The sequence below is a fragment of the Hetaerina americana genome, unplaced genomic scaffold (assembly GCF_022747635.1).
Source record: "Hetaerina americana unplaced genomic scaffold, ioHetAmer1.1.p SCAF_2, whole genome shotgun sequence".
Lineage (NCBI taxonomy): Eukaryota > Metazoa > Arthropoda > Insecta > Odonata > Calopterygidae > Hetaerina > Hetaerina americana.
In genome coordinates, this window is record NW_027286763.1 from 32,697,037 (window position 1) to 32,769,125 (window position 72,089).

The 72,089-nt window shown below is 37.7% G+C and overlaps 2 protein-coding genes and 3 long non-coding RNA genes across 5 annotated transcripts in view; all 5 read right to left on the reverse strand.

Moving 5' to 3' along the window:
• Nucleotides 1-9,139: 9,139 nt before the first annotated feature.
• LOC139687701 (uncharacterized) lies at nt 9,140-20,908 on the reverse strand. The gene is made up of 6 exons (XM_071584955.1): nt 20,825-20,908; nt 20,435-20,687; nt 19,714-20,032; nt 14,163-14,635; nt 10,929-11,156; nt 9,140-9,763 (listed from the first exon to the last, which is right to left on the reverse strand). Exons 2-6 carry the CDS (start codon nt 20,666-20,668, stop codon nt 9,446-9,448), a joined length of 1,572 nt encoding a protein of 523 aa, XP_071441056.1. The 5' UTR covers nt 20,669-20,687; nt 20,825-20,908; the 3' UTR covers nt 9,140-9,445.
• Nucleotides 20,909-27,983: 7,075 nt separating this feature from the next.
• Nucleotides 27,984-29,390, reverse strand: LOC139687625 (uncharacterized). Its single transcript, XM_071584862.1, has 3 exons — nt 29,301-29,390; nt 28,917-29,163; nt 27,984-28,591 (listed from the first exon to the last, which is right to left on the reverse strand). The coding sequence occupies exons 2-3, from the start codon at nt 29,142-29,144 to the stop codon at nt 28,274-28,276; spliced, it is 546 nt and encodes a 181-aa protein (XP_071440963.1). The 5' UTR covers nt 29,145-29,163; nt 29,301-29,390; the 3' UTR covers nt 27,984-28,273.
• Nucleotides 29,391-34,952: 5,562 nt separating this feature from the next.
• LOC139687584 (uncharacterized) lies at nt 34,953-36,429 on the reverse strand. The gene is made up of 3 exons (XR_011700648.1): nt 36,345-36,429; nt 35,946-36,204; nt 34,953-35,618 (listed from the first exon to the last, which is right to left on the reverse strand). It is a non-coding gene; the product is annotated as an uncharacterized lncRNA (long non-coding RNA).
• A 17,971-nt stretch (nt 36,430-54,400) lies between these two features.
• On the reverse strand, nt 54,401-56,638 carry LOC139687822 (uncharacterized). The gene is made up of 3 exons (XR_011700668.1): nt 56,544-56,638; nt 55,448-55,714; nt 54,401-55,003 (listed from the first exon to the last, which is right to left on the reverse strand). It is a non-coding gene; the product is annotated as an uncharacterized lncRNA (long non-coding RNA).
• Nucleotides 56,639-71,912: 15,274 nt separating this feature from the next.
• The window catches only part of LOC139687647 (uncharacterized), an 8,171-nt gene continuing 7,994 nt past the window's right edge, over nt 71,913-72,089 (reverse strand). Inside the window, exon 3 of the long non-coding RNA XR_011700651.1 lies at nt 71,913-72,089. This exon is cut by the window's right edge and continues 467 nt beyond it. This is a non-coding gene — a long non-coding RNA (uncharacterized lncRNA).

Genomic DNA, 72,089 nt, shown 5'->3' on the forward strand with positions numbered 1-72,089 from the left:
ATAAATGGGACAAATGAAACATTGTTTGCGAATGTGGAAAACGACTTGCGATAAATGAGAATAGCTTGGGAATATGAAGTACATATCAAGTAACGTACTTCGGAGAAAACTGGTATGTTTCCGATTATTTTATGGGGAAGAGTCTAGGACGGGACCAAAATGAATAGATAAAAGGTAAAGAAGAGGTGACAAAGCATAAAACTAAGGAGAATTTAAGAGCAAAAGAGACTGTACGGAAAAATAAAAACACTTGAGCCTGCGTGACCCGTCGTCGGCCAAAGCGAGAGAGAAAGGATATCCAAATTCTGACATGTAAAACCTCTCTCCACATCTAAATTTTCTCTTCTACTCCGGTTCTGTTGTACTCTTGTGGGCAACGGCACATTTGGTAGTAAATCATCAACAACACTTGTTTTGGACGGCCTCAATCAACGATGAATATCTGTCATTCATTACAATCACCTCTATTTAAAAGGAAAATGAATTTGTGATCGAAGCTGGAACCCAGATACAACTTATTCTTTTTGCAAGGTGAAAATTTTCGTGTATTAATGGCTTTTCTTATTTACTTTAGCCCATCAAGTAGGTAATGAATAAATTATCGGTTTATGGCGCAGTTAGGTCATTTATATTCATCTAACACTACTCAACAAAATTTTCATTCACTCTCCAACCTTCGCTTGAGTCCTGGCAGTAGGCGTTTTATCGGTTCGTTGCGCACCATTGAATAAGGACGCTCTAAACGAGGAAAAGCGTGCAACTACTGTTGCAAGAGCTACCGAGAATAACGGCGGGTCGTAAAATGGATGTCAGTTAGCGAAAAATGGCTAATCACTCGCGCAGAGCTAATGAGGCTCGTATTTCTAGCGTTCCTATCGCAAAATGTTTGCCCTCTGTCACATGAGTCATAAGAAACGCCAAGGGGCTCTCTATTCCTCCAGGAATCTCTCACTCGAGGATTCCTTTAATTATTATAAAACTGCAGCCCCATAATAATGGGTAGTTTATATATATATTATATATATATATATATATATATATATATATATATATATATATATATATATATATATATATATATATATATATATAGTATATATATATATATATATATATATAGTTTATATATATCTATAGTTTATATATATATAGTATATATATATATATATATATATATATAGTTTATATATATATAGTATATATATATATATATATATATATATATATATATATATATATATATATATATAGTATATATATATATATATATATATATAGTTTATATATATCTATAGTTTATATATATATAGTATATATATATATATATATATATAGTTTATATATATATAGTATATATATATATATATATATATATATATATAGTTTATATATATATAGTATATATATATATATATATATATATATATATATATAGTTTATATATATATACTAGCCGACCCGGCGAACTTTGTGTCGCCGGACAATCAATGAACAGTTTAGTTACACGATTAATAAATCAAGAACGGCTGTGCCGATTTTAATCATATTTGACTTTTTGTATTAATATGAGGGAAAAAACAAAAAGAAACTACAAAAATAAGCATTAAATGGCTTGTCAGAATGACATTCGCTCTATGCAATCTATACATACATTAGGGTTTATTCTCTTGAGCCAAGCACCTTCTGATATACAACATTTTTTGTTTTGTTACCAGGCGTAAGAACAGATAAAGCGGATAGTCTACCAACACGTGAACATACCACATATAATTGACCACGAGAAAAACATGGGTTTCATAGATTCGGACCACAAACACTCAACAATTGACCTTGTGATTTGTTAATCTTCATCGCGAATGCAACACGAAAAGGAAATTAAATACGTTTAAACTCAGAGGGCATATCGTTTGGGATCATGGGAATCCTAAGAATGGAAAATTCCTCATCCTTGAATTTTCCTTTCAGTAAAGATGCGTCAATCATATTGACCATCAGTTGTTTTTTATCACCAAACACGTTTCATTGCATAGTTTTGGTTGGTTTAGGTTTCGAAGCTTCATAACCACCGAGCCAATCTTCAGCCGTAAATTGTGTGGTGGTAAGCCAGGCACATCCAAGGAGTTTAAAAATTGAGATAGTTAGCGACTTCATCTTTGTTTGTTAAAAAGTCAATGAATTTGAATGAATGCCGATTACCAACGAATGGATTCTGCATTACGAAGCTTAAGTCATCCACATCTTTGTTCTTAGCCGCCAAAATTGCTCGCTCACTCAATCATTTGTGATTGATGTTCGGTAACACTTTGTTGATAAGCTCATCTTTCGATGATACGAAATTGCAAGCATTCCGAGGAAATGAAATCTACACTAGATTCGTCGGAAGGAATACGGTCATTACCGACAGTCAACATTCACTTGGAAAATCTTCAGCAGATGGATCGTTGAGCAATGCAATTCTCATGTTTGCTGTCAGTTGAAGTTTCTTCACATAGCGCCAAGGATTTGATGATTTGGGGCAAGCGTTTATTTCATTGGCAGCAGTCGATCTTGGAATGATTGGCAGTGTTTGGCGGAAATCGCCAGACAGTAAAATCATTGCGCCACCAAAGCATCTCGAGTCATTGCGCAGATTTTTCAATGTCCGGTCAAGTGCTTCCAATGCACGTTTGTGCGCCATCGTGCATTTGTCCCATATAATTTTAGATGCTACGAAAATGTTGGCCATTGCGGACCGTTTCCAAATATCACAATGTCACATGTCACTTGCTCAGAACTTCGTAGGTTTAACGGTAGCTTTAACGCTGAATGAGTCATACGGCATCCTTCCAACAATGTGGCCGCTATGCCAGAAGAAGCAACTGCTATCACAATGTCCGTTCTTGCAGAAACAGTGGCCAAAAGCGATGATATGAGGAATGTCTTCCCATTTCCACCAGGGGCATCCAGGAAAAATAAGCCAAAATTTCCTTCGTCCTTTACCATCATTAATGTATTATACACTTTCTTCTGTTGGGGGTTAAGCAGGGGTACATTCTTTTGAACTGTTTGGTCTGATTCATGTCGATCATATTCACCTTCACGTTCCGATTCTCGATTAAACGCGTCGTTAATTTCACGATCTGGCGTTCGCATTCCTAAATTCACTAATAAACTGCCGCACATGAGGTAAAATTCCTTCAATCAACAGCAAATCCTGGTCATGAATCTCCTCATTTACCTCAATACCGACCATTTTCCTGTCCCAATAATTATCGTTTTCAAGCAAATTGAGCTCTTGACATACGGAATGAAATTTTGGGCACACTATACCATTAGCAGTTCGTAGTGATTCGAACGATGTTGGCCCTCGAACATTCACCAGTAACAGTATTCATAATCTTCGGAGGAACTGCATATATACGGCCAAGAGCATCAGTAGAGCCCACATCCGTATGACCAGGAACCGCGTCGCCTTGCTTCCGACGTTGAAAAATCTTCGATGAAGCCTTACGATAACACACTGGGTGTAACTAACACACACACACATGGCGGATCTCACATGGTGGGTCATACATGGTGGGTCGCGGTAGTCCAGGGCGTAAAGCGTTGGACTACTGACCGGAGGGTCCCGGGTTCGATTCCCGAGCAAGGCACCTGCAGCTGCCCCACCCAAGCTATGTGATTTTTCGGGTACCAGGTCTTCCTGGGAAACCATAACCGGCGAAGGGAAAGGAACTTGCCCCCCTACCCTGAAGTGTGAATTTCACGCGCCGTCGGGCTTAGTACTGCCATCACCCACCAAACCGACCTTCGGGTTGATTACTGTGTTTATGGTGTTTTATATAGAAATACACACACACACACACACACACATATATATATATATATATATATATATATATATATATATATATACACTTATCACATACATATACACATTTACATATTTATATATATGCCCACACACATCAGCAGTTACAGTAAATACAGTATCAGCTTTACCCTTCACCTACTTTCGTACTGTATTTATCGTCCACACTTTTACGAAACTCAAAAAACGACCTCAATTCTATCGCGGCATGTAACATCTTAAGATTTATTTTCATGCACCTTCTCTTTCTGCTATTCTTAGATTTCCTATGATAATTTTGCCTACACAATTACCTGATGAATAATTCAGTATTTACATTATAATTATGTATTTATAATGCTACAAAAATTCTCAAGTACTTTCTATCCTCGTTGCTGCTGAATATATATTTATCCTTACTTTTTTCAACTTACATACTGAACATTTCTTCCTAATTTGTCCTTAATTTCTTCCTCCCAGTACATGTTTATTGAATTCGTAGACTGCCCCTTTATAAATATTCACCATTAACATTTTTTTTATTACTCTGCGTTCATATCCCAAGTTATTACATTTCCCATGGGAAATCTACCCGATTTTAATACTTCTTAACGCAAAACGTGCATACGTAGCCGTGGGGGAAGTATAGTGTTGACTTACACGCTTTATTAAACTACGCTTTAAAATATAATTATTCTTTCTTGGCAGTAACAGTGAAAAAATTAATATTTTTCATAATTGTATTTAATTTGTCAGACCTTCTGCACGAAATTTAGTCGAATACCATTCATCGAATATTTTTAAAACCATCCCTGATAAAAGTTTACTTTTCGGTCTAAATCTAATTAATTCTAGTATTTTACTATTATTTGTGGTCGTTACAGTGCATTTCATTAAAACTCGCCCCAACCAGTTTTTGTCTATCACCAGGGTCATATTCTTTGAACGTTGGCGGTTTTTTTTTTCCAAAGTTCATCACAATATAATTGTATTGGAATTAACTCTTTGCCACCTCCAAAATTCGTGTTCGATATTACTTTAAAAAATATTTAAAAACTTTTATTACGTTTACGGGGAGGGAGTTGAAAGGGAATGAATGAAATTTGCCACTGAATTACCGCAGGAAAGGAGTTGTAAATAAATTTCTATTACAAAGAATGTAGTCCTAAATATAATTATGTTAGACAATTCTTTTGAACATTGCTCCGGATATGCGTTAATTCTTAATTACATAACAATAATACCCCATACTTGCTCCGGATATGCGTTAATTCTTAATTACATAGCAATAATACCCCATACTTTTAGTGGAATGTGAAGTTTATTCCTTTACATTTTACATATTTGTAAAACACTAGGCCGCACCGTATGCATAATATTTTATCCTTCCCGACTCTACTTAACTAATGCTTTTGTATGTATTTGTTGAGTACCATTTACAGATTGCTACTCAATTTTTCTACTTTCATGATTGTTTTTTTATTTTGAATATATTTAATGAATTCTTTCTTTTACTTTTCCTTACTAATTTTTTTCTTATATTCTTCCTTATGTATAACCAAACCGGTATTTCATACTACAGAAACGCATTAGGAATATTGGAATTGAAGTGTAGTATTCTATTTAAATTTTATTTCTTTAAATAAACCAACTAAAAATATGATTCAACATGAAATATATTTATTAATTAAACGAATGACCATTTCGATAGCTTGCTGAAATCTAATTTTGGCTGAAATATGGAGGATGCATTTAGACGCCAAAAAATTCGTACCTCCCCTGATAACAGCAGATTAAAAACATCTAGGGCGCTTCTGACAGGAACCATGTGGTCGAGCTAAAGAGCATAAAACCATCTGGTCCTCGATCAAACAGGTCATGCGTTTACAGATATGACATTGAGACAAAAGTTCAATATTCGCAATGGATTAATGATTCATCCCAGTGCTCCAACAGAGCTCGACAAGTTCCCTCTATTAACGAGGTGACGTTGGCTATTTATTTCCAAAAATTCTTCCCTTTCAGAAAAATATAAGTAAGAAAGAATAAATTTCATTCTTCTTTTTGTAGATCCAAACTGACATTTCAAATCGCATAAACACATTAGGAATATTGACGCTTAAAACTGTTATTCCATTTAAACTTTATTTCTTTTAGAAAAACGACTAATACTTTGATTCAACAAACAATATAATTATTGATTCAATGAGTGGATGCCATATCTTCACAATGCTTTCCTGCAAACTAAATATCATTTCTTTCCGTTAATTTTTATATTGATGGTAACATTTAGCAAAGCGGAAACCTTAAATCAAAAGTGAAAAAAACATTCCCTAATTCTTGATTTCAGCTATAAACACCTACAGTGTAATATATTATGTGGAAGTGGAACCATGAAAAGAAAACATGGAGACTGAAAATGCCTATTAACCCCTACGATGGGAAAGACGTGATTTCTCGAATTATATAATTTTCGTACTCAGGCAGTATTGAATTAAAGATACTATGAACATTGTTGCTTATATTATTCGAAAGCATAAATATAGATTCACGGCATTTAAAAATATAATTAAATATTAATTTATTTCATTAGGCATTAACTCCTTGCCGGTTCATTATTTAAATATTAAGATGAGGTCTAAATACCCTCCTCGGACTACAACCTTGAAGTGGTGGAAGGGCTTGTGCGTTCCAATGACCCCTAGAGCTGTGCTGGCGGGAGTATTAATTATTGCTCCTGGAAGGGTCACCCATGCCAGATAGGTCGAAGGTAAGGAGCCAGACGAAAGGTAGTCCACGCAGCGTCTGTTCCTCAGTGAGGCGGCTGCAATGGCGTCTGACCCCATTGGGGTGGCCAGTAACTGATAGTGTCACGTTAAAAACATTGTTGAGGAAGGCAACGGGAAACCACCTCAATTATCATTCCAAAGATAAAAATATAATGGACAATTTAAAGATTTTGTGTCCTGGCAACTACGGGGCTCGGACCAATCGGCCGTGTGTCGTGCCCGGCAGCGGGGGAGGCAAGGCTTCCGCGGTCGTCATCCCACGAAACCCTTGCAAGGAAAAACCAACAGCAGCAGGACAGAACACACGGGAGAAGAAGACAACACTAGTTAGAATAGGAACGTGGAATATTAGGACAATGTTGAGGACAGGGAAATTGGAGAATGTTAAGCGAGAGATGGAAAGGGGAAATATCGATATTTTAGGTCTATGCGAGGTGAGATGGAAAGATAGCGGGGATTACTGGAGTGATCAGTATAGAATAATATACAGCGGCGGGGACGAGAGCCAACGAGGGGTAGCCATAGTATTAAATGAAGAGGGAGGGAGAAGCGTAGTCAACATAGAACAGAAGACGGATACAATATTACTAGCAGAGATAAAAGTAGAACCGATAAACTTGGTTATTATTCAGGTATACATGCCACCGAGCAACCATAAAGAGGATGAGGTCGATAGAATATACGATCAGTTAGAGGGCATTAACACCGACAGGGAAACATTTCATAGTGATGAGGGATTGGAATGTGATGGTAGGCGAAGGAAGAGGTGGTGATGAGGTGGGGGACTACGGTTTAAGCACGAGGAATGACCGCGGGGAAAAAGCAGTTGAGTTCCGCAGGATACAGGGGTTAGCCATCACCAACACTTGATTTCGACACCAAAAAAGACGCAGGTATGCATGGAAAATTCCGGTTGACTTAGAAAGGTATCAGCTAGATTATATTATATAACAAAAGTTTAGGAACAGTGTGATAAATTCGCACAGCTTCCCGGGAGCGGATGCGGACTCTGACCAAAATTTAGCTGCTATGAAATGTAGCGTCCGTTTTAAAAAGATAAGGCAGGGGCGGCGGGTTATAAAATGAAATGCCGAAGCCTTAAATGGATTGAAAAAGACGAAGTACCAAACAGGCTGTAGAGGAAATCATGGAGGATGGTAAAGAGCTAAGTAGTATTGAAGAAAAATGGGAAAGCATCAAGAAAGGGTTGTCTAAAACCACAAATGGCACTATTGGAACCATTACCGCGAAAAGGACTTGGAAACCATGGATCAAGGATGAGATGATTACAAAGATGGATGAGAGAAGAAAATGGAAGAATGTAAATACGGAGTTGGGCAACATGAAGTACAAAGAGTTAAACATTAAATTTAGGCGGGCAAAAAATAACGCAAAAGAAACATGATGGAAGACGTGGTGTGAGGATATGGAAAGTTTGCAGAGGAAGGATGAAATTGGTGCGATGTACAGCAAAGTTAAATCTTTATCGGGAAATAAGAAAGCAAAATCTATGCTGATAGTAGGAGATAAGGCGGGTGAGATCCAAGGCGATGACTATTAGCGCAGGAAAGATCCAAGAGAGATGGAAAGAATACATAGGAGGACAGTATAGTAAAGAACTTAGACCAACAAAGTTAGACATAGAAAAGGAATATGACATAGAAGAAGATGGGTTAGGTCCAGGTATACTTGACGATGAGATAGATGGGGGTGGATAACATTCATGAGGAACTACTGAAATGTTTAGGAAAATGTGTGAGGGAGAGGCTATATGGGCTGATTCGTAGTATCTAAGAGCAAGGAATCTGGCCGGAAGACTTTGTGAGATCAGTGTTAGTTACTATTCCGAAAAAAGTAAAGCCTACATCATGTGAGGACTATAGGGCAATAAGTTTGATATCACACGCCGCTAACGTTGTTCTAAGGATCACAAAAAAAGATAGAGAGTGAGGCAAATGACCGCGGCCATTGCCTCGGCCTGCTTAGGGTTTGACCAGTTTGGGGTTTAGGAAGGGGAGGGGTACGCATGATGCCATTGCAGTAAGGAGATTATTAATAGAGAGGAATACAGAATACACGATGATGTGTTACAGGTATGGGTTGGGAATCAATACTATTAAAACAAAGGTGATGCGATATGAGAAGGAAAAACGCGACGATAAATAGATGAAAGGAGAAAGAAAGTAGTCGGAGGTGAAGAGGGACCTGATGTAGAGTAGGATTCTGGATTTTGTGGTTTGCTAGGGGTCACAAAATGTTTCTTTTGTAGCTGTGTCGATCCAAAAACCTACCTTAACTGGTAGAGTACCCAGTAACAATAATATATTGCTAGTAAAATTAATTTGGCTATTTTTTAAAATTCTGTTCTTAGGTTTGTCCATTCCTACGTTAATTTAAAATCAAGAGGTTTTATAAAAGCATTTGTAATAAAATATTTCAAAGACAAATTAACATGACTGGCATATTCAACTTGTGAATTTAATATTTTAACTTAAACACCGAGGAGTTTTTATTTGAATGATTTATTACTTTTTCAAAATATAAATAATAAAAAGTGATATATTTATAAGAAATATGAAATATATAAAAACAATATATTTTGTTGAAAAAAGACGATAACAGTGTCCAAGGCTGTGAGTTCTTGGGACCTATAATGATATTATTACAGGTAAATAACACAAAATAAAACAATTTAAAGAGTACAATATGACGAAGGATGAAGAGGACGTAGTTCTTCGCCGAATGTGATAACCCGTCCAACAGAGTCGTGGTGTCCGACGCATTCTATTCCTGCAATTGAACTTCCGAGATGGAGGGTGCGACGGCATTAAAAGCGGTGGGTATAGCGGATGCCGCCGCCGTATTGCGGCCTGCCCGTGCCGTATCTGCCGCCGTAGTCCCTAGAATAGTGCCCGTGGACGTCCACCCGCCCCCTGCCGTCGTTAGACTGCCAAACGTTGCCCTCCCCTCTGGCCTCCACTCGCCGGCCTCCTCCTTCGCCCCTGCTAACCGAAACGTCCACCTGACCCCTGTCACTGGACCCCCCGGCGTGGCCACCCCCCTGAGGGACGTTTGCCCCCGGCTGGGTGCTTCTCCTGGAGCGGGCGCCAACAACCGGCTCCTCCTCCGAATGACTCACCTTCGGCTGTTGTCGTGATAAAGATGAAAGCAGAAACAAGGATGAGAATACCACATTGAGTACGCTGTTGTCAAATACTCTACAATGAAGAAACTTTTCGTAGAGTGGTTAGGAAAACACTGGGTTAAACTGGAATGTAACCTTGAGAGGAACAGATAGACTTATGGGGCAAAAATATTTAGTAAATTAATCAGCCGGCTATTGACTAATTAATTTACTCATGCATTTTTAATCCATTAACCTTGCTGCAATCGGCTCCGTAGTTAAACATTTTTATTATCATATCGTCTTTGACCTCCGTTATTGACCTCATATCGTCTTTGACCTCCCCGCACTTGCAGCGCCTTGCGGGGTATTATGTAGATGTAGATATGCGTGGACGGTTATGTTTTTTGATCATTTTGACTTGACAGGTGTTTCAGCAGTACATAAATATTCGCTTTAGTCCCTCGCGATACATATTTCTACAGAATAGCCCTTCTGGTAACACTTTGCATAAAATAATTAGCTTATAACGGTTTTAAACATCTAAAATGTCACCGCAGTTGAAACTTTTCAAAAATTCAATTGAAATAATATGTATGTGATTTAAAAATAGTGAAACAGTTAGAAGATAGATTGATAAAAATAGATATTAATTTGATTTTATATTTATTATGTCTAACCATGCCGTAACTAAATTAGAATTTAAAATGTATCATGCGGTGACAAAGTTAGAATTTTAACCAGATCAGAATTCACGTTTATAGTATACAAGATGTAATATTAAGGGGATGAGATGAGCATTTATAGCATTTCACTTCAGACACCGAGATGTATTACGCCAAGTGAACAATGTTCAATTTATGGAGTAGAATAAGTAGCGAGAAATAGTGATATAAATCAGCCAAAGAAATGTAGAAACCTTTAAGTCTTACATTTCTCAATGGCATTAAACGATAATTATGCTCATGTATGCTGACAGCGGATGTGAAACGTATTGATTGCATCAGAAAAAACATAAATTTTTGAATGAGTGTGTGCGCCATAGTGGATATATTTTTGCATGTGGTTTTGTTCCTTTTTACGGGTGGTGACCAAACACCCCCCGCCACACGCCTTTGCGGCGGCTTGCCGGGTTTTATGTAGATGTAGATGTATTAATTTGTACGCATTAATATCCGTCACTTACCTCGTTCTCCAAAGCGATTTCCATAACCATTTCCGTAGATATCGTCCTTGACTCAGATTCCGGACCGATTAAGTCCAAAGGCGTTAGATATTGATGGAGAGGAATCATTCTTCCATGACGAATGTCATACAACGCCGCAATAGGTTGCACTTCTGAAATAGGTATCCTCGGATATGCGGCGACCAATCCCAGGAATGCCGCGGACAGCAGCAGCACAAATGTTTTCATCTTTCTTCACTGTTCCAAACTGAATATACTTAGGGATTATTTTAGTATATCTGATATCTTTAAACTCACTTGGTAAACCTTCAGCTATGATTTAGGTACATAAAGCGATGGCAAGTTTTGTTTTGCACAGCAACTTCGTCCATGCTAATACTCACCAAATATCCAGCCTCTTCGTTGATAGAATGGACTCCTTCTCACAATGGATGTATGGAAGGTTGATTGCTGCCCTCGCTGTTGGGGTTGCTCGAATGGTGTTCGTGCTTGATGCGATCCATCTTTTATACACTGAAGTCATGAATGGGAAATTTACCAGCATAGAAATTGTTCTTCCCCGCACAGTTTGATACTCGGAAGGAAGAGTCTGCTTCATGTCTTGATGATATTTGTGAACTTGGTGGAAAAGTTCATGAACCTTTTGCCTTGGTAAATCGGAAAATAACGCCGTTTTCCTCATTCATCCTCAGCATAAGTTTGCTTTTAACAAGTGTTATGCCATCATGCTGGGGATTTCCATATTTGAAAGAACGAATGTGGAAATGGAATGATACACGCCATCGATTCATTTAGCATATAAAACCTCGGTCTCAAAAATTATATTAATAAAAAGACACTTACTAATTATATTTACTTTAATTCCGCATTTTGTGCATAATATTTATAAATTTAAATCATTTTTTTGGGTGAGGGATGTTAAGAGTGTATGCATGATCTCTATTTCAGCCGCGTGTACTGTGGTAGTCGATAGGAAACTATTTATATGTGCTGGTTATACTCATCTTTTCCCTGACCGGGTATTTAATTACGAAATTAAAAATCAATATTCCATTGTAAATTTGAGATGAGAGATGGCTAATATTTGAATGGGTATACTTGCGTGCATGCAATCTACAGGCTATTGCCAATGGTCTTTTTCAATGTTTTTAATACATGTTAATTTTTTTCGGATATTTTTTTGGCTTACGTTTTGTGAATAAAAACAATAACTTATTGCCATTTACTTATAATTTAATTTAAAATATTTAAAAAAAGTGAACTGAGAATTCTAAACATATGTCTCTTGACCTACGAAATTTATATCTACATATACGTAATACCCTGCAAGCCGCCGCAAGGGCATGTGGAGGGTTTGTCAAGCCACATCGTCTAAATGGGAACGAAGCAACATGCAAACTCAATATATAAATGAATACATACACCCATTGTGGCGTATACATTCATGCCAAACTCTTTTTAACTTCACTCATACATATATATATATATATATATATATATATATATATATATATATATATATATATATATATATATATATATATATATATATGTATATATGCATATCTGTATAGTCCATCATGTTAATCTTGAGAATGATAATTGAGGTGGTTTCCCGTTGCCCTCCTCAACAATGTTTTTAACGTGACACTATCACTTCCTGGCCGCCCCAATGGGGTCAGACGCCATTGCAGCCGCCTCACTGAGGAACAGACGCTGCGTGGACTACCTTTCGTCTGGCTCCTAACCTTCGACCTATCTAGCATGGGTGACCCTTCCAGGAGCAATTATTATTACTCCCGCCAGCACAGCTCTAGGGGTCATCGGAACGCACAAGCCCTTCCACCACGTCAAGGTTTGCTGATGACCAAGCTTTAGTTTTCAGTCAGCCAAGGGGCTGCAAGCATTGCTTAGTGAAGTGTCGCACTGAATTGGAAATTCAGTGCGACAGGTATGGGATGAGAATCATTATTAATAAAACAAAGGTTATGCGATTTTCTAGGAAGAAAAAGGCTAAGCTTAACATTAGAATAGGAGGGCAAAAACTAGAGCAGGTAGAACAGTTTACGTTTCTCGGGATTGTTTTAGACCAACAGGGTCAAAGTAGTAGGGACGTAAACAATCTAACCCAATCTTTTTCTGCCTTAAAAAACGTTTTCCCTCTGTTATTATGAACTATTTCTTTAACTAATTATTTAGAGGAAGTGTATGTACCATCTTAGGGAAAAGTTATAATGTTTTAATCCTCTGTTGGTTTAAGCGTTATACTATTTACCAAAACTAAATATATTAATTAGTTTATTAATTACCTAAAAAATAAATTAACTGTCCAATTGCCCCGTTAGGAGTAAGAACAGCACTCATAACCATCACCAATTAACAGGTGGCTTTCCCAATAAGCCTGAGATAGAAACGCAGTAGTTAAGCGAGGTAAGTGTATTCAATATTTTATATCATTTCAACCAAAGTAAATTATGTATCTAAGGAATATCATCTCTGTAAATAATCCGTTAGTAGCGAGCATATGTAATTTCTTTTATGTTCGGATATCGTCTCCAATTTCAGTGTTAGTCTGTCGAATGTATTAAAAAAGACAAAAAAATATAATTGGAGCGATTGTGCTTTTGTATATATTTTTTGGTAATATAGCCGTGCACTTGGTTGGATCACAACTAAATTTGGAATAGAAAATACGGTAGTGGTGCTTCGGTAGATCAAAGTAAGGTACTCTAACTAAGAAATGCATATATTTTACTTTACAAGATTGCCTTATTATTAATAGATCAACTGCCTTCCGTTTGACATTCATTGATTTCTCTTAAGTCAAAAAGTCAAAGTAGTCAAAAGACTAAAGTCAAAAAGATTTCTGTAGAGCTCACGCGAAACCAGTAGTAGCACGCTTGCACTTCTCCTACTCTCCCTAAATTCTTTAGTTTCCCCTCTCCATTGTACACTCCGCTCGCCCATAACCAAGGTCACCTTCCCCGCGTCAACAGCCTTTCCCTTGGGTCACCCACCAGCTACTTAACCCCCCGCTGCGAGGGTACTCGACCCTCACTCGACTACTAATTTGCAATCAGCCTATACTTATGCACACATCGAACTTACCCACCTACTTGAGTTACTTGCACCTTGCGAGCGCATTTTCCACACCACTCGAGTTATAACAGTGTAAAACCTAGGCGTTAAAACATAAATTAACTTTTAAAAAGTAATCGAGAATAGGATGGCTACCCAAAGGTCCTCCGTCCATGACTCGAAAGTAGCGGCGGAGAGTGAGCCCTTAAGGGCCCGCGTCGCCGAGCTAGAGAGGATAGTGGCGGAGCTCTGCTCCAGGCTGACGGGGTGTGTGGCCGCCTCGGGCCTGGGGGCTCGCCCCGTTGCCTCCCGAACCGCAAGCAGCACCAGTTTGGTGTCCCGGGTGCGTCCGGGTGCAAATGTTAATAAGTCGGTCTTGAAGGCGGCCGTGGCCGGCCCTTCTCGCCCGGTGGCGACCGCTTCCCCTCGGCCAGAGGAGTGGAAGGTGGCGGCCAAGAGGCGCGGAGCTGCGGCGAGGTCGATTCCGGGAGAGGGGGTGGTGGAGGCCGCCCCCATCCCTGTCAACAACGGCTTCGCGGCGCTGTCCGAGGACGGCGTCGAGACGCCTGTTTGCGCGTCCGAGAGCGCACCCCGATCCTCGACGTCCTCCATCCCTAGGGGTAGTCGTGCTGGAAGGGGGGAATCTTATTTCTAGGGAGTTCAACGTCCGGCGGTTGGTGGCCCAATTGCGGGAGAGGTCGGATAGGGACGTGATGAACCAGAGGGTTACCACATACTGTGTGCCTGGGGGGTTAATTCCTAACGCCACGACTGCAGTAAGGGCGGCGGTCCGGGGCACGAACTGCTCCCTGCTGCGGTTGGTAGCCCATGTAGGCACCAACGATGCTTCCAGGTACGGGTCCGAAAGGATTTTGGGTGCTTTTAGGGACCTAAAATCCGAAGTGGACCGTGTGCGGGAGGCATCTGGTGTGGACTTGCGGTTGTCCATATGCAGCATTGTCCCGCGGACTGACTGCGGTGCTTACGTTTGGAGTCATATTGAGTCTCTAAGCGGAAGGCTGTGGAAATTCTGTCGGGCCCTGGGGGCCGAGTTTGTGGACTTGAGACCGGTGCTCGGGTCTTGTCGCGCTCCCTTGAACCGCTCTGGGGTCCACTACACCCCTGAGGCGTCGGTTCGGTTGGCTCATAGGATCTTCGAGCACTGTATATATTTTTTAGGCAAATGAATAGGTTAGGTAGTAGAGTAAATTTAAATTTAAAGATAAATTTCCCTGATAACGATATTATAAAGTGTAGGTCAATTAGTGGGTCTCACAATACTAAGTTGTTTAAAGAGATTTCTCGAAGTACGTATAGTGCTAATGAAACAAAAGAAAGAATTACTTATCAGAATATAGACCGAATGTGTATTAAGACACCCAAAAGATTTATAAATAGCATCACCAGAAAGCAGACCGCAATGAACACAAAGAGGGTTCTAGACGAAGAAATAATTTCCGTAGTAGTAGTTAACTGCCGAAGTTTAAAAAATAAGATACCCGAATCCACCACCTCATTCACAGCACAGAGTCAGATATCATTATAGGAACAGAAAGTTGGTTAACAGATGATACCGCAGACAGCGAAATATTTCCCAAGTCCTTCACAGTTAATAGAAATGACGGACAGAATAGAGCCGGAGGATGAGTGTTTATCGCGGTTAAAAACTCTGGCGTCAGTAGAGCTGAGTTATTTCCTGATAACTGCCTAGAAGGTGTCTGGTGCTCAGTAAAAATGCCCAGTGCGAAAAGAATATGTCTGTGCGTATTATAGACCACCCCATGCTGGCGTTAACTCAATACTAGATCTAGAAAGGAAGATAAAAAGCTTTACATCCAAGCTTAGCATAGACTAATAATCGGTGGAGATTTTAATGTTCCCACAGTAGATTGGGATTCGTACAGTTTTATAAATGGAGGTAAAGGCAAGGATTTATGTGAGTCCCTCTTAATGACGTTCACCTCAAATTCTCTACATCAATTGGTCACTTCACCAACAAGGGGAAAGAACATTCTTGACCTATTAGCTACTAATATACCCGAAAAGGTCTTAAATGTAGGAGTTATTGATGAAATCAGTGTTCACAGGGCTGTAAACGCTAAATTTTCCCTAAGCGTAGAAAACGTTAACTTACCTCAGAGAAAAATTTATTTATTCAATAAAGCTGACTATGATGCCTTAAAATGTGAGTTAAACTGTTCCTATCTTAGATTTTACGAATTAAGCAAAACCAGGAGTTTCAAGGATAACTGGAATAATTTTCTTGCTGCAACACGTTCAGCAATACAGAGATTCATACCTAGTAAATATATAAGAGAGAATGAGGAACCCCGTTGTTACAACTCTGGAGGTCGGAAATCACCAAGACGGCAAAGGGCCATTCTGGTATGAATATAAGATTAGAGAGATTGACTGCAAGACTGACAGGTTTGAATGGTCATTTTTTCCAAGAACAATAAGAGACCAGAATGCTTGCAATCGAAATCCCCCGGGAGTCGGCTCGACATAATAAGTATTAACCTACAAGGTAGCGACTGCGCATGGTTACACTAGTATACTTATATATTTTTTTGCAGGTTCCCCTCACCTTTCCCCATCCATTTGAAAAACTCTGACCCCCTCATCCCTTACCCTTTCCTCCTGGTGCAGCACCCCCTGCCACACACCTTTTTGGTGGCTCGCAGGGTATTGATGTAGATGTAGATTTCATATTTGTTCCATTAAAAGCTTCACATGCCTTCCTGCTTTCAATAAACGAGATGTTCAGCAAATTTCCGCATATTTTGAATAGTGCGTCTACATTTGGTTATTTTAAATCTCTTGGAGTTGATGTGTCTGCAGAAACTTGCTAAATGACTGTTTTCAACCACTGATATTTTGTTTTGCTGATAATTTACGGCCATTTTCATGAAGGGGTGTTCTTGGAGTGGCATAACACCGGACCCGCGGAAATGAGCTCTTTGAAGGAGAAGCGTTGTTCTGTGAAATTCTGCGTGAAACCCTACAAATCATTCACTGAAGCTTTTGAGTGGATTTTCAAGACTTATGGCGAGGAGTCTTTTAAACGTACCGCGAGTTATTAGTAGTTTACCCGGTGCCAAAAAGGAATAGAAATCTGTTGAAGATGATGAGCGTTCCGGAAGACCATGAACGTCGGCTGATGACCTCACATCGCGAAATTGAACGATATTATTCGTGCAGATCTACGTTTTACTGTCAGTAGTCTTGCAGTAGAGTGTGGCATTTCGATGTTTTGGTGAAATTAAACTTTGGCTGAAATATTGAGGATACATCTAGTAGCCACCAAATTCGTACCTCGCCTGATGACAGCAGGCCAGAAACAACATCTAGTGCAAGTCTGACAGGAACCGTATGGTTGATTTAAAGAGCATGAAACCATCTGGTCCACGGTCAAACATGTGATGAGTCATGGGTTAACAGATACTATATGTCAGCGAGACAAAGGTGCAGTCGCCACAGTGGATTACTGAAACATCCCAGCGCTCCAAAAGGGGTCGATAAATTTTTGCGAGTATCAAGGTAACGTTGACTGTTTTTTTCGATTCGAAGGGGGCTGTGCATCAGTAATAACAACGCAACGGCTGGACAGTCAACACGGAGTACTACCAGGGAGGTATGACACGCCTTAGAGAAAGAGTCAGCAGAAATGACCCAAACTTTGGAGGAGCGACTAGTTGGGGAGGAGACTACTTCGAAAGGGACCTGGGATGAATAATTTTTAGTGATGTATTTCGTGTTATGAAAAAGTAAGGGAAGTTTGCGAATTGACCTCCTTCTTTAGCCTTTAATGTTTTCACCACACCTTTTCAGTTTTGTTGCAACATCCGTGATTGATTAATTTATACTCTCTCCCCTGCTCCATTTTACTGTGATTTTTTTATTTCCTTCGAATGCGTGGTCTGCTTACACATTCAATTTAACTTCTGCAGCTGAAATATTTTAATGTAATTGTACTCCAACAAAAGCATTATATTTTATCTTTCCCGGCTCTACTGAACTAATGTTTTTGAATGAATTTTTTGAGCACCACTTACAGAAGACTGCTCAATGTTTCTACTTTTGGGATTATTTTTTATCATGAGCATATTCATTGACTTCTTTCTTTTACTTTTCCTTACCTGATGGTAATATAATTCTTCCTTTTGTAGATTCAAACTGATATTTCATATGGCATAAACGCATTAGGAATATCGTCATTGAAAAGTAGTATTCCAATTAAATTTTATTTCCTTTAGTAAAACGACTAATACTTTGATTCAACAAAATTAATAATTATTGATTCAACGAGTGGATCATGGAGTACCCTTCATGATGTTTTGCTTCAAAATAGATCTGATTACTTCCCGTTAATTTTCACATTATTGGTAACATGTAGCAAAGCGGAAACCTTTATATCAATGGTGAAAAAATCATTCCCTAATTCTAAAGTTTAGCCATAAACATCTGTAGAGTAATATTTTATGTAACAGTTGAACCATGGAAAGAAAGCATAGAGAAAGAAAAATGTTTAATAGGCGCTTCGATGGGAAAGACGTTTATTTTTCGAGTTATAACATTTTCGTACTCATGGAACACGGGATAATTGATACAATGGATAATAATTCTGATATTATTTGATAGCATAAATATAGTGTCACGGCATTTAAAATGAAATATTATTTTTTTTTCAATTGGCATTTACTCCTTCCCGATTAAATTGTAAAACATTAAGATGAGGTTCTATATTTAGAAATGAGGAACGTATTCTAATTGATATCCGACTTCACTTTGGATCCTCTGATTGCTTTACTGTACACCTGATATCATAGCATCACTTCTTAAAGTGTATTTAACATTTTACAAAATTTAATTTTATTCGTGCAGCTTTTTGTGCTCTATAGTGAAAAATTATTTTTACATTTCTTTGACGCTCGCAGTACTATTACTTTCTTTTTGTCATAAGAAGTCGTATTATTAAATCATTTTCATCATATTTAAAGGGATTCCCCTGTTTTATGTCATTTTGCCTTTGCGGCTTTTGAAATTTGGTTGAAACATATTTTGATTAAAAATATGATACCGGTAAAAGTGAAATTAGCTTCCAAATTTTTTTAAAAATATATGATAGACGTAACACATTTCCGACTTAATTAAATGAATTCTTAAATTCATTGAATAAAGTTACCATTGGTAATTTCGTCAAAAACATTTCAAATCTGTCCTAATGTGTGCTTTGCTAAATGTTACCAATAATGTGAAAGTTAACGGGAAATAATCAGATCTATATTGCAGCAAAACATAATGAAGGCCACTCCATAATCCACTCTTGAAGACTAATTTAACGACTTGAATGATTATTATTTAAGATTCGTAACTGATGAGTATAATATTGTAAATTATAAAAGAAGGAAATTTTATAAAATTGTTTATTACGTTTTCACAAATACAAAAATAAAAGAGTGGTACATGTGACTTAAAAAATGATATTTTAAGAAGAAATATCAAATACATAAACACAATGATTTTTATAAAAAAAGACGATAACATCAATACGGAATATAACAATTTAAACAGTACAATATGCCGAAAAGATGGAGGAAGCATAGTTCTTCGCCGCATGTAATAAGTCGTCCAACAGAGGCGTGGTGTCCGCCGTATTCTATTCCTGCAGTTGACTTTTCGAAACGTAAGGCCCGAAGGTATCAGAAGCGGTGAGAGTAGCGGATGCCGCCGCCGTATTGCGGCCTGCCCGTGCCGTGTCTGCCACCGTAGTCCCTAGAATAGTGCCCGTGGACGTCCACCCGCCCCCTGCCGTCGTTAGACTGCCAAACGTTGCCCTCCCCTCTGGCCTCCACTCGCCGGCCTCCTCCTTCGCCCCTGCTAACCGAAACGTCCACCTGACCCCTGTCACTGGACCCCCCGGACTGGCCACCCCCCTGAGGGACGTTTGCCCCCGGCTGGGTGCTTCTCCTGGAGCGGGCGCCAACAACCGGCTCCTCCTCCAAAGGTCTCACCTTCGGTTGCTGCTGTGAGAAAGATGAAAGGGGAAACAAGGATGAGAATACCACATCGAGTACACTGCACAAATTTTAATTGACAAATACCCTACAATCAATAGTCCTTTAGCATAGTGGGTAAAGAAAACGCTGGGTTAAACTGGAATGTATCGTTGAGAGGGACTGATAGACTTTTGGGGCAAAAATGTTTATTGAATTAATCCGCTATTGATTAATTAATTCACAGATGTATTTTAAAATTATGAAACTTGCTGTAAGTGACTCTGAAGGCATATTTTTTTATTATCATATCACACATCTATTTTTAATCGATGAACCTTGATGCAATCGGCTCCGTAGTCAAACATTTTTATTATCATATCGTCTTTGACCTCCGTTTTTAATTTGAATGTATTAATATCCATCACTTACCTCGTTTTCCAGAGCGATTTCCATATCCATATCCGTCGATATCGTCCTTGACTCAGATTCCGGACCGATTAAGTCCATAGGCGATAGATATTGATGGAGAGGAATCATTCTTCCGTGACGTATATAATACAATGCCTCAATAGGTTGCACCTGTACTTCTGAAATAGGTATCCTCGGATAGGTGGCGACCAATCCCAGGAAGGTGGCGGACAGAAGCAGCACAAATGTTTTCATCTTCCTTCGCTGTTCAAAACTGAATATACTTAGGGATTATTTTAGTATATCTGATATCTTTAAACTCACTTGCTTAAAATTCAGCTTATGATTTAGGCACATAAAGCGATGGCAAGTTTTGTTTTGCACAGCAACTTCGTCCATGCTAATACTCACCAAATATCCAGCCTCTTCGTTGATGGAATGTACTCCTTCTCACAATGGATGTATGGAAGGTTGATTGCTGCCCTCGCTGTTGGGGTTGATCGAATGGTGTTCGTGCTTGATGCGATCCATCTTTTATACACTGAAGTCATGAACGGGAAATTTACCAGCATAGAAATTGTTCTTCCCCGCACAGTTTGATACTCGGAAGGAAGAGTCTGCTTCATGTTTTGATGATCTTTGTGACCTTGACGGAAAAGTTCATGTACCTTTAGCTTTGGCAAAACGGGAGATAACGCGGTTTTTCCTCATTCATCCTCAGCTTAAGTTTGCTTTCAACAAGAGGCATGTCATCACGCCTGGGATTTCCAATTTGAAAGTACGAATGTAGAATTGGAATGATACACCCCATCGATTCCTTTAGCATCATAAAACCTCTGTCACAAACAATTATATTAATAGAAAGACACTTATTAGTTGATTTTACTTTAATTCCGCGTTTTGTGCATAATATTTAGAATTATAAATCATTTATAGTAGGAGTGTTGTTAAGAGTACATGCATAATCTCTACTTCAGCCTCCTGTACTTTGGTAGTCGATAAGAAACTATAAATATGTCCTGAGTACACTCATATTTTAATTGATTAGAAGTTTAATGACGAAATTAAAAATTATTTACCCATTTTAAATTTGAGATATGAAATTACTAATACTTAAATGAATATACTTGCCAGAATTCAATCTAGAGGCCATTGCAAAGCAATCCTTTTCCATAATTTTAATGTATGTTAAGTTTTTCGGATATTTTTTGTTTCTACGTTTAATGATTAAAACAGTAACTAAAAATGATTTACTTGTAATGTAATTTATGATAAAATCTTATTATTATTATTAGGTAATGTACCAATTAAGGTAGGTTTTGGTTGGACAAAACTACCATAGAAATATTTGGTGAATCCTAACAAAATACATTCCAGCAACCTAGTCTGTATCACGCCCCTCTTCATCTCTGGGTAAGATGTTCCTCCCTTCATACCTTCCAACATGCCCATCCTGTTCCTGCCCTTTCCTCGTTTGCCTAACATTCTTTCCTGTATTACAGTCTTCAACATCCCTCTCGTTTAATACGCCCTTCATCCATTTTTCCTGCCTCCTTTGCATTTCTCCCAACAAAGCCCTTTATTCGCCCAACTAGATCGCGAGCTACTCTCTAGAGACTTAGAATATATCTCGGAATGGTGCAATAAATGGGGATTAACACTTAATATAGATATATGCGCAGTTATGAAATTTTGGAACAAAGGAAGCGAGGTACAGGATATAAACTACACAATAGAGGGTTCAGTATTGACTACGGCAAATCAAGTTAAATATTTGGGGGTTGTTCTAACACCACGCCTTTCATGGGGAGCACATAACAGGACAATATGCGGATCAGCTTTAAAGAAACTTGGCTTCATTAAACGGGTGGTGGGGAAATGTAATGAAAATGTTAAAGAGAGGTGTTATTTTGCTCTAGGTAGACCTCATTTGGAATATGCCGCAAGTATTTGGGATCATTGGGAGAAAATTTAGCAAAAAGAATTAGATAAAGTCCAGAGAAAATCCGCTAGATTCGTTAAAAATTGTTACGATAATAACACAAGTGTGACAGATCTCTTAGGGGATTTAGGCTGGGAACCACTTGAAGTGCGGAGAGAACAAGCGAGGCTTAGACTTTTAGAAAGGTCCAGAACAAACGAGTTTAACTATGACACTGAAGGAATTATAATGGCCCCACACTACTTAAGTAGATCAGACCACAAAGATAAACTAAGGGAGATAGATTCCAGGACAGATAGGTACAAATACTCATTCTTTCCCCGAACAATCAGAAATCATAATAGTAAGAAACCGAAGTCACTTTAGATATATTGAAAACATTGAATTTACAAGTCGGAGCAAAGTTAAACCCTGTAAGGCTGTTAGGTATACTTTCAGGTACATGTGCTTGTAAGATGTAGTTTGAGTGTTTGCATGTGTGTGGGGTGTAAGTGTTCATGCATGAATGTATGCCATGTTTTTTTTTGTGGATGTATGATTTTGTGGTTATTGCACGCGGTTTTTTTTTCTTTTCTAAATTACGGGTGGTGTCCTAACACCCTAACACCCCCCGTCACACGCCCTTGCGGCGGCTTGCGGGGTATTAAGTAGATGTAGATGTAGATGAACACACCAAGTACTTCCTCATTTATTTTCGTTTAGGTCCATTTCACCTTCTCTATTATTTTTTACACCCACATTTCAAAAGCCTCTAATCTGCGTCTTTCGTCCTGCTTCAATGAAACGCTCTCCCTAGCTTTTCCCACAAACCTCATTCTTTTCTTGCATTTTCCCTATTTTATTATTCTCTATCTTCACTGTCACTTAATTTCAGTATGTGTGTACGAGTACGTGGATCCTTAATTTATAAATGCATGTTTGTATGGATGGGTGTATAAGTATGGGTCGCACCCATAAGTGGAAGGACTGATTTTTTTACAAGAATTTTATTGACGATATACTTACATCGACTTAATAATCTTCAAAATATGCTCCTTTAGCTGCTACACACTTAGTATAACGTTGCTCCCATTCCCCGCTGGAAATTTTCTTTCGGGATGCCGTCGATGACCCTCGTCGAAGCCTCTTGAACGGCCTTTATCGAGTCAAAACGTCATCCCTTGAGCTGTCTTTTCATCAGGGGGAAGAAGAAGACGTCCGGTGGTGCCAGATCGGGAGAATAGGGCGGGTGCGGCAACGTGGCAACGCCGTATTTGGCCAGGAGCTGTCTGACGACGAGCGCGCCATGGCACGGCACGTTGTCATGATGAAGCACCCAGCAGTTTGCGATGGCCGGTCGGACTCTTTTCACGCGTTCTCGGAGGTGGGTGAGCACCTGCACGTAAAAGTTCGCATTCACAGTCTTCCCTGGTGGGTCAAACTCCTTGTGGACCACTCCATGACGGTCGAAAAACACAATCAACATCGTTTTGATTTTTGATTTGCTCATGCGAGCCTTTTTTGGACGCGGAAGTGTGCCATTCCGCGGATTGTCTTTACGTTTCGGGGTCATATTGAAAAACCCATGTTTCATCACCAGTTATCACATTGTCCAAACAATTTTCATCTCGGTGCAAATTAGCTAACACTTCTTCGGAAATGCGCACACGCGTTGCCTGTTGGTCGACACTCAGAATTTTCGGCACCATCTTGGCGCACACCTTGCGCATGGCCAAATCCTGTGAAATAATGCGTTGGACGTTGGATGCAGACAGATCCAACTGGTCTGCAATTTCTTCACTGGTTAAGCGTCGGTCTATGTTCAGCAGTGTCCTCACTCTGTCCACATTCGTGTCGGTTCTTGCCGTCGACGGCCGTCCGGAGCGATGGTCGTCTTCAACGAGCTCCCTACCCTCTTTAAACAACTTGTGCCACTCAAATACTGTTGAACGGCTTAAGGCAGTGTCCCCATAAGCCTGCTTGATCAAGTCGAGGGTCTCAGTTTCCGTCTTCCCGAGTTTCGCACAAAACTTCACGGAATAACGTTGCTCTAAATTCAGATTCATTTTGTTTTTCGACGCGGACAAAAAACTTGCTTCACTAAAAACGGTGTCCTCACTCAACGACAGCCCGCAGGCGACTGAGGTTGGTGTCGGTCTGTTGCTAAGAGCCCCCTCCACCTCACCCCGCAAAGCAGACCCCCCTCCACCGCTCCGTTCGCGCCAGAGAATATCAGTCCTACCACTTTTGGGTTCAGTCCTGTATGTGCGCAATTATGTATTTATGTATGTATGCATGTATGTTTATATGTATATGTGTGTTGTATGTGTGTGTATCTGTATGTATATGTGTATGTATGTGTATGCATAAATATGTATACATATGTGTATGTGTATGCATATATGCATACCTTTTTTTCTTTTCGATGTGCAAATCTGTGCCAAATGAATTTATGTCTATCTCTATGTATTTATGAGTACATATGAATGTAACTATAAGTTTAATACCCAATATAATATGTCTACGAAGATGGGTTAATTGGAAGAAGGGACCATTAGTTCTCAATTTCGCCTAAATAAAGACCTCTATCTATCTATCTATCAATAGGCACTAATCTGCGCCGTATATAGCTATGCTCCATATCAAAGTTTTTACGAGTCTTTTCTTATCATCCTTAATCAACGTCCCCGTCATCAACTCCCCCCTCCTTGTGAAAGCCTCTTTGCCTAGCGCAATTCTTCTCCTTACGTCCCTACTACTAAAACTTCCGAGATACGTAAACTGTCCTACCAGCTCTAGTTTTTCCCTCCTATTTTAATATTTAGCTTAGCCTTTTCCTTTCTAGAAATCGCATAACCTTTGTTTTATTAATATTGATTCTTCTTCCATACCTGCCGCACTGAATTTCCAATTCACTCAGCAATGCTTGCAACCCCTTGGCTCACTGACAAACTAAAGCTTGGTCATCAGCGAACCTGACTGATTTTACTAGTTACTCGCCCACTTTCATTCCTGCCTCCAGTTCTTCCCATGCCTCTTTAATTGTTTCCTCCACATGCAGGTTGAACAACAGCGGTGATAATGGGCAACCCTGCCTTACACCTCTTCATAACACTTTCCATTCGGACTCCGCGTTCCCCCCTCACACTTGAGCAATCTGAGACATGCACAGGTTGCGGATTAGCCTCCTTTCCTCCAAATCCATTCCTATTTTCTGCAGTATACTTTTGTGTTTTTCCCAATTCATTCTGTCAAACGCTTTTTTGAAAGCTACGAAACAGGCAAATACGTGCTAATTGTATTCTATATTCCTCTCGATAAATGATCTCATTACTGCAATGGCAGCACGCGTAACTCTCCCCTTTCTAAACCCAAACTGGCCATCCCGTAAGTAATCGTTTGCCTTACTCTCTATCCTTTTGTTTATCATCCCAAGAACAACTTTAGCTGCGTGGGATATCAAACTTATTGTCCTGTAGTCCTCAAATGATGTAGCCTTTACCTTTTTCGGAATAGGAACTAAAACTGATCTCACTGAGCCTTCCGGCCAGATTCCTTTCTCATAGATACTGCAATTCAGCCCAAATAGCCTCTTCCTCTCATATTTTCCTAAACGTTTCAGTAGTTCCGCAGGAATGTTATCCACCCCCACGGCCTTATTTAGTTTCATCTTCCTTAAAGCCCTTTCTATGCCATCTTCGAGTTTGCCTGGACCTAAGCTTTCTTCTGAAACTGAAAATTCTAAATATATTTCTTGACCTATGAAATTTATATCTGCATCTACATAATATCCCGCAAGCCGCCGCAAGGGCCTGTAGCGGGTGTACCAAGTCATTTTCTTTAAAGGGGAACCAAGATACATTTAAACTTTACATAATAAGGATCACACATACCCATGGTGGCGCGTGCATTCATGCAGAAATATTTTAACATGCACGAATGCAAATACACATGCTTAGGTTAAAAAATAAATAACACATCACGTATATAATTATCAAAGTTATAATATCTAATCAAGGAAGGTGTATCAAGGATATGTAAGCATAGAAAGCAAGGATATTTATCTATTTGTGAAATTACTAATTGTTGCATTGAAGTTGGATTACCTTAGTTAAGATTTAGCTAATGAAAGGCAATCCACGATTAACGCAATAATTCTTGAGCCAGCACATGAATTTTCTTTTGCGAACCTATGTGGGAAAAACCAATCAAAGAAAATGAAAGAAGGTACATAATTAAGATTTAAACTAGTTGGCATTGACTTAAATAATTACCTATGAAGAATATTAAAATGAGATGAATATGTTGTATTTTGGAAACCCCAATTTTTATACGAGCCAGACATTATCATTGAGGCATGATGAAAACCAAGTAAGTTAATGAAGGTTGAATAAATATTAAATTGATCCAAATGCAAAAAATGTATAGTTTACTTAAAAAAATCCATAAACCCAGTAATCAACCCGAATGTCGGTTTAGTAGGTGATGGTAGAGTTTACCCAGTACTAAGCCCTATACGGCGTGTGAAATTCACACATCAGGGTAGGGGGGGCCAGTTCCTTTCCCTGTGCCGGTTACGGTTCCCCAGGGAGACCTGGAACCCGAAAATTTATTTTAGCTTGGGTAGAGCTGCAGCTACCCAGAGTGCCCTAGCCCGGTAGTCGAACCCGGGACCCTCCGGTCAGCAGTCTAACGCTCTACCCACTGGACTAAAGCGACCAACATAGTTTACTAATTTTGGTGATTTTAACTACCACGTTATTATTATATAAATGTGAATGGTGAATATATTTTAAAAATATGGAAAAAAATGATAAGGAGTAGTGGTATAATAACACCCACTTTGCGACACCGATAAAGCTTACGGGCTACAAAGTTGGCCTATTTCTTGGTTTCAGAAATTGTATGCTTAACACCTTTAACTTGTAGGAAAGTGTCCTTCCATTAGTTTTAATGAAGAGAAGTTTTTATTCAATATCTTGCGAAAACATCAAATGTTTTGCTCGTGGATGTTTGCAGATAGTAACCAAAACTATAATTGCTTTGTATCGGATGGTTATGATACATTTTCACTAATAAGAGATCTAGCAGAATGGTAAACTGTTTAAATTTTACTCATTTTGAAAACATTAGGCCGCATTGCATGTTTTACGCAGGGCATAAAAGTCAGCGGAACAGACCAGGAGTGAGAGAGTTGACTAAGCGGTGAGACTTTGCTGTTTATTCCTGGTAACTGAGCGAAGACGCTCATAACTAAACATATACTTACACTTTTATGGGGATTAAATTTCCATTCTTCCCTGGTTGTTATAAGTTTAATTTCAAATTCAATATGAATATTTTCCACCAAGAGACGCCAGAAACTGTTTGATTTTTTTATATGGGTTGACGTAACACCTTACAAACTTCATTTGATTCTGATATTAATTCTTAAATTAATTGACAAATACATTAATACCGACAATGTCTTCAAAAAATTTTAAAAATTACTTATAAGTTGTGCCCATTCCTGCATCCATTAAGAAACAAGCAGTTTTATAGAATCATTTTTATTAAAATATTTTCAAAGACTTTTGAAAAAGACTGGCATGTTTAGAAGTTTTCATTAGTAACATGTGAATTTATTAATGTAAATTAAAAAACAAGGAATTTTATTAAAATGTTTTATTATTTTTTCACAAATACAAATATAAAAGAGTGGTACATATGACTAAAAAAAGATATTTTAAGAAGAAATATGAAATATATCAATACAATGATTTTTATAAAAAAAGATGATAGCACCAATACGGAATATGACAATTTAAACAGTACAATATGTCGAAAAGATGGAGGAAACATAGTTCTTCGCCGCATTTAATAAGTCGTCCAACAAAGTCGTGTTGTCCGTCGCATTCTATTCCAGCAATTTAACTTCCGAGATGGAGGGTGCGACGGTATTAAAAGCGGTGAGAGTAGCGGATGCCGCCGCCGTATTCAGGCCTGCCCGTGCCGTATCTACCGCCGTAGTCCCTAGAATAGTGCCCGTGGACGTCCACCCGCCCCCTGCCGTCGTTAGACTGCCAAACGTTGCCCTCCCCTCTGGCCTCCACTCGCCGGCCTCCTCCTTCGCCCCTGCTAACCGAAACATCCACCTGACCCCTGTCACTGGACCCCCCGGACTGGCCACCCCCCTGAGGGACGTTTGCCCCCGGCTGGGTGCTTCTCCTGGAGCGGGCGCCAACAACCGACTCCTCCTCCGAAGGTATGAACTTCGGCTGTTGTCGTGAGAAAGATGAAAGCAGAAACAAGGATGAGAATACCACATTTAGCTCACTGATGACAAATACTCTACAGTCAATAACCTTGCAGTATAGTGCTAAAGAAAACACTGGGTTAAACTGGAATCTAAAGTTGAAAGGAACTAATAGACTTTTGGGGAAAAATATTTAGTAAATTAATCCCCCGGCTATTGACTAATTAATTTACAGATGTATTTTTAATCCATGAACCTTGCTGCAAGCGGCTCCGTAGTTAGTTTTTAATATTATATTGTCTTTTACTTCCGTTGTTAATTTTTACGTTTTAATATCAGGCACTTACCTCATCTTCCAATGGGATTTCTCTGCTGAATTCCGTCGACATGGTCCTTGACTCAGAAACCGGAACGATGAAGTCCATAGGAGTTAGATATTGATGGAGAGGAATCATTCTTCCATGACGAATGTCATACAACGCCGCAATAGGTTGCACTTCTGAAATAGGTATCCTCGGATATGCGGCGACCAATCCCAGGAATGCCGCGGACAGCAGCAGCACAAATGTTTTCATCTTTCTTCACTGTTCCAAACTGAATATACTTAGGGATTATTTTAGAGTATCTGATATCTTTAAACTCACTTGCTAAACCTTCAGCGTATGATTTAGGCACATAAAGCAATGGTATGTTTTGTTTTGCACAGCAACTTCGTCCATGCTAATACTCACCAAATATCCAGCCTCTTCGTTGATAGAATGGACTCCTTCTCACAATGGATGTATGGAAGGTTGATTGCTGCCCTCGCTGTTGGGGTTGCTCGAATGGTGTTCGTGCTTGATGCGATCCATCTTTTATACACTGAAGTCATGAATGGGAAATTTACCAGCATAGAAATTGTTCTTCCCCGCACAGTTTGATACTCGGAAGGAAGAGTCTGCTTCATGTTTTGATTATCTTTGTGACCTTGGCGGAAAAGTTCATGTACCTTTGCCTTGGTAAATCGAAAGATAACGCCGTTTTTCCTCATTCCTTTTCAGCTTATGTGTGCTCCAATCAATTGGCATGCCATCACGTTGGGGATTTCCAATTTAAAATTACGAATGTAGAAATGAAATGGTACGCGGTATCGCTTTATTTTGCATCACAGAATCTCTTTCACAAAAGGTTATGATAAAAGAAAGACACTTACTAATAAATTTTACTTTAATTCCGCGTTTTTTATGTAATATTTATAATTTGAAATCATTTGAACATAGCAGTGATGTTAAGAGTGTATGCATGATTCCTCTTTCAGTCTTGTGTACTGTGGTAGTCGATAGGAAGCTATTAACATGGTCTGGTTATACTCATTCATTCCCTGACCTGAAATTTAATTACGAAATTAAAAATAAATATGCTATTTTTATTGTGAGATGTGAGATGGCTAATACTTTAATGAGTGTACTCGCCTGAATGCATAATATGGGATATTGCAAAACAATCATTTTCAATTGTTTTAATTTATATTAAGTTTTCTCAGTTATTATTTGGTTTGCACGATTTGCGATTAAATACAATCCCTTATCATGCATATGTGGGGAACGCCAAGTAAGTTAATGAATTTAGTCTACATGTTTTTTCCGGTTAGATGGACGGGCGGGTGTTGTTTTTTTCTGGCTGGGTTTGGGGGAGTGGATTCTCGGGAAATGCTGGAGGCCGGTGGCAAACTGCTCCGAGCCTCTGAGGAGTGTAGATCGTTCCTTTGCTCCGTCATGAGCCGGTTGTAAGATCAGCTGTTCTCCACAAAATTTTCCGTGAAACTGGAATAAACCTAGGAAGAGACTTATGATATGCTCAAGGCATCTTATGCGGACAAGTCCATATGAAAATTGGATGTTTTTAGTGGCAAAAGTTCTTTTGGGAGGGTAGAGAAAATATTGAAGACGGCAGACGTTTAGGACGCCTTTCGGATTCAAAAATTGACAAAAATCTAGAAAAAGTGAACGTAGTTCTGGCCAGCAAGCGCTTATTAAGTGTTTGCATGAATGATGAACTAGTCATGCCTAAAATTAATGTAAATTGGCTTGCGACCGAAAACATGGGTATGAGAAAGGTGTGTGCGAAGTCTGTACTACGAGTGGTCTCAGATGAACAAAAAGGAACTCGCTCGTGGATCTGCAAAGAGCTTCTTGATCATGTGAATGTAGATTGAATTTGTTTAGTTAATGCTCCGCCAGACTTCTTTCTCTGCCTCTCATCCGTTTTGAAAGGACGTACCACGGCTTGGTGAAAGCGTTACAGTGATGGCATACGAGGCGTGGGAAACCTGCTGACAGCGGTGTGTAGACGCACAAGGGACCTACTGTAAAGAATTTTGAGAGAATGTATCAGCTCTGGGAATAGATTATTTAATCATTTCCGTCGTGCTACTTTTGGGGCAGCTCTTGAAGATAATAAATTATACCCTACGCGAAAAAGCGTTAATTTTCATATATACTTGCTTTCATTTTACAGAACGCCCTTAAATAACTGTGATTGTTGAATGTTGTGAAAAATATGGGAAAAAATATTACAATTTATGATTTAATATTACCCACTTCGCTTCACCATTAAGGCTTCCGAGCTCTGACTTGAACGTTATTCAGTGGGTGTTAGTACTAGTTTTTCAATAGTCGTTTCCTTTATATGAAAAGGGTTAAAACTATATTAGTAATGAAGCACACTTTCTATGTAAATTATTTGCGAAAAATATACATATTTGACGCGGGGAGGTTAACAGAAAGTATATTTATCGAATGGTTGTGATTCGCTTTCATTGATGATAAATTTAACAGAATCGCAAACCGGTTGACTTTTATTCATAATATAAACATTATGATGTAACGAATATTGTCTCGATAATTATATATGTTAACTGATTCGCCCAGGAGGAGGAGGATTTCGTTGGGGGTACCAATGTTGTCAGTTTCTATTATTTGTATGAAGATAAGTATGCCACCATGGTTACTTGGGATTTGTAATGAATTAAATTTCCAATCTTTCCTTTGAAGTTTATTTTTTATTTCATGCAGACGGAATGAAGCAGTAATTCCAATTCATCTTATGCATGTATATTCACTTTGTCTGCAAGACTCAAATAGTTTACCAGGAAGTTTTATTCTACATATATTACTTTCCCATTCTGCTTGTGTAAGGCAATAAAGATCATCACATTTTTATCCCAGCGCGCTGTTAAATTAGATGCACTGAAAATAAAGTGAACTGAAAAAAAGCTTGAGATAGAAACCTAGAAGTTTGACTAAGTAGGTGTGTACAATATTTTAGGGCGAGAGCCCATTGACTAAAGTATATTATGGATGTTAGAAATGTCATCTATATCAATAATTCCTTATTAGCGAACACAAACGAGGGGAAAAAGAAAAGTTCTCGGCCTGGCAATAAAATACTACGATTTCCGGTTAAAAAATGATTCCATTTTTCTATATAATCTCCCTTGACTTCAAATTACTCGGTCCAGCGTTATCCAACAGCAGTATTACTTCCCGGAAGTGACAGTCTGGAAGGCTGAGAAAATATCCATTTCAATTTCTTCATTGGACGGGAATCATTTACCAGAAAAAAACTGTCTTCAAGTTTGGGAACAGATGGAAGTCCGAGGGTGCTAAATCAGGGGAGAAGAGGGGAGAGAGCCAAGCAAATCATACCCCAAATCCCGTAGTTTTTTCATCGCCAACGTACCTTTGTGAGCAGGTTACAGTAGGTTTTCCTAGTGAGAAATGATTTTTTTTCTTCTAGCCTGGCCTAATCTTGCGAGTTTTGGCATCCAGCTGGCCAAGAAGAATGGATTAATATTCGCCAGTAATTGCTCTGCCTTTTTCAAGGGAATCAATTAACAGGATACTTTTCGCATTCAAAAACAGGCTGGCCGGCAGATACGATCGACTTTGCTTTCTGTGGCGCCGAACCACCGGCTTCCACCCTCTGCTTCGACTGCTGTTTCATTTCTGACGTGTAGTAGTGGACCAACGTCTCATTCATGGTGACAAATAGCCGCAAAAAATCGGTCGCTTCTCTTTTATTGTCATCGTGAAATAGTCGTTCCATGATTTTATTTTAGCCAGAAGCACTAATAATACCTTATTTAATAAAACATTGAACCAAAGAAAGAAAAATGGTGACGGAAAATATTAATTTGTCATTGGGATGGAAATTACGGTATTTTTTCTTTTGTAACACTATGGCACTTACTGATCATTATGGTAACAGTACTATGGACTTGTAAATTTTGTCAATTGAATTTGATACATCGTTTGCTAGTATTAAGATTTAAAAATGTATATATTTTACAATTTTATTTCATTATTTAATCAAACCTGCATGAAATAAGTAATGAAATGTGAATATGAGGTTTTATGCTTGTAAAATATATTTTGTAATTTAGAATTATAACAAATTTCTTTTTCAAGCTCTTCCATTACTTTAATGCTTATCAGGTATTTTAGAAAATAAATCTAAAAAAGTAAACACAATTTTCTAAAACTCAATGTTATTGAAGCTCGCGGGACCATTATTTTTTTGTAACACCGAGGTGATATATATATTTCGATAGATTTCATTGCATTATAAGTCATTACACATGTTTCAGCCATTATATCTTTGCCACGATTGAAATCCATCAGAGATATATTTTGAATCAATTATTATTTTACTGCGAAAGATAAAATTTATCACCGAATTTCACTCAAATATACATGGTCGCGATAAAAATTGTCAGTATATTTAATTATATTTTACTAAATTTTCCAAAAAGTGTTCCTTTTTTTAAAAACACGACTCCCTATAAGTGTACCCTTTCACTTTTCTATTGTTTCCTTTTTACAATTCTCTTTTTTAGTGTAGCTCTCCGCACTGCCCCTGGCATTTTTCTCTCGCACTCTCAAATCTTCGGTCAATTACTCCAACTACTATATTCCCAATCCCATTCCCCTAACAATCGTATGAATAGTAAATACGCTTCTTTTCTCAAATATCTGCACACAAAGTAAGTAAACGTACACAAAAAAAGAAAGAATGAATAAGCCCCACTTAACAAGTGCGGCTTCTAGAGGATTGTCGTATGATAAACAAATGGTCGCAGGTCGCAAAAACGCAGCTCGAATGCGAGTATTCGACCAGCGTTTTTTCATAACTGTTTTGATTTTGAGGGTGTTGTGAATTACGAATTTGCTCCAAGAGGTCAGATGATCAACAAAGAATATTATGTTGAGGTTCTGAAAATATTGCGCGATTCCGTGAGAAGAAAATGACCGCGTCCTGGTCAAGCGGTGACAGCCTTTTTCACCACGATAATGCGCCAGCGTATTCATCGAACCTTGCGCAGCAATTTTTGGCAAAAAACATGATTGTACAACTTAACCAGCCTCCGTTCAGTCCTGACATAGCTCTCTGCGACGTTTGGAAGAAAATGGCGCTCAATAGATAGCAGTTCGACGACATCGAGACGATTCAGAGTGTTGCGGCTCGCGAGCTGAAGGCCATTCCAAAATCTGCGTTCAAGGACTACTTTAAGATGTTGAAGCATCGCTGAGAGCGTGTGGTTCAATCAAACTACTTCGAAGAATGCCACGGCCCGGATGACGAATATTAGCACCAACGGATGGAGATATGTACGCAGGTCGGTTAGTTTTAGGACACACCTCTTATATGAATTTTTGACAGTCACAAATGGTATTATCGGATAAAAAGAATGAGGTAGAGGAAAGATGAAAAAATATTTACTTGACGAAACAGAAGAAACGTTGAGGAATGAGTATTTCGTGTGTAATCGATCCTATTTGGGCAATGTTATTCCTATAATCATCATCAAAAAGAGGGATTTACGGATTGAAAAAATATTTCCGAACGTATAGTCATCTTTTAAAATATAACATGTGGTGTACCTGGGGTTGGTAACTTTGTTCCACTATATTACAAGTTTATTATAGAAGCGCAGCAATATATATGTAATAATTTGATTGACGTGTGGTGTATTGTATTATATGTAATTGCTTAATTTTTTTAATTTATCTTTTTTTCTTCCCGATTAATGCTTGTAAATGGGATGGGGATTCGCTTGTTTTGTTAAAGAGATTTGTGTTTTGAAGTCTGATTTTATCATTTATCTTTTGCGATTATTTGGGACTTGTGTGCCACCTAACACTGTCTATCAGCACATGTGTATTTCTAATAATAATAATAATATGCCCTTTGGAAGCAATGTTTCTGCATTTCATCAAATATAGGTGTAACAATCCACCAACAACTGGATGTAGGACTGGAAGCGATATTTGGGTTACACAGTAGGAATACCAGAATTCTATTATTGGGTGTATCCATACTTGCGTGAATTAAAAAACTGTGAGTTTTTATGAAATTGATTTATTTCATTTTTACGAACACTAATAAAAAGAAGTAGCACATGTGGCATATGGAAATAATATTTATAGAAAAAATATGAAATAAAAAAAATACAATGAATTTTATACAAAAAGATGCTTAGAAGGTCCCGGCGGCGAGTGTTTTTAGGATTCTGGAGACCTTTAATGATATTATTACAGGTACAAAATACAGAATATAGTCATTTCAAAAATTAAGTATATCGAAAAAGACAATTCTTCGCCGAATGTGATAAGCTGTCCAACAGAGGCGTGGTGTCCGCCGTATTCTATTCCTGCAGTTGACTTTTCGAAACGTAAGGCCCGAAGGTATCAGAAGCGGTGAGAGTAGCGGATGCCGCCGCCGTATTGCGGCCTGCCCGTGCCGTGTCTGCCACCGTAGTCCCTAGAATAGTGCCCGTGGACGTCCACCCGCCCCCTGCCGTCGTTAGACTGCCAAACGTTGCCCTCCCCTCTGGCCTCCACTCGCCGGCCTCCTCCTTCGCCCCTGCTAACCGAAACGTCCACCTGACCCCTGTCACTGGACCCCCCGGACTGGCCACCCCCCTGAGGGACGTTGGCCCCCGGCTGGGTGCTTCTCGTGGAGCGGACGCCAACAACCGGCTCCTCCTCCGAAGGCCTCACTTTCGGCTGCTACCGTGAGAAAGATGAAAGCGGAAACAAGGACGAGAATACCACACTGAGTACACTGTTGACAAATACTATAGAATGACTAAACTTTTAGCATAGTGGTAGGGATATAATTGGATTAAACTGGACCTTAACGATAAGAGGAACAGACATTTGGGGCAAAAATGTTTTATTAAATATATTCGCCGGCTATTCATTAGTACAATGTTAGATGCGTTTTTAATCCATAAAACTTGTTGCAGGTGACTCCGTAATGTTTATATTTTTTTAACATCATATCATCTGCGACCTTCCGTTCTTAACTTGAACGTATTAATATCCGCCACTTACCTCGTTTTCCAAAGCGATTTCCATGTCCATTTCCGTCGATATCGTCCTTGACTCAGATTCCGGACCGTTGAAGTGCAAAGGCGTTGGATATTGATGAAGAGGAACCGTTCTTCCGTAATGTATATAATACAATTCCGCAATAGGTTGAACTTCTAAAATAGGTGCCCTTGGATAGGCGGCAACCAATCCCAGGAAGGCTGTGGATAGCATCAGCGCCAGTGCTTTCATCTTTCCTTTTTTTCAGTAGTTCCTGATAGCTCTACAGTTAAAATTTTATGGATTATTCAACTGCATCTGATATTTGAAAATTCTCTTATTCTATCTCCACCGTATGATTTAGATATGTAAAGGATGTCCAGAATTGTTTTGCAGAGAAATATCTTATATGATACTACTTACTAAATATCCTGCTTCCTTGATGGTAGTGTAAAGCACTCCTCAGAAAATATCTGCGTTAAATTGTACCCTCACTATCGGGGGTGTTCAAATGATGTTTCTGCCTTCTGCGCTCTATCTTTTATAGCCTGAAGGCAGAATCGGGAAATCCTCTCTTTTTGCTTTCATTGAAATGGTTCTTCCCCGCACAGTTCGACACTCGGAAGAGAGTGTTTCAATGGTTGGTTATCTTTTTGACCTTGACGGAAAGTTCTTGTACCATTTGCTTTGGTGCATCAGGAGATCATACGGTTTTTCCTTACTTTCCTCATTCATCTTTAGCCAATGTAGAGATATGCTATCTCGCTGGCGATTTCCTTAATGGACTTACGAATATGAAATTCGGCCAGTATACGCCATTAAATAATATATATTTAAAATCTCTATCTTTAATTAAAATTACACCAACTGGAAGCCGCTTAATCATTATTTTCGCCTTAATTGTGTGTTTTTCAGATAAATGTTTACACTGCACTTCTTCGAATGGTATCAATATCTTAGTATCTATGATCAAATAGTAATATTTAAGGTTGTTTTTCGGTTCAGTCTTTCACAAATTGTCTTCTTGCGTACCCACTCAAATCATAGCGCAATGAAGAATAATATGTTGTTTTTTGTGAAGGCTGTACAGTTACTATGCATGACTGTTAATGGAGTTTATATTACGATGGACGTAAGAGGAAGATTAAGTTTTTTAAGTATGCAAACGATGCGACAAATATCTTTAGAATAGTTGGTCAGTCTTTTATTTCTCAAAACTTCCTTAGATAACGTCGTGATAAAACAATTTCAAAAATATGAGGCACAAGTTTTGAAATACATCCAGCTCGGTGGCATTCTTTATTCGTTATGGGTAAACATATATATGTATACATATACATACATATATATATATATATGTATATATATATATGTATATATGTATATATATATATATATATATGTATATATATATGTATATATGTATATATATATATATATATATATATATATATATATATATATATATATATATATATATATATATATATATATATATATATATATATATATATATATATATGCTTCGCGACGCCGCGGGAGAAAGGTACGACGCCGGTATTAAAATGATGCAAAAAGTGATTGATCGTCAAGGCAACTATGTAGAAATATAGCTAAATGCTCAGCCTTTCCTATGATGCACACATAATTGAGAATAAATTTGATTTTTCATGAAAAAAATAGGAGACCTTACTTTTCGAATCGCCTTCGTAAATAACGTTGGAATTAGGAAAATATTTTATCTCGATCCACGCATAGAGTTCTCAGCACTTTATTGAAAAAACAATGAGGTAATTTTTTTTTTATTTGTACCTAAAACTTTATATATAATGGATACGCAATTATTTCTATTCGTTTTACAACTTGTTTCATCCTGACTGTGATTAAGTTTTTATAACATTTTCACAAAAAATAAAAGCTGTCCTACCGGTTATATCATCGGTTATATCAACTCTGATTTCATGGTCATTCAAGATCATTAATCTTAGCTCTCCCACTCTCGTCTGTGTTTATGACAGCGTTCCCATTTTTTAAGTTTTATATTATACATTTTTTGCCTGTAAACTCGGGAAATATCGCTTGTAGATAATTGTCGGGGTGGGTGTCCTTTGACAGGAGCCCCGGGAACTATGACCTCTTCGTCCATTTCCAAATAATATTTTTACCTACCACATACAAAAATAATACAATAGAATCACTGTAAAAGTTTAGCGGTCACTTATTCATACTTCTTCCAGGAACAGCACTGCTTAAAATTGGTGATGTAGTTGGAACCGTTAAGCCAATGTGGCTAGGGCAAAGTTCCGTCACCTAAAATGACACTTTAGTTTAATTTAGAAAATAAAAAATGTCTTAAAATAATTCATTTTGGCTACGTAAGAAAACTGTGCATGAAATTTGCTTTTACAGCTGTATAGCGGGTAAATCTTTCGACGCAACTTCAAATTTTGAAGAGAAGACAGCAGAGGCATATAGAGAAAGGAGACTAAGTTCTTGTTCCTTTTTCACCTTATAATATGCCGTCATTTAGCGTGTGTTCTAAGATTTATATCCATGGAGAAGGGATCCAAATCATATTGTTGCGAGAAAGCGATTAAAATATATGAAGGAAGACTGCAAGGGCAATCACTATATGATATGATAGATTCAAGGACAAGTATGAGCGGTTTCTGGGAGATAAGCTAAATACCAATCAGGTGTCATAGAAAACTTTGCTGTCGACTAAAATATTAGTAATGCTGAAGTAAGTAAAGGATCGAAGATGTATGCGCTGAAGTAGATGTGAGGTATGTGTGGTTAAGAGAACGAAAAGTTATGACTTGTGAGAAAAGAGTTATGAAATCACGTGATTGCAAAAAGAAAAAAAGATAAGAAAGATAATACCTACATATAGATTTCATCTCATGTAATTATAGTTAATAGAAAGCAAAAATACAAAATGATGTAAAATCTTGTAAGCAAAGATGAAAAACAGTTCCAGAATAAACCGCCTGCCAGATATCTAATAAAAGGAGGCATAGTTTAGGAAATAGGCTGGATGGTATCAAAGATATAAATGTGAAATTTTATAACAGAGCTTTAAGATGATTAGGATCACTGTAGAGTAATAAGCTGTTCCCGATATATCCTTCATTTTGGTATTGTGAATATAGATGTGTGTTAAATGAAGTAGCACCGCACTTCCTCGAGTCATCAATATGTTTAAAGGTGGAGGAGATGCATCGTACTCTCCGCTCAAGGACGCGCCGATTATTCCCTTCGCCTGTGGCGGAAGCCTCCTCGAGCATTCAGTAATTCGTAGAAGCGTTTCCTGCGCGGAGAATTGAATTCTTAGAAGAATTTCCTGCGGGGAAATTAAAATTGGTACTTACCCCGGTCAGCACCGTTCATATTCCAAAGACTCTCATGCCTTCGGGTTTGATGGTTCCAGATTCTGAGTTAACGATCCAACCGGCCAAAGAAGACTGAATCCCATTCGAAAACCTGAACGAGGTAAGCCATCGAAAACTATACATTTAATGAATGTATTTACTAGATGATGCATATAAAATCAGATGATAAATTTTTATGAACGAGAAAAAATGTATAAATTAATTTAACTGATTCGATTTTTAGAAATAAATAAAGAAACTGACCGTTTTTGAAATCAATAAAAGGATATTAATTACTTGGCTCTTGCTCCATTCAAATCAATAAATAGAAATCCATAACCATTTAGATTTTGGAATGACAGACTCTTACATAGTGTTCAATAAATACCGGAGAGTACATAAGGGTGCCATACCAGCTCGTACATCCGTTTTCACTCTCATCTTTCTCGCTGTAGCATCCCATGGAGGGGCCTTCGAGGGAGGACCCTGTTTTTGGCGCGTTCTCCAAGAGGAGCACCCAACCGGGACCCAACGTTCCCCAGGGGGATAGTCACGCCGGGGGGTCAAGTGATACCGGTCAAGTGGATGTGTCGGTTAGCAGGGGTGGGAGGCGCAGGCGGGTGGAAGCCAGGAGGTAGGGCGTTTGGCAATCTAACGACGGCAGGGAGCGCGTTGACGCCCACAGGCACTACTCGAGGGACTATGGCGGTAGGTACGGCAAGGGCAGGCCGCAATACGGCGGCGGCATCCGCTACTCCCACGGCTTCTGATACTGCCCGAAGGGAGACACGCCCCGTCATTACCCGCTCGTAAATCCTCATCGCCTCGGAGTGGAGGGTATTTCATCTGATGGCAGGAAGACGAGTATCAATCAGACCTCACTTCTCCCTGCTAAGAATTTTCACCCGTTTTCATTTCAACAACTCCAATCATATTACGTATCCATGTTTTTTCAGCCACAGCTGCTACGAAAAAAATAAAAAAATTAATTCAGATCCTTGTGAATGTTGCTCAAGTGAATTGCATAGTAATAAGAGATATTACTTTTATATTATTTTTTAAAATGTGACCACTCCTAATTAACTTTAATATGTGAAAGCAAGAGAGCACGAGTGGTATTAATGAGATTACCAAAATAATAATATTGCTTAATATTCTTCTAGTAATACTTGAAAATTAATTCGTAATATTAGCCATCCGCTCATTAGCCATTCTTTGTTTATGCAAGGAAAAACGAATGTATTATTCAATTTTCTCTGATTTTTTTCTGAAGTGAGATAGTTTTACATTTTGTCCAGAGATTAAGCTTTAAATTATTTTTCATAATATCTACTCTCTGGATGTATCTTTTCATGTGTATACAATACAGCAAGGGAATTAATAATGTAGGAATTATGTTTACTCAAAATGCAATGGCTGGAGATAATCTGTACATATTTGATTGAATCAATTAAATCAGTTATTCCTAAAAATGGAAGGCTAATTTGAAATAATTTTTACTAACCAGTATCTTGTAATACGCTTTCTTTTTCCTCGAAAATTTTTAAAAATATTTTTAAATTACCCAAATTGGATTCATACTTAGGGAAATAAAAAAATGCCATATTTTGTTGTCAACAGTTTAAATATAATTTGGTGTATTTTAATAAATCACCAAATATACATAGTTACCAACACATCCCTCCTCTTTTGAATTATTTGCACACATTAATTTGTAGGAAAAATGTTCAAGCTCAGTACTTTGAAATATTCAACAAATATCTGAACAACCATATACAGGTATATGGCTTCACTCTTGGCCTCACAACCATTGTTTGTTGAAAAAGTTAACTACACGCATTCTACGATTTTAAAATTCAATATCGTGCTACGCATGTATGGTTTGTGTTGATCAGTGTTTGTGGCCCCGGCACCGGCGGTATAACGTCCTCGCCGGCCAACCAAGTGGTCGCGGGTTTGACTCCAGCCAAGTTCCGTTTTCCTCCACCTGGGGCTTGGTTAATTGTAATTATCTTCAATGTAATGTGCATGGGATAACTGGAAGAAGGGACTATGTCACAATCTAGTACCAATAAAATCGTTAAATAAATAAAATGGTAGCCAGTTGTTTGGACGATATACATGAATTTCTATATTTTGACTTTTTGATAATGATATCATAATAGTTATTAATATAGTTTATCAGCTTATATTTCAACACCACCGCTAGTACTTGAATTCATATTCTTTTTATATTTTAGGCAAATTTCTCACCAAAACGGCATTAAGACAATATACCTCTATTTTAATTCATGATTATAATTTGTTCTTTTATGAAAGATATGTCACCGATTGCCCTCTGTAATCTATAATTCAACTCACTATCTCACTGAATTTCATTAGTTTTTATGTCTTCGGAAATCGAAATCCCAAGAATACACCTACTATTCTTTGGTCTGTCTTAAAAATAATCGGAAGTGAGGCACAAAGGGAAACCGTTACTATTTCTGACCCTATTTCATCCTTGAAATTCATTATATCGGATTCCATCCGGGCATCGAGATAAAACAGTCTGCTAAAGGCCTCTCTAGCAAATTCGTGATTGGACGCGTTATTATCATGATGTCAGTATAAATACGTGGGATAGCCGGGAGCTGTAAAAATATGGAGGCTGATAGTTAACCGCAGAAGTAGTTTTCTGCTAGTATACTCCTTGGTTTTAAAAATCTTCGAAATATCTAATCGTTAGTTAACCTGGCCACATCTTTACGTTGATTTTACTGGCAGAACTTATTTTATGAAACTTTAGACCGAACGACCTTGAACGTCACGGCGGGAACTGTAGTGTTTCTGTATTTATGATGAAGGACTCTTGATGTGTAATTTTAAATAAAACAGGCGGATACATCTCTAATTACTTCGTAGTATTTTCCTTTACCTGGTAATTAAAGGTAATATTCAGTTCAACGAGACATTAAAAAAATAAAACCTAAGCAGCAGTTTTCGGTTTCATTGCTTAGAATTAAGAGATATATAGTTTTCGATAAACTCAGGAAGAATTGAGTAAATAGTACCGTGTTTCATAAATAGATGCATAGTCATCGTTATTTTAGGGTGAGATTGAGACAATGGAGTCTCTTCTACCACCTAAACCCTCGTTACACGTTTGCAATATTAAACTTACAGATAAACTTCACAAATTATGCATAAATAGCAATAAAATTAATACATACAATGCCTTTGGATAAACGTGGTGAGAATTATTGCTTACCTGGAGTATTTTAGAAATGTATTTCCTGCATTGATATAAGTTATCTATCCTGATTGACGGTCCTATAATGTTTTATCATGTCTGCAGCAAAGTCATATCTAGTAGCCTTGTATTGTTGTATCCATTAGCTAGAAATGAGATTATAGCACCTGCATATATGAAGTATTCTGAGATTAAAATTTGGCAATTATTCCGTAAAACTAGTCTATTTTCTCTTAAAATTATTTATTTCAATTAAGAGCATGTAATAAAAAATTTTAAATTAAAACTTTCTTTGCACAAGCATAGCCAACAATCTATCTAGAGATTTTAAAATGAAAACGGATGGGAATTCTTAGCAGGGAGAGTTGAGGAAGGATTGGTGCTCATGCTACCATAGTCCCTCGAGTAGTGCCCATGGACTTCCATGCGCCCCCTTCCCGTCCCTCGACTATCACACGTTTCCCTCCCCCCTAGCTTCCACCCGCCGTCCTCTTCCTTCACCCCTGCTAACCAGCAGGTTCACTTGACCCCTTATACTTGAACCCCCGATTGGCCACCCCACTGGGGGATGCTGGCCCCCGGCTGGGTGTTCCTTCTGTAGCGGCTGCGAAAAATATTCTCCTCCTCCAAAGGTACCTCCTTTTGGTTCTGCCGCGAAACAGGTAAAGGCGGAAAAAAGGATGAGTTTCGAACTTTCAGCATGAGTAAATAAATACTTTGAAATTTTGCACGATTATTAAATAAAATCCGTCGATAATAATTGTGTTGAAATTGAAATTGAAAATAGCTTAATATATGAAACATATGTTTTGACCCACCTCATTAGGGTTTTCCGACGTGATTTCTTTGATCTCTTCAATGGCTTGACAATATGACTTAAATTCTTAAACTCCCGAGTCCGTCGGCATCATGTTTTGTTGAGGGGATATCATTGTTCCTTGATGAATTTTATATAATACCACTATTGGTTCCCTTTTTATAATAGGCGCCTTTGCGAAGGCCCACGAATGCCTAGGAAGGCCGCGGATAATAGTTCTATCAAATATTTCTCCCGTTCTGTCCAAGAATATTTTACTACGATGTAATGAGCAACGAATGACTGAAAATCATTGAACTACTTAGTATTCACAAAGCTATAGCATATGGAATAGATAAAAATATCTGGGTTGGGTTAAAGACTTTTTGAATGGTCGCGTACAATAAGTAGTCATAGATGGGATTAGTTCAAATGCAATAGATGATACCAGGTACAGTAGATGCAGTGGATGACACCTAGGGAAGTGCTTTTGTATATTGAGGATCCCATATACTAGCAGGATATTCTAAATGAGGCCTAACCAACGACCGGTAGCATTTCCCTTTGGGTTTTTCATCACATTTACCAAGCACTCTTCTAATAAATCCTCATTTTTTGTTAGCTTGTTCACATATTCCCCGTATGATTTCATCCAGGAGAGGTCGTGAGTGAGGGTAACACCAAGGTATTTAATTGAGTCTACACATTCCATTTCGGTATTCCAAAAGCAGTAGGCGTCCGGGTGGTAATTGCTCTTTTTCCAAAAATTTCTGACTACCCACTTTTTTAACTGCCAACTGTCGTGCCAGCGTTGTTTAGCATTAAGGTCATCTGGTAAAGCAGCTGCCTCCTCAGGATCACGGAGATCATGGTAAACAACTTCATCGTCGGCAAATAAAAGTACCTTTCTTTTAACTATGAAGTTGAGTCATCAGCGTAAATAAGGATTAAAGCGGTAATTCAGTCTGGTGTGTATTCACCCCCTGCCACTAACCCTAGCGGTGGCTTGAAGGGCACATAAATCAATAAATAAAAAACAAAATATTACTAATGTCCCCATCTCCTCCCAAAAGTCGAAAGCGTTCTTAAAAGAGCACGCTTTTCCCTTGAAAGTTGCCGGAAAAAATATTTAGTAAAATTTTCTACTTTGTACACCTCCCATTTTCATTATGGGCTATCACAACCACTGTGTGTCTTGATCCTTTACCCTCCTTCTCAACCCCTACACCTAAACAAAGCTAACCTTGCGATCATTTTCCGCCCACCATCTCAACCGCCTGGTTTTCCTCCAAAACGCAATCCTCAACCGTAAGATCGTCCACCCCCTCTTTACGAAACTAAGGATCTCTTTGATTATTATTCCGATGAAGAAGCCTTAAACCTTCCTTCAACTCCCTTAACTGCTAGTTAAGAATCACTTCTGTGTACAGGTCTTTCTTTTCAACTAACCCCCAAAATCAAATATGTTACTATTCTAACTGATACCTTCAATTATTGCCGTAACATAAAATAGAAGGCTTCCTGGTATACTCAACCTATACGCCAACAAGAGACTAGCAATATCCTCACGACCATCCTAAAATTTAGACGCCCATCTCCCACCTTGATGGCATTCCATTATTCAAAAATAATAGACCTTCCCAATGTTTAAATACCACACGGACTCTACATAGCGTACTAACGTTGCTCATTTGTAAAATGGTATCCCATTTCATACATCACCTGAGGAATTATATGAAAAAATCTCTTCATATTCAAGGATGGGAGATATTCTGACTCAAGCTAAAAATTACGTTATACATGCATAATATACTTAGTATATCATGTGATGTATGCATTTTATTGTTATGACTTCTAAGTATCTGTGATATGTCAAACGAAACGTAATTTGGGAAAGTTCCTTCAGAGATGCACTTAGAAAGCAGACAAAAGTGGAAAAAATGGAGCAAAAGATTCTTGCGTAACCTCGATATTGAAAGGTTGGGAACTCTCTGTTCAACGTCACAAAGATTATTGCCTTCCCCAGCGGCGTAAGTCTTTCCCGATTTATCCAAAATTCATCCAATCGTTTTCCGTGAGGGAAAGAGGAAAATTTCCGTAACAGAATAGGATAATGGAGTTCCCGTATCCCCCTGCAGAGAAGCTACATCAAATCAGATGGAGTAGAAGCGGCATTAATATCATATTTTCATTCATTGCCATATATTTTCGCTCTCTACCAGAACTCGTGTTGCCCTGTCACCAATAACAGAAGAGAAATACTTATTTTAATTCAAATTTTTGGGAAAGAATCTAGTGAATTTTTAAGTATTTTAAAAAGTAGTTATGCCATCAAAGGCTTAATAAGAAACTTATTCATTGAAAAGAATACATAATAAAAATAATAAATAATCTGTAAGTTATTTAAAAATAAAATATGTAGGTTACCCAGCACATCAAAATCTCACTTCCATGCGACAAGACAACTTTCATTTCCATACCCTCGTACACAGAATATATATACCTAAATAAACACATGTTTGCTTCGCATTTTTTAAGGTTGAGATATGATTCACAATTAATTCTTTCCATATTGGAAATACTATAATAAGTGAAACTTCAACTGGATTGATATCATTGAGAGATCTCAAGAATTTTATGTATAAAAAATAAAGCTTAACTTAGACAAAATTTCTAATATTTCAACAATTATTCCAAGATTTTTAAAATTTATTTATGCCTCCTGCTAGCCACCTCTAGGGTTTGTGGCAGGGGTTGAATACACACCAGAATAATTTTGACCCGAATATGATCCTACCGCGGTCGGACAGCGTTATTATGATCCCTTATCATTCGTGGAAAAAATGACATCATAATTATATCTGTTCTCCACTAAATTCTCTGATTTAACTGACCGTAGACGAAGGGGCTAATAATAAATTTTTAACATCACTGCTAAAGAAACTTCCTACAAAATTTATGACAAAGATTTAATCTGTAATTTAAACTTCTTCCCGTGGATGATTCCCAGCCTAGCCCATCTAATATTTTTTTTGATACGTAACTAAGTTCATCATAAAAATGTTTCACAGATCTAGCTCCTCTAGGCTGCAGACGATCCGATCCGGCAATCAATCTAATCTAGTGAGGATAACATATACTAGCAGGATATTCTAAATGAGGCCTAACCAGCGATTAGTAAAATTTCTCTTTCATCTTCTCATCATATTTACTCAGTACTGTTCTAATAAATCCTAATTTTTTGTTAGCTTTTCCACATATTCCCCGCATCTGTTTCACCCAGGAAAGGTCTTGAGTGAAGGTAACTTTTAAGTTCAATTTAACTACTCGTATTCTATTGAGTCTACACATTTCATTTCGGTGTTCCCGATGCAGTGGGCGTTCAGGAGTGAATTGCTCATTTTCCAAAAATTCATCACTACACACTTTTTTAAGTTTAATTCCAATTTTTAGGTGTTACGCCAGCTTTTTATAGCACTTATGTCATCTGATAAAGCTACTGTGCTCTAAGGAATAGGGATATCTCTGTAAATCGCTGCATCTTCGGCTGACAAACGTATCTTATTACGTAGTTATTGTAAATGTTGAATTAAAGAGTTCCAGTAACACCTCCCTGGGGTTCACCTGAAGTAACTTCCATTGCATTTGAGTGAACAACAGCTATGACTACTCTTTGTACGGAACTGTTCAAAAAGTCTGTAATCCAACCCCGGATTTGTTTATCCATGACATATGCTATAGATGTGTGAGTACTTTACTATTAGGTACTTGTTTGAAGGCTTTCTTAAAATCTAGAAAAAATGCTACCCTTGGAACAATGCTTTCTTCCGAAGTAAGAATATCATGAACAAAAAGCGAGAGTTGTGTCTCGCAGGATCTACCTTTTCGGAAACCGTGCTCATTTTTCATTAATAACTCATGGTTATTGAAGTCTCTCACAATTGAAATATATGTCCCATAATTTTGCGTGGGATGGATGTGAGGGAAATAGGTCTGTAATTTATCGGTCCTCCTTGTCTCTTTTTATACTGGACGGTGATGAAGCTAACATTTAATGTTCACCTTCAGTCGCGTAGTAAGCGTAGTTTTAATTTATAGTCGGTTGTTACTTCGTGATTTTCTGTCATCACATTCCGTTCCAAATAGTATTTCTAAGACTTCCAGTTGTACAAAATAAATCTCATTTAATTATCATCATCCGAAATTAAATTGTTTTTTAAAGGTTGGGATCACGAAAGGCTATTTTCTAAAATAGTAAGCAATTATAAAAATAATAAAAAATATAAAAATTTATTTGAAAGTTAATTTATTCACAGTTCTTAAAATTTATAATACAACATGAAATTGGTGTAAAATATGTGTTATTGTATAAATTTCTAGTAAACAAACATAGACACTGATAAATATGACTAAACTGGAGTTGTTGAAATGAAAACTTAGTGGAATTCTTCGTTCGGAGAGGTGAGGTAAGGCTGGTGCTCGTCTTCTGTCCATCAGATGGAATGCCGTCCACTTCGTGGCCATGAAGCATTACAAGCGGTTAATAATAGGGAGGTGTCTCCCTTCAGGCGGTATCAGAAGCGGTGGGTGTAGCGGATGCCTCCGCCGTATTGCGGTCTGCCCGTGCCGTATCTGCCGCCGTAGTCCCTCGAGTAGTGCCCGTGGACGTCCACCCGCCCCCTGCCATCCCTCGACTGCCACACGTTGCCCTCCCCCCTGGCCTCCACCCGTCGGCTTCCTCCTTCACCCCTGCTAATCGACAAATCCACTTTACCCCTATCACTTGACCCACTGGTATGGCCACCCCCCTGAGGGACGTTGGCTCCCGGCTGGGTGCTCCTCTTGGAGCGGCAGCTAAAAACAGGATGCTCTTGCGAAAGCCCCTTCTTCGGGTACTGTCGTGGATAAAACAGAATTGGACCCAGAGATGAGAATCACATATTCAGTTTACCTCCTGATAATTGTTGAACACTTCGGAAAAAGCTGTTCAACCTTCAGGCATAAAGGTGAGGGAGGACAGTCGGTTGCTAAAGAAGGGAGGTATATATAATTACTTATGCATTGCTGTTTCGGTTTCCATAGCGGTAAAGATACATATAGTATATATTTTGAGGAGGCTAATTTGTTAAATTAAAACAGGCCTAAGTTAGTATTATTACCCATAATTAAATCAAAAGTAGGTATTTCCTCATATTGGTTAGCGGAAGGGAGTCACTTATGGTCCTTAAGAAGGGAGAAAGTATTGAAGACTGGTATTTCTTTTTTTCCGATGCGTACAGCTGAATTATTAATTATATTTTAAATGTAATTTAGGTATTCTAATTGCTACCTAGTGCGTTTAGTTTGGACTTTGAAAATTTTGTTTATCTTCATGTATTATAAACCACACACATATTTTGAGTTTTCGGTACCTTACCTCGTTCAGATTTTCCTCAGGGATATCCACGATCTCTTCGGTCAGTGCCATTTCGGACTCAAGCTCTTGATCATTAAAGTCCATCAGCCTTAAATGTTGTGGAATGTGAATTATTCGTCCTTGAGGAATGAGATACAATTCCGTCATATGTTGCTTTTCAATGATAGGTGCCCTCGGGTAGGGGGCGACCACTCCCAGGAAGGCCGCGGAGAGTATTAGCACTAACGTCTTCATTTTTCCACTAATCCAGTAATCCTTGATTTCAGTGAATTAAGCAAACAAAGCATTATTCTACCGAGTCTGTTACTTAAAAATAGTTATAAATCCTAAATTTTAAAAAATGCTTTTCCCTTGTCCATGATTTTTATGGTCAGCAGAGATATTACTAATCTAATGAAAAAAGCTGTAAGAAAAAAGTAAATGACAAAAATTATTGGCTGTAAGATATGTTGAAATAAAGTATTTGTAAAGAATATACATTAACAAGAATTTATTATTTCTTTAACTGATACATTTTATAGCACAATATTAGTTAACAATTAGAGGTTTTGTGGGCATAATTGTCTTTACGTAGACTGGGAATTTATTGTATAGTTGGTCTTTCTAGTAGTCAGTGCTTTATGAATAGAGAATTTTATTTATATTTATCCGCTAAACATTTTGGACTAAGTAATTAACTCGTTCGTAATGTGAGCTATGCTTAAGTAAATTAACTAACCATTTAATAAAAAAATAACGTATGTCTATACTTACCAAAGTTTCGATTTTCTTCGCAAGGACGTGTGCCTCTTCTCACAATAGATTTCTCTGAAATTTGAGTCCTGCCTTAGTTGACTGAGATGAGCGACTAATCTTCATTCTTGCTGTGCTCCATATTTTATATTCTGAGAGGACTGAATCGGGGAAATCCAATCCTTTAGCACAAAACAGAATGGTTCTTCCCCACAGAGTGTGACACTCGGAAGGAACGGTTCACTCGGGGATACTTCATTGGTCGACTATCTTCATGTCCTTGACGGAGAAGTTCATCCACTTCTGCCTAAGCGTGCTGGGAGATAATGTCAATTATCCTCATTTTCCTCTTACAATCTTTGGTTAAAAGCTCTTAAATCTAGATGACTGCTATCATGTGAGGAATTTCCTTATGGTGTTTTCGAAGCTGCAATAATACTAACGCAAAGGAAGGTTTAGTCATCAGTCAAATGTCTATGCCAGTGTGCCAGCAAATGTCACTCGCGGAAAATGGATAGTCATATGGTTTCACGCACGTTATGGTTGCAAAGAATTTTAATATTTTAAAACGTTGAACCATGCTAAATTTTTTATTCGTATAATGACTTACATCTGTGATAGTCATCAATGGATTGCAGTGCTTGATAAGTCAGAATATTCCATTTTTTGAAGTTTACTTCCGGAATTAAGAAAATACTGAGCATTTCTTCTTAAAAAGACAGTTAAATTATTTTGATTTCCCCAGAAGAAATTTCTCGATCTCTGTTTGAACATTTTGAGTAACAAATTTGAAATCAATTTGCTTGTGAAAGAAGCAATATGCTGGACTAAAAATACAAGCTGTGGAAAATCATTTGAATGAATATTTTTTTCGAGGCATATTGCAAACAACTCTGGCCTAAAGAAATTTGTTAGTATCAATCACATTATAATATTTGAGATATCAAAAACCCTATGTTCCAATCCACCACTTTATTTCAGGTACGACTAGTTTCGACGCTACGCTATCACACGTCATCCTCAGGTACGTCGTTATCTCAGGTACGACTAGTTTCGACGCCGTAGCGTCGCAACTAGTTGTACCTGAAATAAAGTAGTGGATTGGAACAAAGTTTTTCTTTCTCATTTATTAAAATGAACTTCCACAAAGTTGAGGCTGAAACTATTGAGATTATCAAAAACCCTATTAATGGTAGAATAATATTAATTTTTATTTTTGATAAAGTATAGTGTAACGTGCTATGAATTGAAATTGCCTCAACTGGGGATGCAAGATATATGTATTAGATTATTTTTTAGGTACAGTGGTAATCCCAGGTTAATACCGAAGCAGGTTATGTTGGTATAACTGGAGGTAATTGTATTTTCGAGGAACTGGGCGCGATATATTTTCTAAGGAGACAGCTTTGTCATATTTACCTGTACGTAGTGCTTATTATTATAGTAGACCTAGGATACACCAACGAATCAGATACGTAGAATATCATTTCATATTTTAGGCAGGTATCAAACAGAGACCTCTGTAAGTCACTCGGTTTCATCATCCGCAGAGGGCTACTTCCAACATATATTGTCAGCTATTTTTACAGAAAGTTATTGACATCAAAAATTTATTTTTATAATTACCGTTTATTAATTTAGCGTGAAACGCTATGCATATTTGTAAGCATGATTAGTCATTTTTAAGACTAATGATTATCTAATAGCTTAAAAAGCATTTTTTCATATCATATATTTTAGTAGTTAAATAAAATATTGATAGGAAAAATTGGCTTTTCAAACTAAAATAAAATCCAAAAGTATATACTTTCCAAAAAGCATTTTACCAAGGGTACACATCTACACATTCCTCGTGAGTTGGCATCTAATCTAAGATATTTCAGTTCTGCAGGATATAGGGATTAATCATCACCAACACTTGAATTAGAAAACACAAAAGGCTCAGGCATACAAAGCAAATGCCAAGAAACTCAGAAAGGTATAAGTAGGATTATATTATGGTTAGGCACAGGTTTAAAAACAACTTGATGAATTCGACAGTTTCCCGAAAACGGATGCGGACTCCAATCACAATAAGTAGTTAAGAAGTCTACCATCCTTTTCCAAACGATAACGTACAGGAGGCGAGCAGGGATATGGAATATAAAAGCATCAACTGGATTGACTAGGAAGGAAGATCAACAAGTTGCAGAGAAAATCAGGAGCTGAGCACTGTCGAGGAAAACTGGGAATATATAAAAAAAGAAATATTGAAAGCCGTAGAAGAAACTGTCGGATCTGTTAGCATGAAAAGGGCAAGGAATCAATGGATAACGGATGAGATGATTAAGAAGATGGATGAGAGAAGGAAATGGAAGAATGAAAATGCAGAATTAGTTAAAAGTAAGAAGAAAATCATTTAATTACAACTTGAAACTAGAAAAAATCGAGCAAAATAAGCGTGTTGGAAGACATCTTACAAGAATACTATATGGTAAGTTTGCAGAGGAATAGTGATATTGGTACGTATTACAGGAAGGTTAAAACAATATCGGGTAGTAAGAAGCGAAAATATGTGTTGACAGTTAGAGATAAGTCAAATAATATACTAGTTGAACCAGATAAGATACAAGAGAGACGGAAGGAATATATAGAAGAACTGTATGGTAAATAACTTAGGCCAGTAAGGTTAGACATGGAAAGAGAACATGACTAAGGGGGAGATAGCTTAGGTATATGCATACTCGACGATGAGATAGTCAGGGCATTAAGAGAAATCGAATCAAAAAAGGCCGTGAGGGTAGAAAACAGTTCTGCTGAACCACTTTAAGGTTTAGGAAAATGCGGGAGTAAGATTTTATTTGGACTAGTTCGCAGAATTTATGAGACAGGAATCTGAACGGAAGACTTTGTCAGATCAGTTTTAGTACTTAATACAAAAAAAGAAAAGATCACGTAAGGAGAGGACTACAAAACAATTAGTTTGTTTTCGCAGGCAGGTAAAGTAGTTCTCAGAATCATGAATAATAGAATGGAGAGCAGAGCAAATGATTACTTAGGGGTTGATCAGTAAGGGTCCAGAAATGGGGGAAACATTGAATGGTTGATGCCATTGGAGTCATGAGATTACCAATAGAGAGGAATATAGAATACAATTAGGACGTATTTGCCTGTTTCGTAGATTTCGAGAAAACGTTTGATAGAGTGAGTTGGGAAAAACTAATTTGTATTAAAAAAATGTGTATTGCAGAACATAGTAATAGATTGGAGGGATAAGAGGCTAATCCGCAACCTGTACATGTCTCCGACTTCTCAGGTGCGAGTGGGGGACGGAGAGTCCGGATGAGCCGTGCTAGCAAGAAAAGTAAGGCAGGGATGTCCGTTGCCACCTGTGCTGTTCAATGTATAGTATGTGGAGAAAATGATAAAAGACGGTTGGAAAAAAACTGGAGATATGAATGAAAGTTGGCGGGGAATACATAAAATCAGTTATGTTTGCTTACGATCAAACTTTAGTTTATCAGTGAGCGAAGAGATTATCAGCATTGCTAAGTAAATGGGAAATTCAGTTCGATAGATACAGGATGAGAATACTTGTAAATAATACAACAGTTACGCAGTTTTCCAGAAAGAGAAAGGCTAAGCTAAACGTTAAAATAGGAGGGTAAAAACTAGGGTAGGTACACCAGTTTACATACGCATCTAGGACGTTTTGTCAACAAAATTGGTCAAAATATTAGAGACGTAAGGAAAATAACAGAATTAGACAAATAATCTTTCAATAGGAGAACATTTATGACTGGTACTTTGTGTAAGGATGCTAAAAAAAGACTCGTTAAAACTTTCATATGGAGTTCGGAATGTACGGAGTGGAAAAATGGTCACTGAAACAGAATGATAGACATGGATTGGAGGATTTTGGAATGTGAGTTTGCAGAAAAATGGAGAAGGTGAAATGGGCAAAAAGGAAGACAAATGAGTAGGTGCTGAGATGGCGGGGGAGGAGAGGGAGAAATCTTTTGCTCCTATAGATATTCTAGGACACACACCAATACAGCTCTCCTCTCCTCCTATATTTAACATCAAGTGAGAGCATTGCTTGCATAATAGCCTTTTCATGTCCAGGGATGCACCTCATATTACGGAGTAATACTTTTTTAAAAATAAACTGTCTATGAATTTGGAATATTACCGCTTGAAAAGGCTTAGATTCTCAATAATCAAGAACTTAATTTCAGTTTATTGTTCTGGTTCACGTTAGCAAATTTTCCTGACTATATTTCTAAAATTACTAGGGAACTAAGTTTTTTAAGGTATCTGCCACTTAAAATTGCGGAATTTCTCTGATTATGGATTAGAATAAATGATATTGTAACCATAGTCCATTTGACGTTAGTAATAAACCCGATGGTTTACCTGTTTACACTGTATAAATACTTTTAGTAGGACTGCATTTCCATAACTGATAAAGGGAAAGGCAAATTGATTTGTCACACACTATTGGCTTTGTCTTTTGAAATAAGCTCGTCATTTTAAATTGCATTGTTAATGCAAATCTATCTACTGGAAATTGGTATTTGAAGTAATTTACCAAACTAATATAATAATTCGTAGGCTACTTTTCTCAACGGGATGCTTAGGAAGTTGCCAAAACTAGATAAACAATTAATAATATGATTTATTTTTAAGAATTATGTGAATAATTATATGATAAAATATGTATACCAAAGCCACAATTTTGCCCAGCCATGATCAAATTACCGATGGAACACGTTATATCAAATGTTTGCATTAAAATTTAATTTAATTTTTATTTATTACCTTACTATTCAATTATTAATCTTAAATAAGATCCCCTTGCACGAATTCAGCATTTAGGTAGCTAAAATCTGTTTTTAATTGTTAGCAATGGTTATTTTAAAAAATAAAAAAGTATATAAAGTATTTATTGCTTTTATTGCACCTCATAAATAACATTTTTAAAATACACAATAATTGTCAGAAAGTTCCGTAAGTCTAAATGAAATACTTCAGTATAAAAGAGAATGAAATAATGGAAATTATTGAAAAACAACAGTTTTAACCAAATCATTAGTAGTTAGATGACTTGGCGAGCACTGCCATTTCCTGGTTGTGATGGGTGGCAAGACATGTGCTTAGAAGACGTGGCTGGTGGGTGGCATCACCCTCTTCGTGCAGTGGTCACACAATCCGTGAGTGTGGAGCGCGACAGTATCAGAAACGGTGGGAGTAGCGGATGCCGCCGCCGTATTGCGGTCTGCCCGTGCCGTATCTGCCGCCGTAGTCCCTCGAATAGTGCCCATGGACGTCCACCCGCCCCCTGCCGTCCCTCGACTGCCACACGTTGCCCTCCCCCCTGGCCTCCACCCGCCTGCCTCCTCCCTCGCCCCTGCTGACTGATACGTCTACCTGACCCCTATCACTCGACCCTCCGGCGTGGCCACCCCCCTGGGGGGCATTGGCTCCGGGCTGGGTGCTCCTCCTGGAGCGAGAGCTAAAAATAGGTTCCTCATCTGCAGGCTCTCCACTCGTATGCTGCGAACAAATGAAAATATAATGCAGGTATGAAAAATTACTGTTTTTTATAACTGCTAACACGATTTAGAGGAAAAAGCATCTCTTTGATATTTGCCATGACCCTGAAGAAAGTATGTTATATGAATTCAATCCACATTTAGTGATTGAATTGCATGGTGCACCGAAATTTACACCGGGAAAGACCTCATTTTCCGTATCACCACTTCCAGAAAATTATGCACAAAATTTACTCCATGAATTAATTCTTATTGTATAATAAAGATACCTCAGGGTTTGTTACCACATTTTCTACCTGTGCAATGAATTTGAAGTATATATACATGTAGAATAGCATAACATAGCATAGAAAGGCAGAATGGATAAACTGAAAATATATATCTGAGTATGTTGGTCTGGGTTCTAGTACTATGATGTCATCCCATAGAATGTGATTTCACTCACTGCGTAAAATTCTTCTTCGATGTCTGATTGGCCATTCCCTTCTGGTACAATCTCTTTTCGTAGATAACCTTGACGATTCTGTTCTTCTCTAAACGGGTCTATAAGAACCCCAGGTGGAAACCTTTGACTTGGTTGCAGCAGATACAAAGCAGAGGCTTCTCTCCGGTCATACACGGAAGTCTGAGGGTATGCGACCGAAACTCCCATGAGGAATGCCGTAATAATGAGTACCTTCATTTTTCCAGTGATCTCCGACCAGTATGATCTCTACAAAATTGGAAATAAGGAAATGTTTTAGACAGATATAATATGCAAAACCTACCGCAATCGGTAGGTTATTTAATGATAAATAATACTATAAGGAATAAGCAATTAATTATATGTAATAGAAAGGTGAATCTCATCACGTGGAAAGGTGGAGATCAAAAAAGGATAAATACGTTGGGTGGAATAATAGCAGAAAACGCTGTGTGAGGGTATGAGTTTCAATAGGTATCAACCATAGATGAAAATTCTTCCATTCATTCGAGCAGTAAATCCATTACATTTTATAACTTAGGAGAAAAAAACACAATTTTATCTTTGCTTTTCTACAGAATAGACTTTACTCGTCGACTAGTTTCGTTTACACAATAAACATCATCAGGACTAGTCCTGATGATGTTTATTGTGTAAACGAAACTAGTCGACGAGTAAAGTCTATTCTGTAGAAAAGCAAAGATAAAATTGTGTTTTTTTCTCCTAAGTTAATAATGGAATTCTACAAAGTTAAGGCCTCAACCATTCAGTGCACATTTTATAACGTTTCTGTGAAAGTTTTAGTTATCTTACCACTTATTTTAGGTTAGGAATTAACTGTTATTCAAATTAAACTTCATGTAAATTTCAAAACTGAAGTGAAACGTTTTCGATCAAATACTTATTATAGATTAATATTTTTTAACATGTCAAAATTAATTGATGCACATTTATTTTAGAGAGAAACAACATGAACTTCATTCCGAAGTTTTGATTTTGATGAGCGTAAGTAGTGCCTTAAATTTTATCTTGTATACTACTTACATATTACAAAGTTTGGTGAAATAATTTCACTTACATTAATCGCCCTCTTGAGTTATGTCTTAGACGGAGCTGCGTTCGCTGGTTGGCACGGAAACACTCGATCTCCCCGTAATGATCCTGAGACTGGAGAGGAATAGGTATGGTATGCCAGTGCACTGCATCTTTTATACGCTTTGAGAGACTCTTGGAGGCTCGGGAAACCCGCTTCCGGCGATGGGTGTCCCGCGGGAGAATGCTGGTAGCTGGGTGCTTCCCCGGCCGCGAGGGGGCGGCCCGCGGATAGGGGAAAGACCACTTCCTTCGAGGAAGAGATCTTCTGGGAGACGGCGGCGAGACACGGAGGGAGTTCATTCGGCGTCGTCCGCGCAAGACGTCACTTAAAGAGTAGATATGTATTATTTGGCCGAGGGTGAAGAAGCTCCGTTGGGATGCGGACTGACAGGCTGGCTAACTGAGACGTCAGCAGGAGAAGGAATAAATAGTGTGACACAAAGCATTTCGAAATCATGTGACGGCTTGCGGAGCTCGAAGGCTCGTATTGCATTTGAATCGAATTTACATTAGTGTTTGTTGAGAAAAAGATCATTTTTTTAATAAAAAGGCAAAATAATGCAATCGAGAAATTTAAGCTAAGGTCAAGAAAATTGAATATCGCATTTTTTTGGTGAACTTATTTTATAAAATTAATAACACTGAAGAATTAGACGCAAATTTTAAACAATATACAACACATAACAATTTTTGGAGCCAAAAAAGTAGTTTTACAATGGAAATGCTGTCTCTTCAGCCGGTACGCAATATATTTAAATTAGTTTATGCGGATTGCCAACTTATCCATTGTTTGCCAACGTGCCATTGGTTTTTAGCAGAATAAAGAGAGAGTCGTACAGCTATATATTATCCACTTCAATATTTTTCTCGTGCTTATCAACTTGTAAATTGGGCGACAAGCTAATGGTTTATGGACCCCATTGTAATTCCAACCCCCATTATCGTTTTGCATTCTTTAGAATTTTATGAAAGACTCTAAAAGCAATTGATATTTTTTTGCGTATTCCGAAAATATTATGTGGAGGAATTGAAAATCGATATTTGCCTCTTTTTAGAATTTCTCAATTCCTACCCTTTTTGAGTATACGCATTGATTTGCGGCACTTTTTGGCAGCTTCGCGTGGTACAAATAATGCCATGGCTGAATTCTAGGATAGTTCTCGTCAATCTTAGTTTTAGAAATAGATTTTGAGGTGGTTTTTCAAGTCAAATCATCAAAAAGGCGAGTAACACGCTCGCCTGATGCCCGAACGGTCACGAGTCCTTCCATCTCATGTACAAATGGTTTGGCCCTTGGGAAACCTGAAGGTTAGCCTTAGAGTTATCAAAATTTCCAGGCGCAAGAACCACCCGAGGGGTCCCGAGAGCAAAAAAGTGTATTCTGCAAACGGGAGCAGGTATTCTAATCTTTACGCTCGTGAATCCTAATCGTGGTTGAAACATCCTAAGCGATCTGCCCATTTCAAACGAAATGCAGTCATTTTCTAGAAAATTCACCTGTATTTCCTCAATTATCATCATAGATTAGAGTGTTAAACATTGTTTCTCTTCTGCGTATTTGCTCTCCTTTCTATTATGTCTTTCGTCTTATCCTTGCCATTTTCTGTGGTACTAACTTGAAATTTTAACATTTCTCATTTAAATATCATGTGAATAGCATGACATGTCTTCTAACTTCATAAATGAAAAACTGAATTCAGGAAAGCGCGAGTCAAAAAACTAAAAGGAGTGCTCTTTAAGGTTGATTTGACGTTATTTATTGACTGCATCTCATGTATTTCATAAGCCATCTCGGGTTTAGTTTTTCGGACCTCGCAATTTTTAACAGTACCGAGGAAGCATTTTAAATCTAACATCAGTTAAGAGGCATCAGGTCATAATTTTCTATTCAAAGGCATATTTAAACTTTCGCTTTCTTTGGTTCCACTGATTCCGTATATTTTCCGCCCTGAGTTTTTCTAAATTCCAAGAAACTGCGGGAGATACCTTGGCAGTAACTCTTAACGGAGTATTCCGCAATACGCGCATTAGTTGCAACTTTTCTTTAAATTCCAGAATGTGAGAGGACGCCTCGGTGGCTAAATTGGCGAAAGCACTCGGACATCGAGGGATCCGGGTTCGAATCCCGGTAAAGGTGAATGATTTTTGCACTCTGAAATTGTTGCATTGTAATGAGTTTTTCTATTTGTTTGCAGGATCAAAATTAACAGCCAGTTTTCCTATGTAGTCATAGCCTTCGAAAAGAGCTCACCTGGGGATCGAGATGGTGAGGGGGCTAACGTACTGGCTTCCCACCCGGAGGGCGCGGGTTCAAATCCCGGCGGTGTTGAATATATTTTAGAGGTATCTCGATCCCTAATTGAGGTACTCTGTGGAGGGCACTTTGAGTGAGTACGCCGTCCGTCGGATGGAAAGTTAAATTGCGGACCCCTTGGCGCCTTTCGTAAAGAGTAGGCTAATGCCGACGCCGGATTTCTCTCCACACTTCATCCTTTCCTGTCCATCCCCTATGGCGCAAATGACCTTGGCTGTCGGTCGCCTCCCCTCAAAACTACTACTACTAGGAGCTCACCTTCCTTAACGAGAAAGCTCTGTTAGCCTGAGCGCTTCGTATACTCGCTTAAATTTCACAGGAACAATTAAAGTCGAAGTAAAAAGCAATGTTGTCAATAAGTATTAATGATTTACTTACTCATGATGAATCATCAAGAGGTTTGATTGTGCAGTAGGTATAACGCTGGATTCGATGCTCGGTTATACATATGGGCTTCGGCTTCACTCAGCTTTGAGTTTTTTAGTACCAGACCTTTCTGAGAAAACACACGCGGCACAAGGAAATGGGATGAACCACCTACCATGGTTTCTTAATTTCCAATGCCATTGGACTTAATGCTAGGTGAATTCTGCCCTCACCTATCAAACTAATCTTACAGTTTATTGTGTTGGGGGCGGAATACATAGCTTCAACACTTGTTGCGGTCCACAGCATCTGTGAGATGGAATTTACGAGAGGAAGAAATAGATTATTTCACATGGCAGTCGAAATCACTCCGACGTGGAAAACCTGACAGTAGCCAGTGACATCATTTGTATTTCAAGCCATGTAGTATTTTAGAAAACGAATCAATTGCTGAGGCATGACGACTAGCACGCTTCCGAATTATTTCTTTCTCTAATCGCAATCCAAAGTAGTTCTCCGAGTTTTCGTTTTTGTAATCTTGTTCTTTAATCTCTCTTTAGTTAATGCGCTGAAATTAAAACTTACTGATCTTATATGTGCTTAGATCGTGGAAATTACCAATAATTATATTTGATAATTCCAAATCCAATTGATATAGGCTTCCATTTCTTTCCGATTGGATAATTTTTATCTACAGGTTATACAATAAGGAGTCGAAGGTTATGAAATATAGAAATTGGCATATCAAGCTGTGTGTATTTTATTCATCTACATTTTATGCTGCATGTTATAGATACCTTCATATTTCACCCAGCGAATGAGACTCTGCAAGGTTAATGAGCAAAGTACCGCATGGCATGGGAAAACATGGAGCGGAGTATGTTTATTGAACGCTTTGCATTTATCACAGCACAAAGATACGTGATTGACGTTCTTCGATGAAGAAAGTTATATGTGCTAGTTTGTCTGCATCTTTGCCGTCCTGCGTCGAGAGACTGGTGCTCCAAGGCTGGCAATGTTTGCTATGCGATAAAGGGGAGAGGTGCGCTATGAGCGAATTCCCTCACGGGGATTTGCCCCGGTGGAAGAACGAACTTGCGGCGCGGAATCCTCAATATACTGCGGTGGAAGTGGAATCCGCCTCACAAGTTCCTGAGAGCTCTATAGAGATTACATCTTTGGAAGTCGTTGGAATAATTCACGCTTCCGACTTGTAAATAAAGATCGATGAGAGAACACTTGGATATTGATATGAGGCTAGTAATTTTAGGAGAGATATATTGTATTCCAGAAGTCAAAACAAAATCAGTAGCATATATCGGATTAATCCCGGAGTACTCTACTTACCGTTACTTATACTGTCAAATACATAGCTAATTCCCAAGAGAACTAACTGAATTCATGTATGATCTCTTTAAAAAGAATAATATAAAATACTTTGTCATGGGCATTGCATTGCATAAGTGTACTTTATCAACTGACAATAAAATAAAGCACTCACCATATTAAAATAATAGTATAGTAATATTCTATAGCTACCATTCTAATGAGTCACAGTTATGCATACATATTCATTTTTAGCTGTAGGAATCAAGTTTTTATTGCCCTTATTAAACATTAGTTGCCGGCAATGTTTTAATTAATTTTACATCAAAAATCTAATAACACGAATTTCCTTTCCTTTTGTATATCAGCGCATTTTACTCATAAATACACCATCATGCTATCTGCATTGACGGATTATTTCTTGTTGATTATCTTGTAAAGGTAATTTATTGTACTTGTTCTAAGGTATAAATCGAGCCATTTGTTGAAATTAATATAGTACATATTTTTTGTGTTGCGCATAAGATTATATCAAAATTAGCTAGATTTTACCACTTAGTACCACTTAGCTACCACATAGTAAAATCAAGACACAAAAATCCCTGCTCACTTGTATTTAATCTCTTGTGGAATATTTTAAAGTTACTGTTTCTGCTTAAGCATTTATTCATTCCATAAGGCTACGCCAGGCAGTAGATATTTAGTTGATTTATGCAAGAATTATTCAATTTTTTGTCCCAACTATCTCTTTGGAAGGCTCTTCTTCCGTTCTTTTTTTTGTGATTGAAATAACATTTACCTGCTCAATATTCTCGCTTAAATATTTTTTCTCCATGTCCTTTCTTGCAAGCAATTTTTGTTCAAAGAATATAATTAGATCATTTTCAACAGTATACATGTGCACAGAAATATGATTTTTCAGTAATAACCTGTGGCTGTTTATAATGATTCGAAATAAGTTCTGAGTGCAGGGATAATGAGAGAAATAATAAATGACGCAAAGATATTTATTATCAATTACAAATAATCGGTTCTTAAACAAACCTTTTAAAAGTATATTCTTCATATTTCATTATGTTTTCTATATTTGAACAGGCCTACGAATGGTTCTTGATTTTCTCCAGCAGCACAGCGAGTACTGCTGGACACAATTCTTTAATTCAGATTGTTTTTCATATGATTATGCTATTGTCCAAATGTCTCCTGAGCTACCAGCTATTTTCCTTAATATATATGTGGATAAATTTTATGATCCAACGGAAAATTATTGTTTTTATATTCTCCCTAATCAGTGAAGTCCAAAAAATTTCCTTTGCAAGAACATTTCTTGGAAAGAGAGATAACCTAAGCCAGAAGCCATGTACTCCATATTTCCTTATTTAGTCTAATGGATAATCAAGTACTTAATACTGAAATCAATACAATATGGTAAATTCGGGGTCTATTGGTTCAGTGAAAAATACGATTCTTCCCGCAAAGGAATGTAGAAAGGTCTTTGGAGGCGGCCTGCATTAACGTCCGCTCCACTAAGGAGGGCATGAGGGCAACGCCCACCAAGGGGTGGGCAATCACTCAGTGGGGGAGCAGTGACAGGGGTCAGGTGGACATGAGAGCAAAGGGGAGGCAGGCTGGTGGAAGCCAGCGATGAGGGGACGATGTGAGACTTCCAAGAGCTGGAAGAGGGGGTTTGGACGTGGACAAAATGCGTGGAAGTGGCAGTCAGGAGTCAGGGCGTGGATTGACCGAGGAGGAGGCCCGGCCAAAGCGGAAACCTATGCAACCACAGATTCTTATCGCAGTTGAGCACCATTCACATTCGCGTTTACTCCCTCCTGCACATTCATTAGGGCTCACCTCGTCGATGAAGTCGCTTTGAAAACAGCATTCATACGGTAATATAATAAGCTTATCGATAACTGTTCAAAAGATTTAGTAAGTTAGTAAACAATAATAATATAAGAATTAGTCCTAACAACCTCTTCATAAATAAATAAATAAATAAATAATTATAAATATATATATATATATATATATATATATATACTATATATATATATATATATATATATATATATATATATATATATATACTATATATATATATATATATATATATATATATATGTGTGTGTGTGTGTGTGTTTATTTATATATATATATATATATATATATACGTATATATATATACATGTGTAACATACTCTGATACAATGCAGAAGAGAATTTTGATGTACCTTCGATAGGATAGATATACCTTGCCAGAACTTTAAACATAAATATGACATATTAAAGAACTTCATTACATACCTCCATCCGGATATATTAAAGTTGAAATGTTATTTTTCAGTACACAAGTATAAAATATGATTTGCACTTATTGGGAGACCTGGAAGTCTGGAGGAAGAGTGTTGGACTACTGACCGTAGGGCCCGCGTTCTGTTCCCAGGCATCTCTCTCTGGGCACCCACCCCTTGGCATTCGCCAGCTTCACCCAAGCTGTGTGATTTTTCAGTTAATAAATCCATTGGCGTGACTGGGAAGATATCTGGCCGCCTGATATGTGAATTCCATACGCCACTGGACTTCGTACCGGGTGAATAGCACCACTACCTACCAAACTGAGCATTGGGTTGATTACGTTGTTCATGGTTTTTATATGGTTATTATAAAGTATATTTAATAAAGTTATATAAAACTATATGTTTTACATAGTTTTATATATTATGACTACATGATTATTTATCAAGAACGAGTAAATAAAATACATGACACTTCCAGATTCTGGTCCACATTCTACCTTGATACAAACTTTGAAAAAAAATATGTTGCAATTAATTGTCCATTTCTTTCTGACATTCACTTCTTGGTTACAATTTATCACTTTCTAATGTACTTGTAGACGCTTTTCGTCCATTGGTTGATTTAATTAATGGCATACCGAACTTTATTTTACTTAATTCTGAGTCTTTAATATTGTTTTAAATAGTGTTGAAATCATCAAATATTTTTGCATTATTATTATTCTGGTTCTTATAGTGGTATAAACAAATTAATAATGTATGGAAAATTTTAATAATTGACTTAATATTGCGTGAAAATTTCACCCTTAACTTTGTGGCTATTCAGTAAATTTGCATTTAAATTCATTCCCAATTCTTTTCGCGATCTAAAATAATATCAGATTCTTCATGTTTCTACCTTTCCTTATAAATCATGATTAAATAGGTATATTCGTCAGGTGTTCTAATTTTTTATTTTTTAAATGGCTCACATATTTTCGAAGCCATTGTTGGTAAATACCTAACATTGTTCTTCTCAAATGCCTAACTTAAGAAAAATCAGTTTTGAAAAACATTAAGTATTAGTCCAAATTAAAAGTTATAGTACTTTTCCACAGACTTTATTTTAAGGTAAAACACGTTTCACCGACTTGCGGCGTTGCCAGGTACAAATTTATACCTAATGATGTCGCAAGTTGGTGAAACGCGTTGTATCGTAACATGAAGTAAGTGGAAAAATACAAATTATTTTAATATTGATATCATACAATTCCATGAAGTGAAGCCTGAAACCGTAAAGTGTAAAATATTAAATTTATTATATGTTAAACCATGATGTATTTGTGAAAGATGTATGGGGCATTTTACACCCGTCGTTGTTTGACGCACATTTCAGCAAACGATTATTCTCCAGAAGGCAGTGCTCCGCGCGCAGCAAAATCTCTAGAATGGAATGCCACTGTCCGTCAGAATTGGCCAATATCAAAGTATGCCATCAAAAATGCATCTCTATAATTTATTGAGCAAATTTATGCCCAAGTCGAGCAGAATATATTGGTGTTAACACCACAGCGAAAAGTTCAAATATGAAGACTGGAAAGTGGAGCTTAATTTGAACTAAATTAGGAGGAAAAATAAAACTAGCGCTAATAGTTTAGTCATATGACAAGCATGCATTGAAATAACCCCTGGAAGAGAAAAACTAATGTTCTATAACCCTTTCAATAGATGAATTACATCTGTTGAACTCTTAAAGTTGGAGTGGTAGCCAGGAGTGCTACAAATTAATAATCCAAGAGAGTCGAATTCCAATCCTGAGAATCGACTTGGATCAGCCGGTCTAAAATCCATTATTTACGACTCTCTTGTTGTTTTAACGTCATTGAAAATCATAATTGATTCAGTAAATGCCTGAATACGTGTACCATGAATATTAAACACCTTATAATTTAGTCAGAGGTAAGGTCCAGCTTCACCCGCTAGAATCAATAGTCTGCTATTGGTCCATATTTATTGATGCAATGAATCAACAGATAACATTCCTGTTTCATAAAAGTACAACAATTTCAATTTGCCTGGATTAGCAGTGACAGTGAATATATTACATATTGAAGTAAACGGACGATTCAATGGAGAGTTTTACGCTCAATGTCCTCATCCTTTCTGTGCAACAAAAGTGACAAAGTGGCACTACAGAAACATTTGCGTCCCAACCATTTTCCATCTTCAATAATTATTTATTTTCAGTTATCATTTCATCCAAGTTGCAAACTCTCTCCCATACTTCCACTGCTTATGTAACATTCTCTCTTCTATTATGGTTTCTGACAGCCTCTCACTATACCCACCGCACGCAATTATGTGTTCGAAATTTAACGACCAACTCCCCTTGCTGTAACCAGCACATTTATCTCCTATTTATTTGTACTCTATAAAGTACATTTCCTATTTTTATGCTTTCACTTCAATTAACCGTCATCAATTCGTTACCTGGCCAAATACATTTGCATAGACATTTACATGGGACCGAATAGGTAACTGAAACCACTCTCCAAAAAATATTCCTTACAATTTAACCATGTATTTCACTGGTATCTAAGATATCATATATTCCTTGCAACCATTCCTTTCGTAAACTCTGTCGTTGCCTATGGAAAACAGGAATTATAATAGCACTAAAGATAGTACTACTAATACTACTGTCTTTGGCAATATTCTCATTATTGTTCTTACTAGGTTGGTAGGTTAAACATGGATTGACAAAATGGACCAAAAAGACCTATGCGCTAAGCCCCTAGATAGGTACCGTATGCTAATACGAACCCTAGTGTTATGCCACACCCACATCAGCAAACTAACAAGAACTTAGGCTGATTCTATGTGGAAATTAAGCGATTCTTTGTAGTGAGTGCGACTTTTTGCTGCCGATCACTTTGTTACCTAACTTATTATTATTATACTACACATTTAATGGCACTTATATTTATATGTAGAACAATAACATAAATGAAGAACCTTGAATACAAATAAAAAATTGGAAGTAATTTTTTCTATTTTGAACAATTATTTGGGTACAAACGTAATGCAAGACGAAGTAATAAATTCAAAAGTTATAATATTTGCGCTATTTTAGTAGAACTCAAATTATTCCTTCTACAGAACCTAGAGATGTTGAAAATCTGACCTCAATAAATCGTTCCCTCAAATACCTCATTCATTTAATTTTTAAACATTCATCATTCTCGAGGATTGAATAAAAATTCATTCTTAAGAGTTTAAATAAATCACTTCTACTATATTATTTGATTTGAAGAGTTTTTACATCTACGTTTTTGTGGGCAGAGAGTATGAATAGCAATCTCTTTGCTGTAATCATAATCCTAAAACTACTTACAATGCAACAATTTTAGAACATAAAAATCATTCGCCTTGACCTGGATTTGAACCCGGATCCCTCGGTACCTGAAATGATTTTTACCCTCGAAAATTGTTGAATTGTAATGCTTACAAGTACTAGCGAATAACTCCATCAAAAGTTACTGCTACGGCATCTCCCACAGTTTCTTGGATTTTGGCTAAAGCTACTTATTTAGAAAGATACCCTATAAACTGTTTCCGTTTCAGTGATTCTGCGTGTACTGCAATCGGCCTTTTGCGTTCAATTTGCTCTCCTTCTCTCTTCCAACGTCCTTTCCTTTCCCCTATCATTCTGTCACTTCCGTAATCGCAGCGGGTTAGTTGAGGAGGGCAAAGAGGGGTGACCTTGCTTAAAGATACGGAAAGCAGCTCCGATGTTCTCACAAACACAAGGTCATTCGAGCTCTCATATTAATTATTTAAGTGTCAGATTCTGATTTCACATTCGTATTCCAAATCTCCGATTATGAGTGAAATAGATAAGCATCCATCATCCTGGAGAGGTTATTGGTCCCGTTCCTTCTTTTTTGCTGGGATTAGTTATTCAGGTGAAGAGCGCGTAACAATTCATCTACTATTTAGCAGGAAAAACAATGCTAATTATATATATATACACACGAGGGTCATCCGGAAAGTAGTACCCGTTCGTGAAATAAAGACACAAAAGTAAATATTAACAAACATAAAAAATTTTATTTGAAAGAGGATACTTTAAACTACTTCTCAACATAATCTCCAAGCAAATTAAGGCATTTGTCATAACGTGTGACAAGTTTCTGTATTCCTGCTGCATAGTCCTTCGCCGCCAGCTCATTGAGATACGCGAGGGACCCATCTTGCACAAATTTTTGCATAATGCAGATGGTGTTTAACAATTTCATGAACAATTGTTCGAGAAACATTGGGAAAATGCTCACAGATGTCATCAATTGTGACGCGCCGATCGTTCCTCACGAATTCGTCAACTGAGCTCACCAGTTGGTCTGTAATGACAGACGGTCTACCCGAACGCTCATCGTCGTGTGTGTTCCCCCTCCCCATGTTGAAGTTGCGACACCACCGCCGAACAGACGACTCGTCCATTACATTGTCTCCATACACCTCCTTTAATTGGCGATGAATATCACATGGGCGAACGTTTCTTGCATTGAGGAATTTAATCACTGCCCTCACTTCACAACTGGCGGCGTTCTCAATTTTTTTAAACATTGTAAACAATCACAGAAACAACACAGGCAATGCTAGCGTCACGCAACTTGGCTCAGAGAAGGCAGACAAGCCACTGAAGCTATCTGACCTCGTCCAGCGGCTACTCGCGTCGTCAGCACTTCATGCGGCACGAACGGGTACTACTTTCCGGATGACCCTCATATATATATATAGTATATATATATATAATTAGGTAATCTACCGTTTAAGGTAGGTTTTTGGATGGACAAAATTACTAATTCAACAATTTGTGACCCCCCGCAAAACACAACGTCATGTACGAGGGTCACGATGAGCGTTCGGAGAGACCGTCTGTCATTACAGACCAACTGGTGAGCTCAGTTGACGAATTCGTGAGGAACGATCGGCGCGTCACAATTGATGACATCTGTGAGCATTTTCCCAATGTTTCTCGAACAATTGTTCATGAAATTGTTAAACACCATCTGCATTATGCAAAAATTTCTGCAAGATGGGTCCCTCGCGTATCTCAATGAGCTGGCGGCGAAGGACTATGCAGCAGGAATACAGAAACTTGTCACACGTTATGACAAATGCCTTAATTTGCTTGGAGATTATGTTGAGAAGTAGTTTAAAGTATCCTCTTTCAAATAAAATTTTTTATGTTTGTTAATATTTACTTTTGTGTCTTTATTTCACGAACGGGTACTACTTTCCGGATGACCCTCGTATATACAATATTAAATAATAGTCCTATATTAAAATAGTTTTGTGACATTTTTTTCATCATCGTCAAGGTCATTTTTCTCGGATTAATAATTTGATATCTTTTGGTTTTTTTTATATTCAATATTTTGTTACAACATCCAATACCCTGAATTTGTATTCTTATTTGTATTAATTTATAGTTTCTCAATGTCTTTAAATACTATTTTCATTGTCTTGGCGGAGCTTTGTGTGAGTACTATTTCAATCAAATGTTGTCATTTCAATTCCATCGGTAATATTTAGAATTTATGTAATGAACTTACTTTGTAATATCTCCTCCATCGGCAGGTACTAGTATTAGATTACCATGTAATATCTCATCTAACTAAATCGTCTGTAACTTTACTTTCTTTTTAGAAATCCAGAATATATTTTTCTCCCCCCTCATATTATATTCAATGTTATATCATTTTGTCCATTTTATACGCCACGTAATTGTTCATATTCATCTACTCGTACTTTCTTTTCTTAACATCCATGTTTCATTTCCATGCTGCTTTGTTTTTCATCCAATTACCCCACATTGGAATTATCTTACGAGATCATGTAATAAATGCTTTCATTACATATTCCTTTGCTGAATACTATATCTGTTTTATTCTTTCATATGCCACCATATTCAGGTCTTCCTTAGAATGCCAGCACTATTATGGTAAAAGCTATGCTCATCTAAATGTGAGCTCACAGGTAAGAACAAACTAATCTGTTATATTCCATATACTGTCACCACTCAATGCTTTTATTGACTAATGTACCTAACCTGCATTGTTTGCCTTACTTACGCTGAAATATCGAATTTTACCGCCTAAATGCAACGATTACGATTTTTCATTGGGAAAAAACTTAAAATTTCTGTGAATAAATATGAAGAGAGGCGGCGAAAATTGTTAAATTTAACCCATATGTTAACCCAGCGTCACCTAAGTTTCAACCAGGTGCAAGTGTGCCTTTTCTCCTGGTTTTTCACCTCAAGAATCCGGATTCAAATTCCGTAGCCGGCAGGACTTTATTGGCATCCCAATCCATACTTGGGGCACGGTGGTACACCGTCCATTGGAACTGACTTAAAAAAGTGGATCTCTTGGCGTCTATCATCAGGAGTAGGCTCATACCGACGCTATATATTTTCCCACGCTTTCTTCATTATCTGAATAATCTACCCCTACAATGTTGCAGAATTAACCAACAACCCCTAAAACTACAATTCACCACATCTGTCGATTGCTTACTCTAATAACAACCACGAGTACACTTGCTACTCCTAATTACTAGTGGATAATGCATGCATGTAATATTTGACGCCTGCATACCCTCCGTTTTTTCAGCGCTTAAAACGTATGATTTTCCATAGGTACCCCTTTTTTATATTTTTTATCCCTTCTAAAATAATGTAGTTGGTGAACGAATCAGCTTTTTTAAAAATAAGGTTATTTTAAAAATGTTATATGGAAATAGCAATATTATAAAAGGTACTAGAATGTTCGTACTTCATATCGCATCCGGTAAAATTTTGCTTATATTTTTCCACTATTTTAAAGGCCTCGAAGAGTTTTTATTCAGTTAGTTTTTGTCATCTTCTGCAATAGATGCTCTTAATTTTGCTCATGCTACTCTGATCCAACGCCTTCTCCTACTCCATAAGCCAAACAAAATTCGAGGGTAGTTTGAATGGTTCTCGAATTCACCATTAGACGTAAGCCCTAGTGCAATGAGTTTCTCGCGTAGTAATAAGTAATTCTTTATGAGTAAACACCCAACGCGGCAAGGTCCTGGGAAGAGATATGTGGTCCAGACGCCTCTTAGTTGTTCTTCCCATTTAGTGATTTGAGGAGATGGAAAAAATTGAGATTTGAGCAGTAGTTAAATGTTTCATAGACAAAGGTATGAAAGTAAAGGTAATTCTTTCCGGCTTTCGTCACACTTTGGGGAATTCTATTCATTCATATTCAACTGTTGCCATAGGGACGGACAAGTTTAAGTTAAGCCGGGACAACTTAGATGATGATCCGCGTAGTAGTCTGTCAAAATGTGCCACTACCCCAGAAATTGTTGAAAAATTGCATAAAATGAACATAGAGGATTGCCAAATGAAAGTGCGGGAAATTGCTAAAGCTGTAGAGACGTCAGCTGTGCGGGAATATCACATTTTAACGGTTGAATTTCACACGAGAAAATTATCCGTTAGATGGGCCCCGCGAATCTTGACGCAGGATCACAAACGCATCATTTTGGAAATTTTCAAACAATGTTCGACCCGTTTTATGAGCAACCAAACATATTTCTTTCACCGTTTTGTGGTCACAGATGAAATTGGGGTTCACTACCATACCCTAGAGACAAAACAGCAGTCAAAACAGTGCTTAATGACCTGCCCCTTCATGATGGTTCACCACTGGCAAAGAAAGCAAAGGCATTACGGTCTGTCGGAAAAGTGATGGCTTCAATTATATAGGATGTGAAAAAACTCGACTGATAGATTATCTTCCCCTTGGTCCCTCAAGAGTTACTAGAAAATTGTACACTAACCTCCTGGACCAACTATGGGAAAAGATGCACAAATAGGCCAGGTTTAGCGAGGAAGGAAGACAGCTTTCTTTCACACAATTGCCGATGCCATTGCAAAAATACGCGAACTAAGATACGAATTGTTTCCACACCTGCCTCATTCTCCTGAATTGTCTCAATCAGATTTCCATCTCTTCCCCAAGCTCAAAATGTACCTCGGGGGATGGAAATTTTCTTGGAAGAAATAAATAACAACCGAAGTAGACGGGTAATTTTTAGGCTATATCTAATCTAATTTTCGAGATGACATCAAGAAATTGGAAAATCGTTGGACCAAGTGCATTAGTGTACAGGGAGACCACACTGAAAAAAATACTGAGGCATATAGCTTCTTTCTATTCCATTTCGAGAAAATTTCAAACTACCTTCGTAGTTATAGTTACCTTCTACTTTCTTTTTTATCAATTATTAAATTTAGCCTTTCTCCCATGTCCCTTTCACCCCTGTCTTAACAGAATTTCACCAATATATTAATTCACTCACTTTCCTTCTTTGTTCCTCGTGTAATGTTATTCTTACTGCACTATGATTACTTAGTATACAAAACTAAATTTTTCTGAATAGTTTTTTCCAAAAGATATAAAAAACATTTGAATTTAATTATAATTTTTTTAGTTCAGTGATGTAAGTTTTGTGGTTCAGTGATGTAAATTAATAAATATCTTTGTGTTACCACAGCAAATACTTTTTTAATGACCCCGGTGTCGACTCACTGTCATTTTCAAGGTCAAATGAAGTTAATTAATGGTCCAAAGGTATTATTTTTTTCGATATGACTTAGTTCCACTAAGTACCGCTGAAGACTTTGGAATATTTGAAGATAATTAGTCATTTATATTCCAATTAATTATCAACGAATTAAGTTATGCTGTTGCCGTGAGCTTTAAAGCAGTTATTGCTGAATGCCTAAAAAGTTGGAATGGATTCAATTTAATTAATCAGAATGGAATACATTTTTCCCTGATGCTGGAATTAGTATCAATTGAGTATTTATTGTATTTTTGGGGAGCTATGTCTACCTCGGCGCCATGTGTTTTGATGGATTTTTCTCTGACGACGACTGTGTCCCGTGAATCCTAAATGCTTTCAACTATAGAATTAATATCGGCCGAAACAAGAGGGAATGAAATAAATACACAGTGTAACGCACGTTTTAAAAAGTAAATTTATTTTAACCTAGACATTGTCAAGTAGATTTAAATTTGGTGGCAGGAGATCAAAGATTTATTTGTAATAGAGAGAAACGTGAGGTTCCACGTAACCAACAAAAACTCAGGAGAGGGAGTATATTTGTGCATATACTGGCCCTCCGTCTTGCTAAATG

What these genes read in the sequence shown, in the direction of transcription:
- LOC139687701 (XM_071584955.1), bottom strand. Translation starts at nt 20,668, where the DNA reads ATGAAAACATTTGTGCTGCTTCTGTCCGCCACCTTCCTGGGATTGGTC. An exon ending in CATGGACGGAGGACCTTTGG is followed by an intron (nt 11,157 to 14,162) that starts GTAGCCATCCTA and finishes CAGTGAAGAAAG; the next exon opens with ATGAAAACATTTGTGCTGCT. An exon ending in AAATCGCTTTGGAGAACGAG is followed by an intron (nt 9,764 to 10,928) that starts GTAAGTGACGGA and finishes TCACGACAACAG; the next exon opens with CCGAAGGTGAGTCATTCGGA.
- LOC139687625 (XM_071584862.1), bottom strand. Translation starts at nt 29,144, where the DNA reads ATGAAAACATTTGTGCTGCTGCTGTCCGCGGCATTCCTGGGATTGGTC. An exon ending in AAATCCCATTGGAAGATGAG is followed by an intron (nt 28,592 to 28,916) that starts GTAAGTGCCTGA and finishes TCACGACAACAG; the next exon opens with CCGAAGTTCATACCTTCGGA.